At 56.7% G+C, this 69,886-nt stretch overlaps 1 protein-coding gene across 1 annotated transcript; it reads right to left on the reverse strand.

The window, feature by feature from the left end:
- Window positions 1-487: 487 nt before the first annotated feature.
- Window positions 488-31,349, reverse strand: FAM155B (family with sequence similarity 155 member B). Its single transcript, XM_037408081.1, has 3 exons — window positions 30,502-31,349; window positions 6,945-7,116; window positions 488-6,392 (listed from the first exon to the last, which is right to left on the reverse strand). The coding sequence occupies exons 1-3, from the start codon at window positions 31,264-31,266 to the stop codon at window positions 5,968-5,970; spliced, it is 1,362 nt and encodes a 453-aa protein (XP_037263978.1). The 5' UTR covers window positions 31,267-31,349; the 3' UTR covers window positions 488-5,967.
- Between the last annotated feature and the right edge of the window lie 38,537 nt (window positions 31,350-69,886).

A 69,886-nucleotide genomic window follows, 5' to 3' on the forward strand; every position in this document is an offset into this window, starting at 1 on the left:
GTGGGTGAGCTCCCTTGCGGGGTCTCACACAGCTCCGCACAACGGGGGCAGAGGCAGAACCTCCCCTTCCCCTCCCCGACGGGCCCAGCACCCACCAGCCCATGCCCAGCCCGGTGGCAGCTGCACGCCCTGCCCGGCCCCACGCATGGGACTCCCGAGGACCAGCCCATGGGTGGCAGAGCCAGCCCCGTTTGGGGGAGCCCCGTTTCTGGGAGGATGCTCTTCGTTGCTCAGCCATGCTTGGTGCTGGCTGGCTGAGCTGGAGCCTGGGGCTGCAGGAGTGGTGTCAACTGGGGCTTACAAGAAAGATGGGGACAGACTTTTCAGTAGGGCCTGCAGCGATAGAACAAGGGGGAATGGCCCTAAGCTGACCGAGGGCAGACTTAGGGCAGATGTTGGGAAGAAATTCTTCCCTGTGAGGGCGGCGCTGGCAGAGGCTGCCCAGAGCAGCTGTGGGTGCCCCATCCCTGGGGGTGCTCAGGGCCAGGCTGGATGGGGCTGGGGGCAACCTGGGCTGGTGGGAGGTGTCCCTGCCCCTGGCAGGGGGTTGGGGCTCGGGGGGCTGTCAGCTCCCTCCCAGCCCAAACCAGGCTGTGATGCTACGATTCTAACCTGCCGGGATTTTCAGGAGTCAGGTGCTGACTCCTGGCTGGTGCTCAGACAAGCAGAGCAGGCTTTCTCTATCCCCCTCCCCGCAGTGTCACACAGAACTGGCAGCAGTCACCCAAAGAGCCAAATGGACCAAGAATACCCAAACAGAGCTGCTGAAAACCTTCACTTCTGAAATAAAACTAAATAATGCTTGGACCTGTGCAGTCCCACCGAGAGCTGCCATGATCCAGGAGCTCCGAACAGGCTCCTTTTGGGTGGAGAAGGGATGATCACAGGGTTTTGTCATGTAGGTACCTCTGTCACCCTGCTGAGATGCCCAAGAGCTGACTTTGATGGGCTAAAGTAGATCGTTAATGTCCAGCCTAAACTTTAGACACTGCCCTTCCTAACCTTCCGAGTATAATTTAAGAGAGGTTTACAGCCCCATGGATGGGAAGCCACAGGGCAGCTCAAAAAGCCTATAAGCGGAATTGTCTGCCACATCACATAGATTTTAGTAGGGTTTTTTGCAGAATCTCAGTACATTTCTGTCCTGATTTTGTCTTTACCAATTTCTACAGAAATTCCTTCCCAGGCTGGTGGTGAGTTATCATGTCACAGCTTATCACAAGCCGCTGCATGACTTTTTGAGGGCAGAGCCTTCAGCCCGAAGGCTGAGCACGAGGCAGTGTCCCTCCCAGCAGGACGGGACGGGGGTCCCTGTCCCACCAGCAGCGCTACAGCCTCACTCCGTGCTGTAAGTCACCCACCTCCCCAGCAAGCGTGGCACGGGGAGACCTCGCCAGCCAGAAGGCACCTACAGACCTCAGCAATGGGAAGCTCCATCGCATCGCCGAGGAGGATCCTGCCCCGGGAGTAGCAGATATCAGGGGTTTTCTGTCTTCTTTTTTTAAACGTGGGCAGAGGAACCGTCTCCCAGCGTTGCCTGCAGTCCTGAGTGGCAGTGAATGAACTGCCCTGACATCTCCTATTGAAGCAAAGCAAAATGTGTTGAACAAAAACCATTTCAAGATGTTTTCTGAGTGTTGCCAAGTTACTCAACATGTTCTGCTTTAGTTGTCAGATGCTTTCAAAGCGATTTCCCTAACTCAGAGCACGAATGGTGAGGGCTCTCCCTGGGAATCTTTTGCCTGGGGCTACCATGGATCTGTATTTTCATAAGAAAAAGGCTCAACTAATGATTAATCTTCACCAGAGGAAGCAGGGCCTTTCTTTGGGATTTTTCTTCAGTTATTTTTAATTAATTTGTACAACTGGCAGTTACATTAAAGTGCAAAACCCAGGACTAATGCTCCAGCTGGGCAGGATCTGGCTACCTTTCCTCCTGCAGCCCTGCCTGCTCTGCCCGCTCCCCTGCCTGCACCCGCTCCCGAATCTGGATCCCACAGGGACAGCATCATCCCCCTGCTCCCCGGGGCAGAGAAAGCCTCTTGCCAGGGAGGGCAAGGAGGAATTCCTGCTGTCCAATGGGCATTTTTCTCCAAGCAGAGAGAAGTTTATCCACTGAAGGGAAGGTTGAGTTTTACATATTAATCCCAAAGTGTGGTGCCTTCTTTAGGGAAAAGAAATAAGATCATTGCATGAAAAGGAGAAAACACCTTGGTTTAAATTCCTGGTAGGATAAATCCATTTAGACCTGGTGTTCTCCAAGGTCCCAGGCGGCTGCAGAAGAATGGCTCTGCAAAGGGCTCCTGCTCTGCTGGGCATAGGAGGGGCTCAGGTTGAAGCGTACCTGCATGCAGGGGGCAAAGAAACCCATCCTCTCCTTATCCCAGGCATGCTCACTCCGTGTTGTAATCAAAATAATGTCAGTGGCATTAACTGAGGCAATGTTAATGTCTCCTTTCTGGGCTTTTCTCTTGTACAGCAAAGAGAAAACTAGTATGGACGAAGGACTATGAAGGTTGTAATGTCAGACCAAAGAGAAGATTTTTATCCGATGGCCTTATAATGATGGACTGCGACATACACTGCTTCCAGCTGCTCTGTCCTGCTCTGTGAACAGCCTAGTCTGGATTCATTTAACGAGATTGGCAAAGTGTTGAATACAGCATATGGTGCCCTAAAACCACAAAACTTATTGACAGCAGCCCAGACTGCTAAATAAAAGAACTCCTTCCAAAAGCCTTGCTCTGTGAAGACTCAGCACTTTCCTTCCAGTCACACTAGGTAAAGCCCCAGCCCTGCGCCTGCCAGCACGGCTCCGCACCCTGTGCACTCCCCCTGCCCGCGGACCCGGCAGCCTCCCTGCTGGCCCGGCACGTTATCCTCACATGAACACCTCCTGGGAAGCCACAGCCTGGAAAACGTGTGGATCTCCTCCAGCTAGAGCATAACTGCCCTGCAGAGCCTCCTCACTCCCCGGCTGATGAGGCTGACGCAACTACACCTCCTCAGCAATCACGCCAAAGACCCCAGTTCTGAAATGGCTCAGCTTTCGGATTCACTGGGTTGTCACATGGGCTCTCTGCCTCCTGAGATGAAGCTCGTCAGCTGACGTCATGGAAGGCAAACACATTTGTCACAGCTCCCAGGTTATTCCAGCAAAACCCTGCCAGCCTCCCCTAGTCCCTGAAGACAACTTGGGCTATTCGACCTCACTCCCTGTGGAAATCACCCGTCGCAAAACCCCCACGCTCGGTGCCACCAGAACCTCCCTGAGCTCGGGCTGCCACTAACGCGCTGGACATCACTCTGCTCGCCGGTGCTGCAGGACAGCCCCAGGGTGGGCAGAAGGGACATCCCCTCCAGCAGGGTCTTTGCACTGGATCCACACGCACATGCGTGTGCGGGAGAGCATGCCCGTACCACCACGCCATCGGCGAGCGCACAGGCTCGGGCGCTGCTCAGTGTCACCCCAGCAGACAATGAATAGGGCCAGTGACTCAGGGCCACTTGCTGACGCACCACACTGGGCTATTCTTCTCTCTCTAGATGAGTCGTTCAAAGACTGGATGTAGCCTATCTCTGAGAGAGGCGCCTGGAATTAGCTTAACTCTTGGCAGTACATGAAAAATCTAATTTCCTTAACAGCGAACTGGATCCGGCTGTCTCCAGGCAGGAGCAGGACTGTGCTCCCTCCCTTGGTCTGGCTGTATGCTTTTGCTAGTTATCAAAGCAGCTACACAACCCATTTCTTAGCAGCAGAGAAAATGGAGGAGTCAGATCCCTATTTGCTGAACTGTTGCATCTCCACATTCTCACGCTGGTGTAAACTAGACTGAAAACACATTGATGCTGTGAGGAATAGTCAAACAAGAATCGTCCTACCTTTTCTGGGTAGCAACAGCAAGGAAATCTGCTCGGGAAACACTCTGTGTCTTCCACTAACACCACCTCTCCTAGCCCGACAGTCAAGGGACAGCAGCTTCATGGGCTTTGTATCTGCGGGACTTTGGTAACAGGCAACTGATAACGTGTAAACATCACCCCAAAGCTCTGAGATTCAAGTCAAAGCAGAAATCAAAACATTCAGCTGCTTCTCAGAGCCCTCTTTGGTCTGGAAATGGGCTGGAAACATCAGGAAACCTGTCCTTCCCATGAGATGCCCGTTACTTCCTTCTTCCAGCCAGGTAGGAAGTAGCTTTGCTCCTGGGGCTCTGCTTGGTTTTGCTTCACCTCAACAGACCACAAACCACAAGATTTACAGTCCTCAGCTCTGACTTCTTGGACCCTCGCAGGGATCTGGGATTGGTTTGAGATGCAGCAGGGCATTCCTCCTGCTCCATTTCTGCCTCCCAGCAGGGCTGCGGCGATCCAGCCGGGGCTCTGCTGTAGGCTCCCCGGCAAGAGGCAGCCTAGAAACAGAGGGACCATCCCACGTCCTCTGCAGGCAACGAGCAGGTTCTCATCCGTATCGTGACCAGGACATTTTGCAGCTGACTTGTGCTAAAACGCACTCTCCTCCTTCCCCTCATCCACACCAAGCATGAACTTTCTTGTGTCTGGTCCCTGGTCCCCATGCACAGTGCCGTGCCCCATGGAGTTTTCATGCTGGGAACAGTTCCTAGTGGGTGGGTGGAGAATTTGGGAGTTTCCTAGGAAAGTTTCCTAGGAAAGCAGATCCCTGTTTGGGACTGAATCCCAAGATACGCTGAGCTCAGGTTAAAAAAACCAACAACAAATGAAAACAAGTGAGCCGAATGAGGCTGCACCAGCCAGCATCTTGCCCGGCCAAGTCCAGCTGTCCCAGCTGGGCTTCTAGAAATTTTCTGATCTGGGGGCATCCACGGATAGAAAGTATTCACAAAAACTCTCTTCCCCAGCTGGGCTTTACTAACGCCTCCTCTTTGTGTAGGAGACTCCCCCTACAAGCCAGATTTCTCCAGCTGTTTTGCCCAGTCCTTCTGCCATCCAGGCGATGATTTGTAGCTGGGAAGCATGGAAAGATGCCTTCTGACAGCCTGCATCCAACTGTTACCATGCGTGATCCCCCTCCCTCGCCTAGCCTGGGCACTGCTGGAGTAACATCTCCCTAACGCCTCTTGGAGACCAGCCACTCCAGTCAGGAAAGAAAGCAAAAAAGGTTAAACCAAATCATCAGGACACTTGGCAAAGTGGAATGCGGAAACGCTGGAGATGTCCCTCCTGCTCCACGCCTCCTCCTTCCCTCTCCACTTCCCTGCACAGAGCAGGAGGAGAGGGAAGGCTGGATGAGCAGGTCAGGGATGTCATGAGACAAACCCCAAGTAGTACCACAGTGTAGCATGATAGCATCCCACTCCTGTCCCCCAAATCCCACCAGCGAGGGGAATGCCACGCTGAGGACGCTGCACCCCATGAGGGTGGCTCTGCATTGGGTTGCTGGGTTTTTCCCTGGGACAGGAGCCAGGGTCGGGGGGGCAGGCTGTGCCCAGAGGTGCTGCCCCCCTGCCTGCCTGGCCCTTCAGCATTTACAGACCAAGGAGGAAAAGAAATGGGGGCTGGTCTGACTGTCAAACCCTTGGCATGTCGCTGGTGGGTAAGGTGTGGGCGCCCAAGGCACTCGCGGCAGGCGGCCGGGAGATGCGCGGCAGTCCCACAGGGACACCTCTTCTGAAGGGACTCCCTCCCCTCCGCTCCCCCCACCCCCGTGCCGTACCTTCCTGCGCTGGCACCTCAGCGAGGCCGGGCACGCCACGCTGCCTGGCTGCTACTGACCGAACCCTTCTCAAAGCCGAGTCCCGCAGCCCTGTGCGCATTAGAGACTCTTCATCACGGGGATGCCCCGCGGCGAGCAGCTCTTGGGGGTATGTGCGGGGGTGTGTGTGTGTGCGCCACCCCCAATCCCGTGCCTCCCATTGGAGGAATAGCATGTGCCCCCCTTAGTGGAAAAAGATCTGGCGTTCTTCTTGGAGTTCGGTTTTCCCCTCTGCATCATTCGTCCCGTGCCACGCTCTCCTCCAAGGCGGGCAGGGCCTCCAGGCTGAGCCCTCCGCCAGCCGCCCCGCTGCCGCCGTGCACGCTTGAGAAGGACACCATGGTGTGGAGAAGCATCAGGACCAGCACGCACAGTCTGATCCTGCTGCTGCCGAGGCGAGACCCTGCGGAGACCGGCAGCAAGGATGGGGAGCGGGGCTGGTGGTACTGGTGGTGGTGGTGGTGGTGGTGGTGGTGGTAGAGGTGGTAGTGGTTCTGTCGCTGGTGATGGAGGTGGGGGTCGTGGCGGTGGAAATGGAGTGACTCTGATGCTGTGGATTTGGGGGATGTGTTGTCGTTGCTGTCTGGGGGGTGGTCACAGGAGTCCCATTGCACCTCGCAGCACTTGGCCTCCTCATCCGGCAGCTGGTTCTCCAGCAGCCCTGCGGGAAGGAAACAGAGGAACAGGAGTGGGTCAGCAGGAAGCGGAGAGAGCGAGCCCTGGTGCCTGCCAGCCACGCACCGTGGAACGGGCAGAACCAGAGGCCCAGGACACCCAGCGACCCCCCAGGACTGGCCCTCAACAGGGCTGTGAGCCTGCACAGACCCCAGCCCTGGGGATCATTCAGGGCTCAACAAACGCCACTTGTAGTGGTTAAACATCCCTGCCCTGCTTTAATCCCACCACCTCCAGCCCCTTACAAGCTTGCTTTAGCTTTCAGTTAAAGGTAGGGCTCTCATTTCCTGCACTAAGCTGTCAGGCTGTTGTTGGGTCTCCATTAACCACTCACACCTCACCCCGGATGGCCACGTTTTGGCAATCATGCAGAGTGCTTCATGTATTTTCCACACTGTACCTCTTCCCACTCCGCCCCCCAAAACCTTCAAAATCTGGTGTGTGGTTTGCAAAGCGCAATGGGGCTTGCCAGCACCCACCCCTGCCCTGTCCCCCCATGTCCCTCGGGAGCCTGGCCCCGCTCCCCGGACCTCCTTACCCGTACAGATGAAGCCAGGCAAACCTCCATAGATCAGCTCGTCATTGTCCGGTAACACAAACGGGCACCTGGTCTGCACCTCCAGGCAGTATTGCTTGCATGGGATCCGGTGTCGGCACTGGTGTTGGGTCACATTGAAATACTCGGAGCACAGCCAGGCCTTGTAGACAGCCTAGGGGAAGCCACCGAGAGGGACATGTCACCTCCCCAAACACTGGGGTAGCCGAAGCATCGCAGAGACACTGGGACGCACGTGTCTGGGGGGTGCATGTGTGTGTGTGTGCGCGCCACCCCCAATCCCGTGCCTTTTCCACAGGGAAAAAGGGGAAGGGAGAATTCCTCTCAGCTCATGTGAGGAATGTGTGTCAGTGCATCAGGGTCGCTTACTGAACTCACCGATCAACTGAAATAAACCACTGGCATGTTGGGACTGTGGAACTCATCTAGCAAACTAAATCCACCACAAAAATAAAGCTAATTAACTACATGGACTAACATCCCTTACAGATAGGCACTGCAACAGACTGCGGTGGCTCTGCCAAGACCTGAGAGCTTGGTTCATTGAAAGAAAAAAGTAAACACTGCTTGTCTCCCACCCCCCCAGAGCATCCTCCTCCTCCCCAAGACTCCCGCTGCTCCTCCTGGGCAGGGTCGGGATTTACACCTTCTCTAAAGCACTCTGGTCCCCATCAGCTCTGAACACGAGACAGCAGAACAGACCATGGGCTGAACTTTATTGGAAATTTCCAGCAGGCAGCGCTTTGGAAAAGCTACTGGCCACAAGCAGGTGGGCATCGCTGGGATGCAGTGCATGCAGCTGCTGCAGCCTCAGACTCGGCCCTCTCTGCCACCAAAAAACTCCTTCCCTGCCTTCCCCACCCCTCTACCCACTTCTGGGGGAGATTCCCCATTCACAGAAGCCTAGCACTTCACTGTGCCGTTTCTTTTGGCTCAAAGGGGCAGACCCTGGGGGGAACACCTGCATTTTACAGGCATACTCTGACACTCGAAGGTACCAAACAGCATTATGGATGCCCCTGTGTGCTCCACTTGCCTTTCCACTCGTTAGAGCTGTGCCTGGCAACATTTCCTGATGCAAAAGCACCTGAGGGTTCACCTGCAACTGCAAGGCTGTGCCACAACCTCTGCCTCTCCAGCCTCCCCTGGTTACTGGTCCTCCTCCCTTGGGTCCACTGCCAACAGCACAGCCACTTGCGAGCAGGGGAGAGAAAGCGGCTTCCATCTGCAGCTGGCCGAGATGGCCCTTCTCGGCACAAACCAGCTCTTCCCTTCCACCCTCCGTGCGTGCGTGCCCCTTGCAGCCGGCTGGGCACGGCCCAGATGGCTTCGGTTAAGAGCGTATCTCCCGCATCCCCCCTTATCTCCCGAGCATCAGGCATGGGTGGAAATTGTTTGTCTTCGCTGTCTGTAAAAGGGAGGGAGATCTCTCATTTCTCATGGTGAGCAGTCATTCCTCAGGCTGCAAGAAACCCGTGACACCGCTGGGAAGAGCAGCACCCTCCGTAGCGCTTCCAGCTCATCTATGAATATATCTAGGCACTAGCAACAGTGTTAAGGTCATGGTAATGACCACATCCAACTTCCTTTGAAACCAACTAGAAAGGACTCCCCGTGATTCAAAGGGAATGAATTTCCCTCCTCAGCAGGCTTGGAGAAAACCCCGTGCTCCTCCTTCCAGCTGCATTTTTATTTTCTGGAGTCTTTAAAAACATCGCTTCTTTGTTTCCCCATGTTTTCCATAGATCCTTATCATCATTTGTTTGGACGATGGTAGATGTCCAGGATTAAAGCCGGTTGGGAAATTCTTGGCAAGTTATTTTAGTCTCTTTTTTTTTTCTCCCTGGAAAATGCCAAATCATGAAAACCAGAATTTTCATGGAAGCATGTTAGTTTTGGTGAAACTTTCATCACAAAAAGTTTAATCAGGACCAGGACACAATATATAGGGCAAGCATTTCAGAGCAGTCAATAGCCCTGTGGTCAGGACTTTCAGCTGGGATGTGGGAAATTCAGCTGTGGTCCTGCTTTTTCTGCCTGGCCTGTTGGATGTTAACTACTTTGACAAAGTGGAACAGCTCCAAAGAAGGGACTGACTCTGCAATCAGACTGCAAAGACACAACTGGGAGGGAGCGCTTTGAGGCCTGGATCTGCGTCTGCCCAAGGTGATTCCCCTGGGGTGGAGAAGAGGAGGGGAGACAGGCAGGGTGAGCACAGCCCATGCTCCAGAGATGCCACAACCCCGTCCCAACGTGTGTTCTCCCCACTGGCCTCTGCTCCCGCAGGAACAGTGTAGGGAGCAAGGGGACAGTGGGGCAGTGAGGAGGACACAGAAAGACCCCTCAGCAAGGTAGCACCTCTGCAAACATGAGGAGCTTTTCTCCTTTGGGAAAGCAGCACCTATCATTGCTCTCCATGGGACCTCAACAAGGTGTAAAGGAAGGTTAGATGTCTCAGTGGACACCGACACGTTATGATAGATGGGACAGAGAACCAGAAGGTATAAAATGGGCTTCAAACCATCCACCGACAGTCCTGGACTTGGCCAGACAGGATGCATCCCTACATCAGTCCGAGGACTCGACAAACCCCTGCCTTGACACGATGCTGTTATTTACGTGTGACTACAGGCACACGGGTAATCTGGACCAAAACGGAGAGGACCCTGCCTCAAAGAGCCTGCAGCTGCAAAGACACGCTGTGTGATAGCTCGAAATCTGGGGACGTCTCTGGCATCCCATCCCCTTCTCCCTTTTAGAGGGCAGGCAGGCACACAGACCTGCCCCCAGCAAGCCCTCCTGGGGAAATTGCTAGGAAACACATTTTCTGAAGAGTTTTTAGGTCTACTGGAGACTTCAGGCATCCAGGAAGGGGTGAGTTTCCTTAATTTCAATCTTCTAAAATAAGTTATTATTGGGCTGCTTTTATAGGCAACAGAGAGAGGGCATCCTGAGAACAACGCAGCCCTTCAAAGCACTGGAGTACCCCAAGCGTCCAACAGCGAGGGGGTTGGAGGGGTTGCCCTCTTTCCCTGTTGGCTGTAGAGGATTTCTGGAAGCCAATGTAGACTAGCTGCTTGAATTTTAAATGACTGGACTTGGGTGGGATGATTCCCCAAAGTCATAAACTTTCCAGGATTAGAAACTGGATGCATTAACTACACCCCAAACAGACTGCAAATTTAAACAAGAGTTATAAGGTACATACCACAGAAAGATAACTTGCCACTCCCTTTTTGTGATTAAGCACTTGGGCTTTTTCTATGCAACCAGTCTGCCAGTCACATAGCACCAAAAGTGTCCTGCCACTTCAGCCTCTCCCTTGCAAGTGCACTTCAATGCTCCACGGTAACGAACAATAACTAGCAAATAGGTGAAGTGCATCATTTATATACAGCTCGCAGCATTATATGTGCTCACAAAAATTCTGCTGTAAATGCGAAGTGATGGCACACGCGACAACAGACCCCTGCATCCACTCACAAAGGGGTCATGAACGGGAAAGGGATCAAAGCTGCAAGGTGACGCAGCCAGCACACCGCCCAGGGCCAGCGGCTGGTGTCCCTCCCTGGGGCGAGCAGCTGTGCGAGGCTGCTGCTCCTTGCTTCTCCGGGGGCCGAACGGTGCCAAGGGGAAACAGAAGGGCTGCACAGGGACCCCCCCAAGCCATGTCTGCAGGGTAACTGCTCCGTAAGGACAAGGTTACCTGCTCTCCCACCTGGCAGCCCTAGCAGACCCCCTGCAAGCCCGGGGCAGAGCCGGATGGGTACGGCTGGTGTGCCCGGCCCCATGTGCCAGCCCAGAGGCTGGGGGTGGAAGGATCGCATGGGACACACCGAGTCTGTCCCACCAGCTCAGCCTGTTTTCCAGGCCCTCACCTGACTTAGCATTTAACATCTCCATCAACGGGACTTCTTTGCGTTTCCTGAGGAGGCTCTTTTACCACTGAAAGCAGTTATCTTGCTGCCTACAAGATTTCCTTCATACTTGACCTACATTTTTCTATCCAAAAGTTCATTCCCTTCAATCATTCCATAAACCATTCCTCTCCCTCCTTTCTGTTTACACATTTCTGATATTTGCAGATGTCTCATGCTCCCTGTTTAGTCGTAACTTAGGCCTAAGCTCGACTGATTTACTCTTTCGCTTTCCTGTGAGTCTCCCTCCCAGCCCTTTCATCATCCTGACTCTCCCCTGCGCTGCTTCCCAGAGCCCAGTCGAAGCCCAGTCGCATTCACCACTCCCACCTGGGGACACGTGCAGACTGCTGAGGAGGGATGCTGTTACACCTGACCCCTGGCAGAGAACCGTGGCTGTCACCTGCACTGTCCCAGCTCCGGCTCTGGGCTGCAGTGTCCCACTGTTCGGCCCCGGAGGCACAAGGGGCAGCCAGCACGGGAGACTCCTGAGAGCTTGGTAAGAAGGAGCTTGGGTTGGTTCATCCCGCTCTCCTGTGGAAACGCAGCTTGCACAAGGAGATGCTGCATCGATCTGCATGTTTTCTCCCTAAAATGTTTCTGTTGATGGCTATCAGGGAAGTTTGGCAGGGGGTTGGGGTCTCAGACGAGGACATTCCCCTGAATTTAATGAAAATACTGAGTGAAAGGCTGCAAAGAGCTGCTGGTACCTCTGCCACCAGAGAGGGCAGAGGATGTGCTCTCACCCAGACAGAAACTGCAACTAGGCACCAGGACTGCCCGGGTGCCTTCCCCTTTCCCTTTTCTTCGAGGGCACCCACCTGCCCAGAGGAAAGCACCGGAGCTGTGCGGCTGCCTCGGTCCCAGCCGGCCCTCGCCTTGCTGGGCTGTGGGTCCTCCGGGGGCTGCAGCAGGCATTCCCGCAGCTGTGCGTGACAGAAACTGCCCACGTCTGTTCAAAAACAAAGACAGCAAAAACCTGCTGGTGCAACAGCGCTGGCAGCTGCCCCGCTCCACTGGGATCAGGCTGAGATGCGAGCAGATCTTTACGAGACTCCAGCATCCTCCCGTCACGCATCTGCAAAAATCAGCACTACGGGCAAGGAGCAAACTCCCTGGGATGCTCAAACACAGCCTTATGGCTTTGGTTTTTCAACAGCTTTCAATATCTCTGAGCTTACCCCACACAACCTCCTTTATCTTGCTGTTATAAAAGGTGTGTGAGAATTTAGGACAGGAAGAAATTTATTCTCTGCTTAAATCAATGGCAAGAAGCTCACTGGTTTCTTTTATGGTTTCTTCAGGAAGTGACTTTGGTTGCAATCAGAGTTTTCTTCCATTCTGTTTTTGCTTTTGGCTGATCTCCAGCCTGGCCAAGGAAATATAAGTGACCTGAACTCCAAAAAGCTCTATTTTAGTGCCCTCTTCCTGCAATTTTAGCTCAGAGGACTGGCTAGATGACTCTCAGAAAGCAAAAGTAGTTTTGCTGCCTAGGAAAGGGGCCAACTTCAGACACCTAATTTATATGTGAGGAGGAGGAGGAGGACAGGCTATCTATCTGCATCTGAATTTTGCAGGTGTGCCGAAATGCCCCATCATAAAAGACATTTAAAAGAAACAAAAGGAATTGGACTTCCAGTAACTGTCTAATTAAGCTACCTGTCTGCTCACGCTTCCACCGGTATCTGACAGCAGCAGGCAGAGGGACAGCCTTTTCGCAGGCACTTATGTGCCAAATTGAGTTCCGCGCTGCCTGCACTTCTCCCGCTGCCTGCTGTCAGTACCAGGATAGCATCCCCCATCAAACAGCTTTTCCAGAGTCTTTCTGCATTCTTAGCATTTCTGCACAAAATAACATACTCATTTTTTTCAGTACCAGTCTAGCTGCTACCAGTATTTTGTAAACACTGGCGTTTGCCTGTTAAACCACCCCAGCTAAATTTCGGGAAAGCCAGGGGGCAGGGATGGAGCAGCATCCTGTGGATGCAACACCTTTGCAGAGGATGCAGTGCTTGGGATAGTCTGGATGCCCACCAGGACCACCAGCTGTAATAACCCAACGAGCTGCTGTTTTCCATTAGAGCAGGCATCAATGTTTAGGAAGTTTTCCCCAGGATAATCCTGCTAATGGTGCAGGGGGCCCGCACCCGCTTCTCTGGAAGGGGGATTTGCAGACCGGAGGGGGGGTGAGGATAAGGAGGGCAGAGAGGGAAGCCTTCCCCTACAAAATAACCTCGTTCTGCACAGAAGAGTCAAGACTTGGTGCTCATCTCCTGCAAGGGTGGGGAGCTCACCCAGAGCACTGCCCAGGGGCACCCCCCACCCACACTGCTCCCACTGAGGGGACGCCCAAGGAGAGTGGAGCTGCTGATCAGCAGTAATAAGTGGTTACACCAGGTGCAGGCAATTTGGATGCTCTGAGAAACAGAACGCGAGTTTATAGCTTGGCAAAGCTGCCCAGGGCTGTACTTAATTGCAATAATATTGGGCTCTGCTGACTGATCCAAGGAAACACTGGGGTCAACTCTGGAAGGAGACCCAGGAGCGTGCTTGGGCTGGTAGTTCATGCTGGAAGTTGCTGGGCTCTGCTGTCACGACTCTCCTCCTCCTCTTTGCTGCTGCTGAGGCCACGAGTACTCAAGCTGGCTGCAGCTGCACAGGGCTGGGGTGGTACGTGAGCATCCATCAAACCCCCCTCAGCCCCGCTGGGCTCACTGCTCCCTCAGACCAGACCCCACCAGCACCCCGCAACCTGCCCGAAACCTTCCTCCCAAAACTGCCCGGGTCACTGACGCCCGCAGAGGGCTCACTCGTATCTTGCTCATCAGGACACTGCATGTGCCCAGCCACCAGCTTCCAGGTGGACAGAGAGGAATCCCTGACCGCCCCTGCCAGACTCCCCTGGCTGAGAGCTGCCCCCTCCCCTCCCAGTGCGGTTCTGGGACTCACATTTCCATTATGGCCTGAGATGAGCATCTGGAGTGGCTGTGCCTCATTAATCTTGGACACAGGGAAATGAGGATTGCTAATGAGCTGCTTGGCACCTCTCCAATCTCTGGCACATCAGGGTGCAGCACAGGAAACTGGGGTGTGTGTGGGGGGGGGGAGCGGGAAGAAGAGCCCCCTTGGATGGCAGAGGATTAAGGGAATGCCAACATCCACGGCCAGCCAGGAGTCACAAACACAAGCTGCAATGTCCAGTTACCACTGTATTCAATTACTGCCGCCTGTAATTCTGATGTTAACAATGTTGAGCTTTTCAAACAGCTTTTTTTTTGTTTTTTAAATTAGCCTTGCTATAGGCTGTTCTAACATCGTATCTGTAACAGCTGGTTTTGGGGTAACTTCTTTGATAGTTCTGGAGCTGTGTTATCCTTGCCTCGCCACATTCACATGCTCTGGTTTTGGGGAAGGAGGTGGGAGAAACCCAAGCCAACCCCAAAACCCAACAACTGTGTGCATTTTTTGTTAAATTATTGGATTTACTTATTTTTTTATATAAAGTTGACTTTTGCCTGGCGATGACAGCTGTGGAGCCATGGATCTTCCGTTTCACAGCTGGGGGAGGCAAGAGGTGGGGCGCCTCTGCCCACTGTACCCTGGCACCGTAGGGCATGGAGGGGAGTCAGCGTCTGGCCCCAGGCATTGCTACCAAGGCTGCCAACAGGAACAGCATGGGATGGGGACATGCACTCGGTGGGAATAAGGCTGGCTGCACGCAGGCTGCAGGGTGCTGGGAACAGCACCAATGTGAACCCCATCCACTTGCCGGAGTGGGTGATCCTCAAAACACCGCTGGAAACACCGCATCGTGCTGCTGGACCAGCATCCCGCCTGCTGCCCACTGGGGCTGGCTGGCACGTGCCCATGCCAGGCTCTCTGCTATCCTGAGGCCCACCCCTCCCCAGGATCTGTTTCCCCATTAGTTTTCCCCCAGCCATCCCATGCACAAAGCCAGTTTGCATCCTGGCTTGTCACCCCAGCGCTATGATCACGTGGCATGCCACGGCAGAATGGGGGCAGGGGGTGCTGAGCCAGGTCTGGCACCCATCAGGCTTGTCCTCAGGGACAGTCCTGGGCAGAAGACACCCCTGTGCTCCCCAGCCACTGCTTCCCACCCACGTCCCAGGACCAGACCTGCATCCCTTGACCTCAATGATGAAGTCACTCCCAAATTACCCAGAAGCAACGTTAAGTCAGAGCCACCCACTCTCAACACCTTCGATGACTTTGTGAAGAAGCTCATAGGTTTTAGCATTTTAGTTTTAATTCCTTTAATGCAAGAACAACCTGAATGCCCCTTCTTTTATAGCGGGGGGGGGGGGGGGGAAAAGCCCCCCAAAATAACCCCCTCCAAGCTACTCCAAACAAGTCTGAGATGCGCACAACTCCCTATGGACTCATCTTTCAAAACTAAGAGAGAACAGCTTTAAAGCACGACTTCCACGCACCTTATACACTCAAAACCCAGGTTAACAATCCTATTGCACTAAAGTTCACAATACCAGGTAGCTCGACACACACCTTGGGAACATCTGGAGGAGCAAAGGACAGGAGAACAAGCATCTGAGCCTGCAAACACATGCACCCCTTCAACACACCCACGAGTGTGCCGGGCCAGGGGCTGTCCCAGGAGCTGATTAGCAGTGCCAGCTCCCAGCCCCGGGATGCTATCAGGGGACTGGCACCACATTTACAGGCTTATTTCTTTGCTAATCTGCTCGTTGCAAGCGAGGGCTGTCGCATGTGGAGGCCCGGGAAAAGCCTGGTCTCATCCCAGTGGATGCAACTTGGAAAAAAACCAGGAGGAATAGCCCGTAATTGTGGTTTGGACCGAAACAGGAAGCATCCCCTGCAATAGCCGTGCTCCCAGCCTTGCTTCGGACACCGGGCAGCCCTCAGCAGCTCTGTGGCCGGGACTGCGCTTAGGGGACACAGCACTTGGCACCCCAGCGCGGCTGTGTGGCTGCTTCTATTACACAGGAAGCAAGAACAAAAATAATCACGCTAATTAACATCACAGCTTGACAAATGCGAAGGCAGTGACCACAGCTAAGCCTGCTCACTTTCTGCATCCAGTACCCACGTGCCTGTATGGCACAGGGCCCCCCATTTCCCCGCACCCCCATGCACCCCCCAGCAAAACACCCCATACAGATTCTCGCTGCAGTGCAGGGTCACAGCACCCAGTGCAGGAGCTGGCACTGCAGCCACAGCAACGCGGGGTGCAGGGGCACAGGTGTGGGACCTGGGGCCGCAGGACAGGCAGCGGCGCCTGGAGCCCCTTCCCTCCCACCGCAGCTCCTGCCTTGCCCTGCGCTGGTTTGCCACGGTGGCCCCGTGGCCATTGGGACCCGGATGGGGCTCACCCCTGCGGTCCAGCTGCCTGCCTCCAGCCACCCAGCCCTGCCTGCCCACTCCTGCGGACCCCAGCCCACTGCAGTAGGCTTTTGATACCGTCTCACTGCTTGAAAACATTGCAATCCCCATGAAATAATATTCATTTAATTATCAAACTCCACCTTGCGATAGACGCGTCCTTCCTCCAAGGGAGGATGACGACGAGGTGGAAGCATTCTGCTCACTGCAACCCACAGTGCCCAGCTCTTGCTCTAGCATACATGATGTCGGCAGCGTGTTCAGTCCCCCGCTGCACCCTGGATCTGTCCCCTCTGCTCACCCTGTGATTTCTTCTGGCAGTGACTACCCTCGCTTGGACAGTGTCTAGTACAATGTGGCCCCAGTCTTGGTGGGCTGCCTGCAGGCACTGCTGTAAAACAAATGTATTGAATCCAAACAAAATGCACATGGAGCCTGCTCCTTCTAGAAGTGCCTTGGAAGGAAGGTCTGGGCCCCATTGTGCTACAGGCTGCGCAAACACCAGCAGCAGTCTCTGTCCTGAGGAACGTCTGATGCACACAAGCCCGAGAGCACAGTAAAGGCAGACGGGACCAGCACTCCCACACTGAGCCCGTCGAGCGAGAGCAGATACAGTAAACCCAGACTGCTGCTTTATGCTCTCCTTTCAGGAAGGGTTTTGGCTGGGGTTGAGAGAGAAGACCAGCTCGCCAGGAAGATGAGGCCAGGATGGGAGGGTGAAGGTATGCGTGGGAAGGGGATGGATACCAGGAGACTGGGACAAACAACTGGGGGCCAGGGAACAAGCAGCTTCTCCTCAGCATCTGGAGGGCTTTGTCCCTCTCCACCTCCCCTGAGACACCACATGGCAGGGCCCGGGGGGAAGATGTCCCAGAGCTGGGGGGAGGCCAGGCCATGCAGACACCAAGCCCCCTCCGCGCAGCCCTGACCCTGCCAGCTCGTGAGGGCTCCAACACACCATGGCAGCCCCAGCCCAGGGTGGGAAATGGCAAAACAGACCAGCACCACCCGGCCCAGACACACCCCGGCATGGGCGCACCCACCCCTGTCCTGCTCCCACAGGCTGGCCACAGAGGAGCTGGGAGAGGGGACAGCTCAGTCATGCAGCCATCCCTTGCTGGGGATGTGCCAAGTCCTCCCTCCCGAAAACACTCTGGTTACTGTGCAGCCAGGGATGCATTTCAGCAGGTCCCCAGAACCACAGCCCTTCCCTCTCTCCTACCCAGGCAGCGATGCTGCTGGGATGCTCCAGCATAGAGCTCCCCTTCCCTGTCTGGGCACAGGAGCCCAACACTCGGTGCTTGCAGCCAGGCTGCACCCCTGCACCGGGACTAAGCCTTTAGCCTCCCAGAGAAGCTTCTGACACAACACTTTTTCATGGGAAGGCCAGTGGGAAGCAGATGAGGCAGAGAACCCCACCACTGGTGTGCAGCCACGTGGGAAGCATTTCCACACTGATCCCTGTCAAGAGCGGGGTCAAGGCAGAAACAAAACCTGAATAACCAGTAACAAAGGATGAGCGACTCCAGCTACCCACCTACAGACTGGTCAAGTGTCATGGCAAGACAATGATGAGAAATGAAATTTCCCCTGAGCAGCCTGTCTGAGGCCACAGGAGGCTCGAGCATCTCCAGCAACACAGATGCTGGTGCAGAGTAACCGAATAACCACTCCTTAACCGCCCCCCCAGCACACGGCCCTGCCTGGCTGCCCTGCAGAGGTGACTGACCTAAACGCTAACGGCAAGAGATGGTGACAGGAGAAAGAAGAGCAGCAGAAGGCAAGAAAAAGCCAAGCAGAGGCTGGGAGAGCAGCATTTCACTTCAGCACTGCACTTCTTTAAGCAGCTATAACTGAACCGTGGCTCAGCTACAAAACCAAGGAGACAACGGGGACAGGCTGGGGGAAGCATCCCATCCCGAGCGCTGCACTCCCGCAAGCACCCGTTGGGCAGCAGGAGCCTGGCTGCAGGAAGACAGAATCTGGAGGACCATTAACCAGCATCCTAAAACAATTCCTGAGGTTTGCAGAGTGCCTCAGAAGGTGGTAGGGCTCAGGGAGGCAGGCAGGAGGGCTGCTTCCAAACGCAGCCACGTCTGAGCCGTAGTTGTCCTAGCCAGCATGGCTCCGGAAAGCCATGTGCCCAGCACTCACCGGCCAGCCCCCGGCCAGGCTGCGGGTAACCTCTGGGTTAGTTAGCAGCCCAGCCTCCTATCAGCCCAATCACTTTAAAAGTAATTAAAGACTGCTAGGAAGCTGAAGATGAACACCATTGAGTTGAGACAGAGGGAAAGTCAGGTCCCTGCAATCTATTAGCATTGCTAGAGGAATTCACTCCCATTAGATACTGCTGCAGCCAGGAGCTTAGCAGGATTCAAAAGTAGATTAAACATTCATACAGATAATGAGAACATCCTGTTATATCAGATAGGATATAAAAAAATAAAGGCTAGACACTTCAGTGCCACGAGCCATAAATTACCCACCCGCTGACGGGGGCAAGGAAGAAGTTTTTCGGCAGAGCTGGTGCTTTTACCGTCCAAGGAAGCAGTTAGGCTGGACCATCCTTTTCAGTAGGGTGCGAGTGCCCAGCCCAGCAAGGGTCATGCTGGGGTGTCACAACAGGGCTGCCCTCACAACTGGCACACGTGAGGGCCCAATCCTGCGTGCTGCCAGGAGCCCCTTGCTCTCGCTCAAGTGCTTGCATGGTACGCAGCATCCCGCACAGACCCATTTCGCATGAACAGGAATACAACATGGTACAGGGTCTAAGGCACACCCCGCAGTGGGAGGAACCTGGCCTGCCTCACACCGTGCCTGATGTACCTCACGGAGGGGATGAGCAGCAGGAACTGGCTTTTCCCAGCTCCCTTACGCAGCAAACAGTGGGAAGACAGGAGCATCCTGCCTCGGCAGCCCAGCTCGCAGGCACCCTTCGGGGTCCTGAGGGAGGTGCACAGTCTCCCACACTGATGCTGGGGTTGTTTAGGCAGCTGCAAGGGCCTGTTACACTTAACTTGTGTGCAGAGATCCCTTAAATATAGCAAACAATTTTCTAGACATTTATCACCACTCCTGGCAGCTTCTACTGACAAAGACAACAGAACTGGACATGGTTCCTGTCAGACCTGAAACCTCTTTTTTTTTTTTTTTTTTTTTTTATCCCTGGCTGAACACCACTTGCAGAAATTTCCCCGTCCCTTCCAGGTGGGGCCTTATGGCACCCAGGGAGGTGAGGAAAACCCCAAGGTAACTCCCAGTCTCCATGGTGAGCAGCAGGCAGATGCTCCTACCTGGCACTACTCCTCCTCAGGCACTGAGCCTCAAGGGATGCGCTCCTGCAGGGAAGCCCCATCCCTGCTGCTTTACCCTGGAGCATGCCCAGGACAGGCACGGGCTCTCCTCTCCTCTCTGTAATGCTGCCACAAATGCAGCTGCACATCTGCTTGGTCCTCCTGTGCCTGCCCTGCCCATAGGCTGCCTTTCCCTCCCAAGCCAAGAGCCAGGATGTGGGCAAGCCCTGGGGGTTCCCTGGCCACTGCTGCCTGCCAGACCCTCGAAAACAGCCAGCACACGGAGCCTGTGGGCTGCGTGCCCAGCACCCCACCACCCACAGAGCAAATGGGTGCAGGAGGGAAGGCAGCAAGTTGCAGTCAGAGTGCTGCAAGACAAGGGGGTGAGCAAAGAGGCTGGCATTTTTGGTAGCATTAATACACAGAGACTTGAATTTCCAAAGCATGGTATGAAAGTTATTTATCCTCTGCAGAGGGGAAGTGCTTCCTCTGCATTTCATAGATCGCATCACAGAATCACAGCCTGGTTTGGGCTGGGAGGGAGCTGACAGCCCCCCGAGCCCCAACCCCCGCCAGGGGCAGGGACACCTCCCACCAGCCCAGGTTGCCCCCAGCCCCGTCCAGCCTGGCCCTGAGCACCCCCAGGGATGGGGCACCCACAGCTGCTCTGGGCAGCCTCTGCCAGCGCCGCCCTCACGGGGAAGAATTTCTTCCCAGTATCTGCCCTAAGTCTGCCCTCGGTCAGCTTAGAGCCATTCCCCCCCGCCCTGTCACTGCACCCCCCCGTACAAAGCCCCTCCCCAGCTTTCTTGTCGGCCCCTTCAGGTACTGGAAGGTGCCAGAAGGTCTCCCCGGAGCCTGCTTTGCTCCAGGCTGAGCAGCCCCAGCTCTCTCAGCCTGCTGGCATAGGAGAGGGGCGGGCTCCAGCCCTCTGACCACCTTTGTGGCCTCCTCCAGTCTTGCTCCGACAGGTCCATGTCCCTTTTACATTGGGACCCAGAGCTGGACACAATACTGCAGGGAGGGTCTCACCAGAGCGGAGGGGGACAACCACCTCCCTTGCCCTGCTGGCCACACTGCTTGTGGTGCAGCCCAGGATTCAGTTGACTTTCTGGGCTGCAAGCACACGTGGCCAGGCCATCAAGCTTTCTGTCCATGAGCACCCCCAAGTCCTTCTCCTCAGGGCTGCTCTTGCTCCATTCTCTGCCCAGCAAGAAGCATCCAGAGAGCCACCCTGTGCCCTGGGCTCACTGCTGCCCCAGGACCGTGCTCTGAGCCAGCCCTCCATCCCGGCAGCTACTGCTGTTCCCCGTCAATCTCATTCTAACAGAAAAGCAATGAAAGACAACAAACAAGTAACACATCAGGGCAAATGCTGCTCTTGTATACGTATGCAGAGGCTTCTGCAGACACTGCTTTGCCACCCGTGCCGCAGAGGTATGAGGGGAACACTGGGCAAATTTCATAAACACCATTCAGTCAAATGCCTTGATTTTTTGCAAGCACCTCCTCAGGTGTATTTTCCACATGTCCAACCAGCTCAGTATCAGGCTGCAACACACCAAGTGCTTCCAACCCAGGTATGACAGCTAGCAGGCTTGCTTTGCGGGCATGGCTGGGCTCAGGGCACCGGACAGGGAAGCTCTGCTGCCCGCTTAAGAGAAATGGCCTCACTCAGAGTTACAAAGATCCAAATAACTTACAGGTGTACAGATCTAAACCACATATCTACAAACTAAGCAGGAGGCAGCAAAAAAATCACAGGACTTCGGTGTCACACATGCCTTGCCTGCACAAACATCCCTCCTCAGTAGGCAGGCAGATACACTCCCTGGACACAGAGATTTCTGATCCTTGCCAGTCCCACAGGAAGCAGGGCCAGGCTAAGGCGGACAGATGCATGGAACAGGTTACAAAATTTTGCCAAACACAAGCAACAAACAGCACTTCTACAAATGGTGTTTCTGCTAGAAGCCATGCGCTGAAGAACCCCAGGGATCAAATAAGGATCTGGAGACTGCAGACTGCATCCAGTAGCAAAATCATGCTGACTGCACCAGGCAGCCAGTGCAGGGAGCCAGCAAAACATGCCGTGCTTCTCTACCACACCAATACCTCTCCCATCACCTACCCATGCCTGCTCCCACCAGCCAGCCTGAGCAATTGGGTGGGATCAGGAAGAACAGGAGTTCCTGGACATCTCTGGGATGGAGGTGGAAGCAGAGACTGCAGGGAACATCTCAAACATACCATCAGAGCACTCTGCAAACACAAACCAGCATCTGCACACCCAGGTATCCCCTGTCCCCACACTGGGGGCTGCAGGCCCTTTAGTAACAGCTCACACATGGCAAGGGGAAGAGAGCGGCTGCTGCTTGTGAAATAACCATTGCCAACAGCTGACCTTGCTTGCCCTGGGCTCAGTCAGGCTGCCAGACCCTGCCTGCCCACCCCTCCTGCCCAGTGAGAGCTCAAAGAGCTGGGACCACCCAGGCATGGGGAATATGCAGGGGAAGAGGTGGCCATGGATGAGGACTTCTCCCTCCCTCCACAAGCACCTCCTGCCCCGGTTTGCAGAGGCAGGTCTGTGTGGTGGGCAAGCTGCAAGCAGTGGTTGGTAATGTGGCTGCCTGGGAACATTCTGGCTAAAGGTTTTATTCCCTTTTTGAATACACCACTTCTTTGAAACTGATGCATCTCATGGGAAGACATTAGCTTGCTCCCCTGGTCTAGAATGGAAGTTCTAGTGAAAGCAGGTGGAGATCCCCCAGGAGTGGGGCTGAAGGGGTCCTGGGGTGGGATGAGGGCCCAGGGAAACCAGGACCTGCCCCGACTCATCCCTAGAGGCCCCCAGAAGCAGGGGCTTTGGGGATGATGCTGGAGACCTTGTTGGGAGGAATAAACCATCCAGAGCAGAGCTCCCATCTGATCTTGGCCTGGTGGTAGTTGCTTTATATCCTCAGCCATGAGGACCGATCTTTTACAGCTTACTTCTTGGCTATGGGGTCATTCTTACTCTCTACCATCCAGCTGCACAGAATATGACACTGAAGACCAGGAGCAGGTCGGGGAGAGACCCAGGTCTGGAGGGGGCTGAAGTTTGCACTCTTAGTATGCTAAATGCAAAAATACAGCTCTTGCTCCCCCTGCACTGGTCAGCCCCTGCCGCCCTTCCTAAAACATGCCTGTTTAAAAACTTCCAAGAAAATCTCTGCTTGTCTCCACTCCCTCTGTGACAACCAATAGTGGAGACTGCTGGGGACTGCTGCAGCACGGTGCCCGCAGGCACGAGGCGCACTAGGTTCCCTGTTCTGGAGGAAACACAGATCCCGTTCCTGCCACTGGCGCTGGCTTCAGTCCCCCCTCTCCAGCTCCCCTTACCATTGTACACCCCTTCACCCTCCTGCAGCCTCTGTCCATCACAAGTGCTGCAGAAGCTGCCGTGCAGAGATAACATGTCAGCCAAGATGCCAAACACATGTATCTTTTACACCTGAGGAGATGAACAGGGCAGGCAGGATTTCCCTTCTGCAGTTGGGACAAGGAGCACTGGGATGCTTATGCAGGCGGGTCTCCGGAAAGCCAAAAACTTGCCCAGCAATGCTGTTCCATGCTGCCTTTTTTAACGCAACAGCCACATCAGGAGAGTTTGGGGGAGCCCATGCTGGCTGCCCGCACCCAGCACCACTCCTCCCTCTGACACCTCAGGAGCATGGCTGGGAGAGGCCCTGGGGAGAAGCCAAGAGCAAAAGCCAAACAGGGAAGAGGAGCGAGGCTAAACTGGTTGAGCCCCCCCCAGGCGGGCAGCTACCGGCTCTGCCCACAGGAGCTGGGGCTGGAGGCAGCGTGGACAGATGGCTACTTCTCGCCCAAGCAGCCTCCGTGTCTCATTCACAGATTTGCTGTCCCTGAGTCATTGCCCTTCAAACGACAGCCGAGCCGAGCTTCCTCTGCGTGGAGCCAGGCATGAGTCGCATCCTAATGGCATCCCAGTGACAGCAGGAATAGCCCCCGGCAGTCAGGTATACCCTGCGCTCCTGCCTCTGCTGCCTCCAACCCTGGCAGGCAGCTCCAGAGCCGGGAAGCAGGGGGAAAGCCTCGTGGGGCATCCGCAGGGCCAGGCCTGGGGCCATGGGATGTTTCCATGAGACCCCCGCTGCTTCCTGGGGTGTGGAGGGGCTGGGGCTGCTGCGGGTGGTCCTCAGGGCTCCCCCGCACCGAGCCCTGTGGTGGTGCCTGGGGTCTCTGCCATGGGGGGAGGCCAGGTTGTGCGTGACCCCCGCTGTGCTCAAAAGGCCCCTTTCCTGATGCAACAGATGCCTGCCCCCGGACAGGGACCCAGTGAAACCCTTTGTGTGAGCAGGTCCAGCGATGTCCTGGGTTCAGGCAGACATTGTGCGCGTCCTTTTGCACCTCTCAGTGCCCAGCTGTGGGGAGGGTGCTGCCTCCTCTCCCCTGGCAGTGCAAGGATGCTCACACAGCTGGCAGTCAGCGTGACACTAGCAGATCCCTTTGTCCGTGGGGACACCATGCATCACTGCCTGTTACAAAAAGCAGCACTGCAAGCCATGCCTAGTCTGGGCCACCCCAGGCAGCCCATGGCAATGGATGTGTACAGAAAAGGGGGGACCTGGGCGGGTTGTGAAATTTTAGCAGGTCACACATTTTGCCGATACTGTCGCACATGCTGCTGGGCACACTGGCTCCCAGAGGCTGCCTGCACCCAACGGGACCATGGCACACTGGACGCTTTCCAAAAAGCATCATTAGCTGCTGAAGTATCACACCGTGCCTTTGCTGCTGGAGCTGAGCCTGCTTCTCTGAGGTCGTTCCACCCCACGAGCGAAGCCTCCATGCGCATCGTGCTCCCAGGGCCGGGCACATGCAGAAAGGAGCCTGGGCGTGCGTGCATGCAGCACTGGAGGCAGCAGGCGCAGCCAGGAGCACACGGGAGCGGGAACAGGCGCTGGCGCCTGCGTCACTTGTAGCTACTTGGTGACAGTTTGATGGAGACAGATCTCTCGCCCTCCCTTGCACTCTTCCCTGCACCATTTGCCAACCTGCCTGTTGCTGCACGGAGACTTGCTGCCTTTATAAACTCCTATTTTTTTCCCTTAAGCGCCACTGACAGACGTTAACAATAGACAATGAACCAGCCCAAAGCAGGCAGGCAACCACCATGGAAATCAGTGGTAAATTGCCTCCATTCACACCCCAGGCTGCTTTGCCCCACAGCAACCATGTAGGTCCGGCCACCAGCCCACGGCACACACCCAGGCATCTTGAGATGCCTCGATCCCAAGCAAAGCTCAAGACTGTCCAAGCACCGGCTCAGCATCCCCCTTCCCTCCCAGCTTGCAGTGCTCCTACGCATCCCAGGCACCACTGGAGCATTCCTGACACCTTGATGCTTTTTTTTTAATTACAGAGCAAATTCATTTCATCAGTTCATTTTTTGGTTCTTCTGTTTTTTGATCTTTGATCTCTGTTTTCAAGCATCTAGGTGGCACCTGACACAAGGCGCACTAATTGGGCTGTGGCCACGTAACTGCATACCTAAGCGCAAACATTCCTTTTGTTCAAATTCTTTACACAATTTGCTTACATGGAATCAGTGTGTAACATGGAGCTGCATGCTTGGCTAAGCTCATGCACATGGTTTTGCTAAAGCTGCCAAATGACTTACTGCGCTGATCCACTGGAATTACTCTGGAACTTTTTTTTCACCTCATGAAATGCCAGTAAAGCTCCACCTCACCATCCAGGCTTGTTTCTGAGGAAAACCTCCAGGTGCAGATACCAGAGCTGCCCGGGTGCTTGGGAGCAGCCTCTCCCCTCCCGGGTGCCACTGCTCCTGGTGCAGCACCCACGAGTCCATTAAAGCTGCAAGAGGGGACGTAGCCCAGGGTGCAGCTTTGCTGTCACCCATCAGTGGATTCTCTGGAAGCCGTAATATTAATGTAACCCCACACTTTTTAAAAAAAAAATTAAGCAAGATTTTGGTGAAACCACTTTTGCTGTGGGTCTTGAAGGACCTCCCCTCTGTGTACGAGCCTCCGTGCAAAGCGCTATCCACACTCAGAGCCAGAGTGCACCAGGTTGTGCAGCGTTTTGTATAAGCCTAGCCCAGACAAACTCAATTTGAGCTGCTTTTGTGAAGGTAAAGTGCTGCTTTGGTTCCCCCAAGAGGCATCCCTAGCACTGGGATGCCCCCAAGACATGGCCCTCCCAAAGCTGCTGGCCCTGGTGTGCTTGGGTTTCTAAAAGATGTTCTGCAGGGAGGGACGCTCAGCAGAGGCACCAATCGCTGATGCTATTTCTGGCTAAACAAGAGCAAGAGAACAGGACCCCTGGAGGGAGCTGAACCCAGACACCACAGCTGAACCCAGCTCCCCAGGTACTCAGTGGGGGCTTTGCCGCCTGGTAAAGACTGTGCCAGGTGCAATGTCAAGGCACCTTACAGGGGCACAAGCCTCTGCCTCTTACTGCATCACCTGGGCACCCACAGCAGGGAAACACCAGCACGTCCTGAAAGCCTTGGGCGTGAAATCCTGCCCTGCCAGGCTCCCCCAGACAGGCTCTCTGGTAGGTAACGGGGAAACCAGAGGTGCAGAAACAGATCTGGCCAGGGTCACAGCAGGATTCAACAGCCACCAGCCCACGCACGCAGAGAAACCCTGGTAATCTAATATAATTTGAGATGCAACAGGTCCTGTCCAGCCTTGCCTTCCCATCAGTGCTCTATTACCAGCCCCGGCCCTGCAGCTCCTGGCTGTCAGTCCTTCTCTCTCCACAGCTTTGTTTCTTGCAACCTAATGACTCCTTAATTCAGCTGGCTTTGTCCCATAGATCTTGATTTGCCCTAGTATTGGTGGGAGCATGCAGTTTTAGGAGAGCTCTCCACAGCGGCTGTTCGTGAGGGAGACAGCAAAAACACAGCGCTCTGCCGTTGCAGAAGCAAACCTCTCATCTGGCGGTGGCTGAGCTGGAGCGACGCCGCTTTTTGCCTGTTCGGATAAAAGGGCGCAAACCGGCCAAAAGCATCCCACAGGGCATCGCTTCAGAGGGATGGGGATTTCTCCCTGCACTAAAGTCCTGCAAAGCCTGAGCTGACAGCTCGCGTGCTGCAAGGGCTGCTGCTGCCCCGCATTTCCCGAGGGATAGTCAGCTGCAACACGTACGTCACCAGGCCATGACCTCCTCCAGCCCTTCTGAAGGATGCTACCAACGTGGCACCACAACCACTCAGAGCACAAAGTTCATCATGTCTTGCAGTGCCAAAGGGTACAAGTAGCGCAGGAAGAGGGGAGATGGAGGTGGCAGATGGCTGCTCCTGAATATTTAAATGAATTTTCTCTTTTACAGACCAGCAAACACAAGTATTTTCCACCTCTTTTATGCACATCACCACTAACTAGCACCACGACCCCAGCAGCTGGCACTCGGGTCTTCATGGCAAGAGGCAAAATGTATTTTAGAAGACGGATGGACCTTGCAGATCCACTTCGTCCTCTCCCTCCCCTGTTTGCACGGTGCCAGGGACCTTGCCCGTGAGGGGCTGTGACAGTCAGCCTCCACAAAAACCCCATCCAACACAAAATGCAAGCGAACAATAAACCCAAGAAACGTGTTTTCACGTTTCACTGTTTCTCAGCCATAGGGATTTTTGGTGTTAGCTGTAGGAGTAAGAAGTAAAACATTTTCAGAGTGTGATTTGGAAGCTGACGGCATTGCACGGGAACAACAACAGTGTATGCAGAAAGTGGGATCTGCCCAGGAATTATTTCCAAGCAGAAAATAAAAAGGCCTAGGAGAATATTACAGCAATGAGTAATCTAAGCAGCTGAATTACACAGAGACCCCACCATTTCACAGTATTTTTATGCCCTGCAGTGCCCGGGGAGATTTTGGCCCAGCCTCCCCCGAGTGCTCCCCCAAGCTCCAGGCACAGACAGGATCCGGGGTTTGGATACTCGGGATGTTGCTTACCCCCCCTGGCAGCACCTGTCTTTCCCCTGCCGAGCCTTGAAACCGAGGGCAGCCCTCAGGACGATTTATTAACGGGGAACGATGTGCCTTGTGTGTCTCCTGAAACGAACCCGCAACGCTCAGCCGTTCCCAAGTTTTTAACTCGGGGTCAAACCTGCTGCTGTAAGGAACTGGCTGCTCCGGTGGGGCTTTTGTTGTTGTTTTAAAGCAGATGCAATAAAGAGCCAAAATCCCCGGGGTGACTCGGCTGCCAAAGAGCTCAGTGTGTGCTGTTTATTGAGCCGCACTGCTCCTTGGGGATGAAATTACGGGGGGGATATGCGGCTCTGCAGAGGGAGGCTGTGTGCTGGTCAGCTGGAGCTGCTTTGCTTCCTCACCTTCTATTTTTCAGCTGCTGTTACGGAATAGGAAGATGCAAATGGAAGGCAGCACTAATCCCCTGCACACAGCCATGTGGCACAGGACCCCAGCTCTCACAGCAAGTGTGGTCCCCTGCCCTGCATACTCACCTAGCCCCAGAAATATTATTTAAATCCCGTTTACTCAGCTACAGGGTGCTCTGCAACCGGACTCCCGCTACAAGGATTTTGCGGGAGCCTCTCACATTGGCCAAGCTGTCTATTATATTTTCCTTCACTCCTCTCCTATTTTGCTGTCATTTGCTCACGTATGTTGTTACCATCAAGCAGTAGCTCTCTGCTGTCACTTACAAGTGGGTGATTTTAGCATCTGGATAGGAATCACAAATTCAGACTGCCTTAAAAACCCTTCCAGTCATATTTTCCCAATGCAACGAGTAACTGCAGCCCCTGCTGAAGTCCAGGGGACTCAAAATCAAGCCAAAACTCACTCGTCAACACAACACTGGATGAGTTTGGCATTAGCCTCATTTCAGAAACGGGGAAGAGCCACCCGAGAGGGCAAGGCTGAGACTCACAGTTGTGAAAGTCTAAAGTAAAGCACCTAAATACATACTGAAGCACCTTAAATAAGTGACCTGATTTTCACAACAGACTGAAACGAGTGGGAGCCACGAGGGCTCGGGTCGGTGCGTGCAGACTCGGACACCTGCATTGGAAATTTCCTCGTGGGTGGCCCAGGCGAGCGCATACATGTTGGCCCTGCTGCTCATGCCCTCCTGTTGCTTCCCAAACACTGCCTGTGAAATTGCAAAGCTGGTGCTTGCAGATGCTTTAAGGATGCAACCGTCAACATGACACAGAGCGAGTTAGGAGGTACATGTCTTGCTGCTGCTACCTGCAGCTCTGCATCTTCTAAGCTTGTTTCCTGCTTTCTCATCAAGGATGTTAAGACCAGCGATGCTTAATGAAGACTCGTCTAAGCACAGCTCTGTTTCTAGGGGCTTTGGAGTCCATGGGAACATCTTCTTGCCCAAGACCCAAAAGTAATGGTTATTTTCTTATCTCCGTCTCCTTCTCTCTGTGGGTTTCTCTACCAGTGAGCGCAAGTCAGACTCAGCGGAGATGGATGCTCTGGCTGAAGCGAGTGTGTCTGTGCGCTCTACCAGACATGGCATGGGAAGACCCTACTTGTGCTGAGTCCCTGGGAGCAGAAGCAGCACAACAGCGGGCAGCGCCAAATCCCTCCACTCACCACGGAAGCGGAGCAGCAGGACCAAACCGCTCGGTGCAGGCTGAATACTATGTACCTTTGAAACCGCAGGGGGAATTTGGACAAGCAGATTGTAATTACCTGGCCTGGCACTGACCCAGAACGCCAGCACTAGTTCCTTTCCAAACCCGGCTCCTTACAAAAGCAATGCAGAAACGCGGGCCTGAGAGTGGCGGCCAGGATCTTGCCATCATGCCCTTGCTGAAAGACACCGCCTCGGTGTCCCCATCGCTGCGCCCCGGTGCTGTTCCTGTGCTGTCCCAGGGGACAAGTGCTGTGCCGAGAGCCACCTGCGACGCAGCAACAGCTCCAAGCGTCTCTCAAAACTCTCCCAGAAGAGCAGTGGCCAAGCCCCGTCCTGTCACCAGGGGGAAAGCTCTGCCACCACCCCTCTGGGGACGATGCTGTAACACACCCTGCCACCTCTCCCCCAAGACGCGGCTCTGAGAAAGGGAAGCAGGTTTAATCATCGAGACCATTACACTTCCCGGAGGTGACGTCTGGAGGGAGCGTGCACAGGTGAGCCAGGCAGCTTGGAGCAGGCAGAAGCTGGAGGAGCTGCGACTCATGAGGGAGCGGGGCAGCGTCCAGCAGAACCACAGCAGGGCTCCAGAAGGAGACACAACTGTGGCTCTCATTTTGGAGAGGATACGGCACTGTGCTGAGGCTCACTCTGATTGACGCTGGGAGAGGCAATCCATTCGCTTTCGGAACACCGATCATGCCACAGGGCTGGGGACAGTCAGCGATGATGGGGAAAACTCCAAGGGGGCAGGCACATCCCGGCCCCCCCAGCCCATTTCCTTGGGGAGTAGGGGTGGCAGAGCTGGAAAACTGTTTTGTGCAGGGAAGGGGCTCCAGTGCCACGGTTCATCTCAGGTCACTGCTCGTCTGCACACCTCAGCCTAACGATGGCTGGGCAGAGCCGGAGGCAGTGGCGCGGGGCCCCATGCCTGCCCCGTCCTGGCCCGCGTGCATGAAGCGCTGCGCAGGCGAGGCTGGAGGGGAGCGGGATGCCTGGAGCCTGGGTGGGCGGGAAGGCACGCGTGAGTGCACACAAGTTCGGGCCAAGCCCTCTCTACCCTCCCGCTCCCACCATCCCCGTCCCAGCTTCCCCAGGGGCTCCGGACCCCTGCCGCCAGCACTGCCAGGCTGGGGGCTCGGGGGGCAGCGGGAGCCCCCCAGCTGACAGGCGGGAGACCGCGGCACTCATCTGAGAGCCAGGACCCCGGGGCTCGGTGGGGCTGCGGGATGGCACGTGGCCCCCCCAGCCGGCACCGGGCCGGGCCAGCGGGGGTGAGGAGAGGACCCCAGGACGGACCCTCCTACCTTGCAGTCCGTCAGGCAGGATCTGACCGAGTACTCCTCCGATTGCAAGTACTTCTCCAGCAAGAGGTCGAACTCCTCGTATTTTTCCTGAGCGTGTTGGTCCAGCCGCTGGTACGCCTGGACGCAGCTGCTACAGGCCTCCCCGCCCAGCGCCCCGGCCGCCGCCACCACCAAGTCCACCATCAGGTTGTCCACGCTGCAGTCCAGGCCGTCCGGGCCGGCCATCTCCCGCAGCAGGTCCCAGATCGTGTAAGTATCACAAAAGGAGAGGTTGAAGTTCCTAAAGTAAGCCTGCAGGAAGGTCCTCTTGGAGGAGGAGGGAGAGGCGAAGAAGGGGGCGGCGGCGGGGGGCGAGCGGAGGGGCGCGCCGGCCGGGGAGCCCCGCGGCCGCTGCAGGGCGTGCAGCCGGGCGCAGGCCGAGTCCAGGTCGCCGCGGGCGGCGGGGCAGGGCCCGGGGGCCCGGCTGAGGTTCCCCAGCAGGGCCTCGCAGCTGCCGCCCGCCGGCTCGGCCGCCAGCAGGGCCCGCGGCCCGCGGCCCCTCGGCCGCCCGGCGCCGCTCCGCTCCCGCGCCCGCAGCTTGGCCCCGGCGCAGAGCCACAGATGGTCGGAGAGGAGGACGGTGAAGAAGAGGAGCGAGGCCAGCGAGAGGCGCCATTTCTGCGCCCGCTCGGGGTCGGCCACCGGCTTGTCGCTGCGGCGCGGCGCGCAGCACACCGCCCCGCCGCCGGCGCCCCCGCGGGGGTACATCCAGGCGCCGCGGATCATGCTGCGGGGGCGGCGCGGGGGGGCGGCGGCGGCGGCGGCGGGGGGGGGGCACGCCGCGCTGCCGCCGCTGTCACCTGCGGCCGCCGCGCCGCGCCGCCGCCGCCGCCATGCCCGCGCCCCCGCCTACAGGCCGCCGGCCGCCGCCGCCGCCGCCGCGCTGGCTCGGCCCCGCTCCCGCTGCCCGCCCCGGCCCCGGCCCCGGCCGCAGCGCGCCGCCCGCCGCTCGGGGGCATGCCCCGGCCCCCCGCTCACTCGGCTTTCCGCTTCCCCGTCGGCTGCGCCAGCTCGCGGGCCCCGCCGCGCCCGCCGCCGCCGGGCCCCATGCCCTCAGTCTGTCGCCATCTTCGGCCGCGCCGCCAACACCTTGAGGAGCCGCGCCGCCCTGCGCCTGCGCGCCCGGCCCCCCCGCCCCGCCGCCCCGCCGCCCCGCCGCCCGGCCCCGCCGCCCCCCGCCGCACCGGCAGGTGCCGTGGTGCTGAAGGACAGCTCCTCCCCGCCGCTCCGCCGCCGCGCCGGCCTGCCCCGGGGAGGGGGCGGCGGGCGGGGGCACCCCCACGCGGGACCCCGCCGGCCCCGGGGCTCCGCCGGCCCGCGGGGGCGCCGAGGAGGGGGCCCCGGGGCAGCCCCGCTGCGGCGCCGGCCGCCGGCCCGGCCGCGGGAGACACAGCCTGCGCGGGGAGGGGGTCGGTGCTGCGGCGGACGCGGCGCCCGGGGGGCCGCAGGGCCGTGCCGTGCCGTGCCGTGGCCCACCGCCGGTGGCCTCGGAGAGGAGCCCCCAGCCGCTCCGCTTGTGGGCACCGGGGCAGGATTCCAAGCAGGCACCGAAAGGAAGAGGAGGCCGGCTTCCCGGGAGCACCGCTCCTTGTGTCCCGAGCCCAGCCGGTGCCCCGCTCAGGGTTTCTTGGGCAAGTTAACCGGGAGGCTGTCGGCTTCCTGAGAGCGAAAAATGAACGGAGCTCTGCCACGTGAACCCGGCTGTCCGCCAAGCAACAGGCAGAGCCGGCTCTGAGGCTCCTCCGCACACACAGCCGTCCTCACCCCGGGGCACCAGCCCGGCCGCGGGAACTGTGGCAAGTGTTCCCGATTCTGGGGTTCCATCCAGCTCCGTCCCAAAGCCAACCAACCCTTCCGTGCCACCCAGCCGTGCTGGCAGCGTCAGAAGTGCTGGAGCCGGTTGTCCGGGCTCCCTCAGCCTGGCGTGGGTGGGATGCTGCGGGCAAGGGGAAAGTCACTAGAGGCTTTGTCCTTCTCCCGTTTGCCAGCCTGACTTGTGAGGAGCATGAGCCCCACGGCAAAGGGGAGCTTGCGGCGTTTCTGCCTGCTCGGGAGGGCTGTCATCTCAGCCAGTGCCTGGGGCACTGCTCTAACATAAGCACAATGCACAGAAACCCTCCTGGCCGCTGCGCTGCCGAGCCCAAATGGCCGGGCCCAGGCCAGCCAGGCAGGATTTTGCTTTGCTATGGCCATCCCTTGGGTCCCTGCTCCTGTTTAAAGCCACCCTCCCCTGAACGCAGGCCCTGCGCGACAGGGCACGGGCCACCGGCCTCCGTCTACAACAGCAAGGGCGTCTCAGGGGGCATACAGCCGGCGCCGAGCTCCCACCCCTCCTGCTGTACAGCACAAAGGGTGTACTCGGCATGAAGGCACCGTGTCTGAGCTGCACATACTCCAACAGTTAGCTCTGCTCTGGCTGAGGCACTGAGGTAAGAAAATATCTGGTGTTGAGCCAGGAGAGGTTTTACAGCCGGAACGAACAAATGTCGAACATCACTGAAAGTGATATAAGGAAAACTGCAGCCCAGGCTGGAGGCTGAACTCCTCTGAGCCGTGGCACAGACACCTGCAGCTCCTGGAGCAGAGGGCAGAGCTCATGGGGCAGCTTCCCTCTGGCTCTTCCACCGCGTCCCTTCCTGCCCCTTCAGCATGCCCATGGCCCGGCTGGCATGAGATGCTGGAATAGCTGAGCACACTCTTCCTGCAGGGCTGGGGTGTCTCTCCTGGGCCTGCCAGTACCTGCCTTCTGCACGCAGGATCGCAGCAATGGCTGTGGCACTGGAGCCATTATTTTGGAAGTAAATACTAACTGTGCTCCCTTTGTATTCACAATGAAGTGGCTCCGATACCTTGGGCACAAACGCCTCACTGACCTGTGCATGGTGTAGGAGCAGCATCCCCCACAGTTCCGGTGCCTGTGCTGTGCAGGCAGAGCTCCTTGGGGTACAAAGCACAAGGCTGTGACCGCAGCAGCTCCTTGCTGCTGGGAATGGAGCCCAGCACCCTGCTTTCCAATGGGAAACAAAGGCACCGGGCACCAGGTATGGAGGGAAAAACTCAGGCAGTCTGAGCACACCTGGTACAGGCTCTGGGCACACCAGCAAGGACCGCGGCTCCCTAAGCTGTGCTGCCGAGCCAAGAAGCAGCGGCCGTGGGACTGCAGTTTTTCACACTCTTGACAGGCTGTGTTGCCCAAGGGCTTTCACTTCCCCGCGGTGAGCTACTGCTGTTTCAGCCCGGGGGTGTGTGTTAAGTTTTGTGCTGCGCGAATCCAAAATGTCTCAGGGAGAGCCCTGCAGGCAGGAGGCCAGCAGTATAGCCTGCTGTCAGGCCTAAAAATTGTGAAGAGATAATAATGGAGCCCCTCAAACCTTTGCACACCCTGTTGTTTATCTGACACGGAGCACTGCTGGCCGCTGGCCCTGGCTGCTGGCAGCAGCTTCTTCCCTTCTAGTGCTCCACGTGCCGGCGCTGGGACACTCAGCGCAGGAAGGGAGACAGCATCCCGCATTCCCAGCAGAGGGTTTGGTGACCCCTGCTGAAGACTAGCTGGCTCCCAGAAAAGCCCAGCGCTTTAGGTTGTGTTTGTGTCAGCAGAGTGGATCTTCCCTTCCCTCTGCCTTCTGTGGGGAGCTGCTCTTTAAGCCTTTTCTCTCTTATCTCCCCAAAGCCCCGCTATCCCCATCTTATTTCAGCTCTTCCCCCAGGCAGAGGACTCCACTTTCCCCTGCACTCCTGTCCCTTTCCTGCACCCGGGGCAAACACATACCGGTGGGCTGAATGCAACCGAAAGGTGGGCAAGCAGCAAGCAGGGAGGGCATGGGGAGGGCTTCCCGGGGAGCCCACCCGTGCAGGCACACGCTGCGAGGCTGAGCTCAGCCCCGGCCTCAGCTTCCCCACATGCTCACGCAGGGCTTTGACGGGAGCTTGTCACTCCCATACCCACTGGGAACAGTTCTCCACTGCAGAGCCTGTACCCTGCTCAGCATCACCCAGCTGAGACGAGGCTGCACAAGCACTGCCCTGTTTGGTGAAGGGCTCCGTTTCCAGGGTGCAGCACTATTTCCACCCAGGAGTTTCCCCTTGCTGGGAAAACATTAACTGCTCCTCCCACTCCCTGCTCTTGCATTGCAAAAACAGCAGTTTACACTTGGCCCTTCATGAGATAATGGGTGCATTTGCTCAGCCTTCCCGGGTTTCTCTCCATTTACTGCTGCTGCTGGCATTCAAAGGGCAATGTGGTTTATTGGTGATGTTCTTACAACCAAGCAGAGATGGGTGGGAGAGGCAGCTCTGGGCCAGCCTCTGCTCTGGTGCTCAGGAGGCTTCCCCGGGGAGGGCTGGCACCTACAAGGATTTGGAAAGTTGCTATCATTACCTGATGCTAATTAGCCCACTGACTAATTAGGCACACCCTCTGATGGGGATAAACCAGCAGGCGAGGAAGTCACCACCAGCATGAGGCCAGTGTTTCCTTACTGCACGCTGCAGCTGACAAGGCTTTGGGCTGGTCTTTGCGAAGGGCTCTCCATGATGCGCTTTTATGGGATCTCGGTACTCTACTGGGAAAGGCAAATTAATTAGCTGCTACAGGAGGGGGCCCAGGCACCAGAAGGAATGATGATGAGGAGGACCCCAAGCTCCAAGCAGCTATCAGAGGCACCAGGGCACACACATTCCCCAGGCACAGTCAAAGCACCTTGAAGAGACCCTGGGGGCTGACACAATACAGTGGCAGGAGGGATAATTGCACCAGGCCTGCATGTGCACCCATATCACCCTGCCGACATGTGGGTTTTGGCAAGCACACACAGCACCAGTGATGGAACTGCCTCTGCACCCAGTCAGCATTTGGGAAGGACCACTCTAGACTGGCCCTGGGTACCCAGGGTGCAGGGAAACCTTTGCTTTCTGTGATTAAAGTCACCTGGAGAAGAGAGAGAGCCTGGCTGGTGGCTGACTGCTCTGGGGCCTGAGCCAGCAAGAGAAAAGTGTGGGGCAGGGCATGCAACTTCATGTGCCCCAGCTCCTGCAAGAGCCCTTGTTTGGTGTAGCCCTAGAGGAAAGCCCAGAGTTGGGGGGCCACGGCTGGCCCCTTGTGGGGCGGAGGGAGGACCTGCAGCCAATGCAGTCACTGGGGTGGCGGTCCTGCCCCAGGAGCAGCCTTGCCCATGCTCATTCTGGTGCATCCTGCAGCCAAGCCTCCAAACTGCAGGGCTCTGCCCTCACCCCCTGCCAGGGCTCAGCACACGGTAACTGGGCTCAGGCTTGTGCTCACCTCTGTTTGTGCGTGTGTGCACGTGAACTCTCCTGCCTGGACCCCTTCACCCCCCGCCCAGTGCCACTCCACAGCCCTCTACCAATGTCTGGCTCTGAGTCACTGAAATCCCACCCTGAAGCAGAGCCCCTGTGCCCCTGCTGGAGGCTGACAGCAGGAGATACTTCACCCATCGCAGGAGCGATACATGCACAGAGTTGGAATCAGCCTTGCACTGTGGTCTCGTTCATGATGCAGTGACAGACCTAGCAAGCCCTGCTGCTCACCATCTCCCAGCCAGGTGGGAGGTGGAGGACCCCACAGCTGGGGCAGGCACTGCAAGGGTTTCAGGGAATCTCCTAAGGGATGCCCCTGGTGTGGGATGTTTTGCTGCAGCCAGAATGCAGCAGAGGTTGCTTCATACAGAGGCCCTGAGAGCTCCCCAGCCACAGCAGCCCTTGCTCTGGCAGCGAGTAAATCAAGTGCAATCAGATGTAATAGCCAGAAGGCAGGGAAGAAGTGGATGTACATCCTGGACCTTCTTGCAATGAGACTGGGAAAGGCAGGGAAGCCATGCCCCAGTGCCCAGGGTTTTCCACTTTGATGTCAGACCTTGGTAGTCCCCTGCCCAGCATTGCCCATGGGACCCACTCGCTGTTGCCTGGCGCCAGGCTGTGAGGGGATGGCTGCCTCCAGGGAGAGGGGCTCAGGGAGTCCCTCTCCAGGGGACACACCACAGTCTCGCCCCACTGGCGCTGCCTGTACTGCTCTCATTCACAAATCCTCATCCCCAGGCTGGCTCCATGCCCTCTCGACCCCAGTGGCCCTCGTACGGCGCCGCTTGGCTGCGTTTCTAGACATACCCGGGATGATGTCAACAGCGTCCAGCCCTGCTTCTATACGGCCCTCCTGGGAAAGCCTGCAGACCACATAGCCAAGCTGCTGGCCAGGCCTGCCAGGCTCCCGACTCCTTGGGCAAGGGCTCCTATTGCTTCAGCTTCCAAACAATGGGTGGTGGCGGGGGCTCTCAGCTAGCCTTCAGGCCACGGGCTGGTTTTCCCATCAGGTCCTACGGCTGGTGCCACCACATCACCTCACAGCACAGCCCTGTGCCCAGGGACCTGTGCTGCATAGCCCGGGAGAAAACTGTCCTGCACTTTTTCTGGGAATGGCCATGTTTGCATCCCGCTCCTCCCAGGGAAGAGGGGAGCTGCTGGGTGCAGGTTGCAGCTGCAGCAGCAGTTGATCATGAAAGAACCCACAGGACTGGGCTCCCAGCACCACCAGTGCTCCCAGAAGGGGGGCTTTAACGGTGGCACCTTAACAAGAGCCTGTGCCACTGGTGAGAGGGACTCACCAGCTGCCCGAGACGACCTACACGCATGTTGTGCCAGAGCAGCACCGCACCAGACTGGAGAGGAGGGTATGGCTGAGCTCCCCATCTCCCTGCTACCTGCCTCATTCCCTGTCCTCTTGCTGGGTCTTTTTCTTGCATTATTGATGAGAGATGATTTAATTTTGGTTTCTGTCCTACATTTGCAGGAAAAAAGCCATTCTGACCCTCCCTGGGGCCTCTCCCTTCTGCCTGCCCCACGGCTTTGCTGGGAGCATCTTGGCCCAGCAGCCTAGAGCTCCTGGGACTCAGCTCTGCCAGCTACATGGGATGGTCTTCTCTGCCCAGCCTGTCCCAGCCCCTCACTCTGTGGCCATCATGGGGTGAAGCAGCCAGCCTGGCAGCTCCAGAAGGAGTGGGGACGGGCAGTGAGCATGGGACTCACTGCTTTCCCAGTGCACTGCCCTCTGAGTAGGTGCATCCTATGGGTCCTTCCTGTGTAAACCCCAGCCTGTGTCCATCCCACACCAGGTCCTGCTTCCCCGTGTCCCAGTATGGACCTCAGCAGGCAGTGGGGCTGGGGTGGGATGCAGCACCCTCTGCTCTCCCTGCAAACTTCCACCCCATGGCTTTCCCATTCCTTCCCTGATGTTTCTTACCATCTCCTGGAGAGACCTGTGTGCACACCCTTCACCAGGGTTCCCGTGCTTACCTGGTGTGAGAGGTCTCCCTTTCGGGCTCCGTCACCCCACGCTCTGCATCCTCCCCCACAGCCCCCTGCCCCCCAGCCTGCTTTCCCCTCCCTCAGCTGCAGTCAGGCCCTGGATCCAAGGGGTCAGGAGAGCAGTGGCAAAGGTGGCACAGCATGCCGTGCCGGCAGGGCAGCTGCCCAGCTGGGACAGCCTCTGCGGCTGCCCAGCAGAGCTCCCCGGCCCTGGCTGGCTGCAGCCCCATGCTGCTCCCAGCTGTGAGCGCTCAGAGCAAGGGAGGGGAGCAGGGAGAGGGTTTTACAGCCCACAAAAGCAGATGTTGCTAATTGAGCCTTTGAGCTGCATGCCAAGCCGTGGCATGGAGGCTCTGCCCGCATTTTAGAACCACTGCCAGGTCGCTGGCTTTGAAGACTGTGGGGGTGGGAGAGGGGGCTGGCAAGGGGGAGGCCGTGGGTGCATATCAGACTCAGCACACAGCCCCAGGCCGGGATGATAGACCCATCTCTGCACCAGTGGCCACAGAGACCAGGAAGCTCATCCTGCTGGAGCAAAGGAGCCCTGTGGTGAGGGTCCTCACATCTGCTCCTCAGCAACAGCCGGGCCAGGACACATGAATGCCTTGGCATAAGAGGGAAGGTGGGACCTACAGACACTGGTGACTATTAATTTCCCTTTTAATTTCTGTAATGGTTAAAGATGAAGAAGCCCTTATTAGAAGTGGCAGGTCCTGGAGCTGCCTAGGAAGGAGAGAGGATCTGAACACCTGACTCGATCAGAGCATCCTCCCCACCAGCCTAGATGCTTGCTAGCAGTCACAGCCTCTGACCAGCCGGTTTTCTGACCACAGAGCCATTCCTTGGTCCCCAGACCCTCCGATTTCCCTTTGCTCACCCTTCTGGCCACACTTCAGTGGTTAGAGCCCTGCTTTACTTCACCAGTGCCCAAGTCCGGCCAGGGAGGTGGCTGCATTGCTGCTTTTGTTCTGTGCCAGCGGCAGTCGGGATCTATCCCGGCAGGGCGGCCTGGGTGCAGACAACATCCTGGGACAGTGGGTGTCACCAAGTGCTCGCTGATACACGGGGCCAGGTCCTGCATCTGGCTGCAAGAAACTCTTGCCGTAGCATCTCCCCGTTTGCTCTGGGCTCATCGTCTTTGCCTCAAGCAGGTCAGGCACCAGCACGGTATCTGGCCCAACTTTTTGGGGCTGCGGAGCTGAGCACCCGACAGAGGCATTTGCATTTTCGAAGACAACTTCTGCAAAAGCACTTTGGAGCAATCACGGCTACCTGGGGCCGGGGCCCAGCCGCCTCGCTGGGTTGCTGTGGAATGGGGAAGTTGGGGGGGGGGGGCGGTGGCAGGCTCACCTGGACGCCTGCAAAGGGGGTGCAAGCATGTCCTGCGGGGCAGGGGGGGGGGAAGCAGGGGCAGGGGGGGTGGGGAGCAGGGGCAGGGGGGGTGGGGAGCAGGGTCAGGGGGGGTGGGGAGCAGGGGCAGGGGGGGTCATCCCTGTCGCTCTGCTGCCCCCTCGTGGGCTGCCGCTGCGCCCCTCCTGCGTCGGGCTCCGCGGGCGCGCAACGGGGCTGAGGCTCTGCGTGGGGGGCTTTGGGGGGTGGCATCGGGCTGTGCACCAAGCTTTGGCCGTGCTCCGTGCCTGGGCCGTGCACCGAGCTGCACACCATGCCCCACACGCATGTGCACACACATGTGCAGGCAGATGTGCCACACTCCCTCCCTCTCTGTCCAGACACAGTCACAGAACCGCCCGCTCTGTTTTCTGGTTTTCCCTTTGCCTTCAGTGCTGCCGTCTGCCTCACACACATTCATGCCCGACTGCCACTCACAGTGTGCCCAGGGCTCACAGCTCCTTCGGGGTGGCAGGTGCCCCTGCACCCCACTGCGCCCCTGGGCTGCCCACCCTCTGCCCTGGCTGCCCCTCGAAGGGCCAGAGCACTCACCTCGCTCTACAGTCTTTTTTGGCTCCTGTTTAATAAAAGGCAAAGGATGCTATGCACGTGGTCCCAGGAGGAAAACTAGAAACAAGGCTTTCTTGCAACGCAGGTGAGTTTCATCAGGAGTTGGGCTGAGGGATGGAGAAGACTATGGTGAAAACAACCTCTGCAGGAAGGAAAAGAGGGGATACATGGCTAGGGGAGCCCAGGGTGCTGCAGTGGGGAAGGGACAGCAGGAAGAAATTACCTTTGCCTCGCTAGAGAGGCCGCAGGCTGGCCCAGCCCCGCGCCCAGACAGGGGAGGGTGAATCTCTGCAGCATGCATCATACCTGGCAGCAACTCACTCTTCCCACTGCAGCACAGGCAGCACCCTCACGCACAGGGTGCAATCCCCCCAGGGCAGGCAGAGCCAGGTGCTGACAAGACAACTCATCCCATAAGCAGTCCCAGCCAAGGCAAGCGCAGAGCCAGGCTCAGGATCCACCCAGGCAGGAACAAAGGGATGCAGAGCTGGAGGCTGCACCATGGCTCCAAATCCCCCAGGAGCCAGGGTCAAAGCCGAGGCTGGAGACAAGCATCCTCTACCCACCTCAGAGACACATTCCCCACACTGTACAGCTGAGTCTGTCCTGGAGGCTGAACTTAAATGGAGTGGTGGGCAGGTGTGGGGAGCCCCAGGTGAGGCTGCTCAGGGCCTGACAGCCCCGTCCTTCCACCCTCACCCTTTCCACTCCTTGCCCTCACTCTTTTTCTCCTTTCCCCATCCCTCGTGCCTGTGCTGAGTCCCCAGGCACTGTGCTGGTGGTGCTGCATTCCTCTGGCCACCTGTCAGCTGCTGGAAAAAGAGACCACCCCTCACCCTCCCCCCCCAAGTAGGAGACAGAGATAAATTGGAAGTCAGAAAAGATTGGAGGCTGAAAAAAGTAGGAGGACAAGCAAAAGTGAAGGGTTAAAAAAAAGGAGTGGTGCTCAAAACCCAAAGAGATGGCCAAAAAAGTTTGAGGCTGAGAAAACTGTAGGGGGAAATGGAGTCTGAAGCTGGAAGAATCTGACTAAGAGTGGAGGCCAAAGAAGCGAGGGAGGCTGAAAAAGAGTGGGAAACTCAGTAAAGAAGGTAGAGGCCAAAGGAGATTGGAGATAGAGTAAACAAGGAAGGCTGAAAAAGAAATGGAGACCAAAAATGAGGAGGAGACTGGAAAGGAAATGGAGTCAAAAAGAAGATTGGGGGCAAAGTAGAGGCTGAAAAGGAGTGCAAGACAAAAAAACCCAAAACGGTGGGAGGTCAGGAAAAATAGAGGCTGCAAAAGGGTAGGAGACTAAATAAAGTGGGAGGCCAAATGAGAAGTAGAGGCCAAACAAAGTGTAGGCTGAAAAGGGGGAGGGCTGATAAAATTTCAGGGTGAAATGGAGTCTGAGATTGCAAAAGACTGATGAAGAGTGGAGGCCGCTGAAGAATGGGAGACTGCGAAGGAGTGGGGGTCTAAAGAAAAAGTGGAAACCATTAAAAAGAGTGAAGGCTAATATAGAGCAGAGGCCAAAAAGCGGCAGAAGACCAAGGCGGGGGGTGGGAGGTGGGAAAATAAAAGAAGGGCAAAGAGTGGGGTGCTGACAAATAGCAGAGCCCCAAGAAAATGTGGAGGTTGACAGGGAGTGGGAGGTGGGTCTCACTGGGACAGGGCTGCCCCCTTGCCTTGCCTTGCCCCCCCTGCCCGGCCGTGGCCCCACCGTGCTGTGTCATGGAGCCGGGCGTGCGCTAGGGGGCAGCCGAGCTCCACGCAAGCGGCCCTGGCAGCCCCTGCCCTGCCTGCCAGCCAGCAGCCCCAGCCCCGAGCGCCCCCAGCCCCGAGCGCCCCCAGCCCCGAGCGCCCCCCAGCCCCGAGCACCCCCAGCCCCGAGCAGCCCTGCGGTCCAGAGAGTGCCTGGCAGCTCCAAGCGCCCCTGGCAGCTCCAAGCGCCCCTGGCAGCATCCCCACAGCCCCCAGCATCCCCACAGCCCTGAGCATCCCTCCTGGTCCTGAACACCCTGCAAGCCCCGTGCGTCTCTGCCAGCCCCAAGCTCTCTTCCAGCCCCGAGCAGCCCTGCAGCCTGCAGAACCCCTGGCAGCCCCAAGCACCCTGGCAGCAACCCTGCAACCCTGAGCATCCCCACAGCCCTGAGCGTCTGTGCCAGTCCTGACCATCCTGCCAGCCTCAAGCTCTCTTCCAGCCCTGAGCAGCCCTGCAGCCCAGAGAAGCCCTGGCAGCCCCAGGCCCCCTTGGCAGCATCCCTGCAGCCCCGAGCATCCCCACAGCCCTGAGCATCCCCCAGCTTTCCGCAGGGCTCACAGGTCTCCTGGACCTGGAGGCAGACAGGCTTGGGGCTGTGTGCTAAAGCCCTGCTGAGCAAGCCATGGCAAAGGTGAAATTCGGGGGGATTCGGTACTTCTACTTATGCATGGGGTTTAGAGATCCTTGCACTTGATTTAAATCCAGAACAGGGAGCGTTACTTTGGGGGAAGCAGTTGTGAAGGTTCCCGCTCATGCACTGCCCCGGAGCTCATGCGGTTGTATAGGAAATATGGGAAGTGTTCCCTTTCTCCTCAGTTTCAGGTCAGACGGGGTGGGGAGCTGGGGAGCTGCAGCAGGCCCTGCTGCCAGGAGTTGTTGCTGCCGGTAACATGAAGGAAAAAGAAAAGGACACGGGAAATCCCAGCCATGGTGGTATGATGGGCATGCAGCTCATGCCAGGGGTCCCCATAGCCAGCCCCTCACTAAGTCACCGCCTGTTCCCACAGAGGAGGCTCACAGCTCAGCCCGGGAGCCAGCTCTGCCGCCCAGATCCCATCTAGAGCTGGAAAGTGTTTCCTGAGGTTTAACCTCTACTTCAGCCCATCCTTCACATGGACATGGGCAACCATGTCCTCCTGCGCCAGTGCGAGCCCATCCTCTTCCCACACACTTGCTGCATCCTCTGTCCCTGCTGCCCATGTCCCCAGGCTGCCAGGGCTGGGTCCCTCGCCCCATCACACTGCCCTCCTCGGCATCTCCTTCCCAGGGGTCTACTCATCCACTCCTTCCTGCAGGGAATGAACAGAGGCCAGACCCGCTGGGTGGGCACCCCTTTAGGATGTCTCCTCAGGGCTGTGGCATGCCTCCCCATGCACCTGTTCCCTCTCCAGGGCAGGCAGCACCGCCCCAGTGCCTGCGCCCATCAGCCAGCGTGGGAGGCTGGGTGTCCCCAGCCCACACTGCCACCCACTCTGGGGGCTCAGGGCTCCCGTGGGATCAGGCCCGTGGGCATGCGGCTGTCCGGGCAGTGCATCCTCACTGGCTCGGCATGCAGACCACCGTGGGGCAGGCAGGGTGCGGGGGCTGGGGTGCACAGATGCTGCTCGGGGTGAGCAAAGCAGCTGTGTTTACTTTCCATCTGCTGGAGAGAACAACAGGAGATTTTTTAAAATTATTTATTTCATTTTATTTTTTTGAGGCTTTGTGTATCCTTGACCAGCCAGAAACCATCATGTAAACATCCTGTGGCTTCGCCAGGAGGGGAGAGCAGGGTGACAGAGGAGGTGTCCCGCCTCCCATTCTGCAGGGCTGCCCCTCTTGCACACCTACCCACCACAGGGCCAGGTAGCACAGGAGGGTGCTGATGTTCCCCCCAGCTCGGTGTGGCCCCTGTGGCAGTGAGGCCAGGCTGGTGAGGGGTGCGCAGGTGACCCCATGGGTCCCCAGAAAAGCAGGAGACATCAGGACTGCAGCCTGCTGCTGGTGCCAGCCTGGGGGAAGAGAGAGGGGGATGTCCTGGAGGCAGTGGGCTGGAATGCCCCAGGGAAAGCCACCAACCTGTGTGGTGCGGGCTGTATCCCATGGGCTGCAGAGGCTCAGTGGGAGAGCAGGTGGGAGGCAGAGCAGAGCCCAGCGGGAGGCTCAAAGAGAGACCAGAGCAGCACTTGGGCTTGGGACTGCAGTGAAGCTGTGGGGTTTGCTCCAAGCATCCCACAGGGCTTTCCTTTCCCGTGCTCCAAGCAGGGTCACCGACACTCTCCGCTCTCGTGGCAGGGTCTGCGGCTGCGTTAACCATCAGGGTGCCCCAGGCAGCATCCTTGGGTCCTGTGATCTGAATCGCAATGAGCAGGGACTCCTGCTCAAGCAGTTTCCCCCAGTCCATAGACAGCAGAGGGGTCTCCAGCACTGCGGGGTCTGATGGAGAGTTTGGAGGTCATCAGGAACATACCCCGCCCCCCAAGCCTCACCTCCCAGCTGTCTCCCTCCATCCATTGGGTCCAGCTCTGGAGCGCAGGGCTGCTACCCCCTGCAGCACTCCCAACACCCCACTGCCCTCCCCTCCGTGGCAAAGCTGGCTCCTGCGTGCCTGGTCCCTGTTGCTGCCGGGGTGGGGGACATGGGGGACACAGGGGACACAGGGCAGGCAGCTGCAGCGCTGGTGGCAGACGGCTCCAGAAGAATGCAGTCAATCGCTTCGTAAAGATTTCTGATCCCTCGTGCTGTGCCGTGCAGGAGGCAAAAGGAAGGCCCTTAGCACACACTGCCGCCTCTGCCAAGGCTTAATCAGCAGGTTTGTTCCAAGTTGTGGCCAGCCTGATTAATCCAGGCTGTCTCTGCTGGGATGCTGATTTCAGAGCCTGCTGCTGAGAGCAAATTTCTGGCTATTATGCACAGAAAATTGTTCAGGTTCTGGCTGAATTATCGGTGTCCAGGGAAACAGAGCAATACCTCAGTGGGACTGATGCTAATGGCATGCAGCGGTGGCAGTGCCCCTCTGCGGGTGCCAGAAGGGCTCAGGGGACCTGGGACAAACCCCGAGGCTCAGACACGCACCCGTCATCCTGCCCTGTCTGGGAGAGATGAGACCCACCACTGGCCCAGAGCATCATCATCTCCAGTGAGGTGGAAAGGAAACATCTGACTTTGAAGGAAACATTACCCTCCCGACCCCAGCACTCAGGCCAACTGTTGACTCATTTCACATCATCCCCTCTTTGGCCAAGGAAACTTCGAAGAGTGCAGTCAGGCAATGCTGTAGCCCTGCTGCCTTCGCTCCTCACAGCCCGGAGAGGGGCAGGGGCTTTGCTGAATGCAGTGTCTGCTGCTGAGCCATGCCCTGGCAGCGGGGCTCTCTGGAGCGTGCATCGCACTGCCAGTGCTGGGGGTGATGCCTCAGCCACCGGCAGCAGAGCATCCTCTGTTGGGGCAGGGAGCATCCTTGGTGAGCACCCAGGGGCAGCCCCCCAGCTGGGGGCTGGGATGAGGGCTGTGGGGCCATCCAGCCGCCGGCGGGGCCAGGAGCACAGCACCAGCGCCCGGGTGAGGCGCGGTGGCGGCGACGGCTTTGCTTTGTTTACTCTGCAACTTTGGCTATGGCTGGAGTTTGTTAAGGGGTCAGGCTGATTGGGTTGTTTTCCTGTACTTTACAATTTCCTATGTGGTACTTTAATAGACATTAGGGCGCCTACAGCTACAGAGAGGCACTTTATTTTATTTTAGAAATGGAAGTAAATAAAGAAATAAATGCACCCAGGCATTGCCTCCCCCTCCCTGGCCGCCTTGCTCACTTGCCATCTCTCCGCAGTCCCTCACTGGCTTCCTCTGGCTTGGGGAAACCTCATTTAAACCAACCACACTATATTTTTAATGAGGAGTGTTAATTAGCCCCGGCCCCAGCCCGCTGCGCATGGCTTCCTCAAAGTTGGGCCAGGGTTTTCCAGAGCAGCATGGCAGCTTGGTGGCAGCTCTTTCCTTGGTGCAAACACCAAGATTCTGATCAGCACCAAGCAAGTGGTTTTAAGCTTTTTCCTAGAGGATGCTCCTCTGGGAAGGGTTTTGCTGGGATTGGGTGGAAGAACCCAGGATGGATGTGGAGGACCTGGGCATGATGCTGGCACACCCCCAGGGCATGTAGCGCTCTCCCCTCCCGCCACTGCATGTTTAATCCAGGATGGCTGCAACCTGGCGGGTGCCAGCCCCATGCCTGTGCCCTGTCACAGCCCTTGGTCCTGCTGCCCACTGCTCTGCCCCAAGATGAAGCCATTGCCAGGTCCACAGCTCCAACAGGCAGAAGCGATGCTGCTCTGGTGGATGGACTTGGAAGCCTCACAAAAACCATCACTGCTTCAGTCACACTGGTACAAAACTGCAGCGATGAGCAGGAGGGAGATGGATCCTGAGGAGCTGCACACCCCACATCACATGGCCGGCTGCCACTGCTCAGCTCTGCCGTTTCTGCCCCTGAAGCACAGGCAGGGCTTGAGCACGGGCCGTCGGCAGGCAGGTCCCCCACCGTCACTGGGGTGACGTGCTCCCCATGGCACACCAGGTGCCTGCAGGCTTGGTGGCACCACTGGCATCCTGCTTCAGGCTGCTGGCAGCTGCTGCCCCAGGGACCTGCCGCTGGCACTTGTTTTTGCACAAACAGTGGGACTGGTGTGTTGATAAGGTGCCAGTGGTGCCTTTCTCTGGGCCTTTCCCTGCTCTCCCAGGCCCTGAGGGCAAACATTCCTGGCATATTTGTCATGTTCCACTCAATACAGCATCCTTCAGAAAAGAAAAAAAAATCAAAAGAAAATCCGGTTCTTCCACTGCTCCCTTTAGTGTTCTTTTACGCTTAAGCTTTTTAATTCCAGCACTGAATAACACCCTTTATGGAAAGGCCTGAAAAGCTGCAGCCTTTGCTCAGCCGGTGCAGGGGTAGAGGGTGAGTGCAGCCGACGGCGGGGCTGCTGGGGGGTGCGGGGGGAGCCCCGGCTGTTGCCTCTGTTCCTGGCACCCAGAGGGACCGCGCTGCCACCCAGCCCTGCAGAGGGGAGCGGGGAGCTGGAGGTGTGATGGGGCTGCTGCCCGGCTGCGGTGGGCGGATAACCGTGGGGCTGGCAGGGACATAGGAAGGGTGGCACTGGGTGGCCTTAAACTAGACCTGGGGAGCAGGGACTGATAAACACAAGGGTTTCACATGCACATTTTTGTTGAGGTCAACCCAAAGGTGCCTGGATCCCAAGGCACCCCTGGTGCCCAGGGTGCTGGGCAGGGGCAGTGGCTCTGGTCACCCTGTGGCTGAGCACGTGCCGTCGGTGTGTGGTGGTCTCCGACACAGCTGCACACCACTACCCCTCACCCCCTTGCCTTTTCACTTTTCCATTCCACTGCTCTCCGCGCCTTGCCTGCTGCCCTCCTTTTGTGCCCTTTCTTCCACCAAAGCACTAAATCCCACCATCCTGCACGTTTATAAATGTTTGTTTTCCAGGCTGGGGCTTTGGTAGCAGATAAGCTTCCATCTCAAAGTCCTGCAATAAACCACCCTTTCTGGCCACCCGCTCCCAAGCAGCCCATGCGTGCCGCCCGCTCGCCCTGCCCCGCCACGCGGGCACTCCCCGGTGCTGCCCATGCCACAGCTTGCCGGGGGCCAGGGCTGCCTGCTCCCTTTCAAAGGACACCTGGGTACGGGGGCGAGTGGCGCGCGGCTTCAGAGAGCTCTGTGAGCTTGGGAAAAAGCCTCCGAGGCTCTTCCCCAGCTGTTTGCTTCCCCAAGACTTATGGTTCAGACCACGCCGCTGGCACGCTGCCTCCCCACTGCACTCGATACCACCTCTGCAGCGGACACGCACAAGCCCAGTCACTGCCGGGAGCTGCTGTGGGGCAGGCTGGGCTGGGGACCACGGCTGCCCCTCATGTACGGGGGGCTGGGAGAGGGCAAGGGTGGCGAGGGGGTGGCAGGGGCAGCTGGGAAGCAGTGCGGGCAGAGCCCCGCTCCCCACATGCAGCTGGCCGCGACGCACGGCTGGGGGCCCGGCGATGCTCACTTCTTTCCCACTCCCTCCCCCTTGCCCCCCTGAGGAAAGTGATGTTTTTGGAGAAGAATGAAAGGAAAGCTGGGGAACACTCACTGCGCTAATTCTGTCAGGGAGCCAAGAAATATGAAGCGCCCCTTTGTTTTTTCCGAGCAATTATCCTCCACGATTTGGCTTTTTGTATCTCTGTGTGTGTAAAACTAGTCATTATATCCTCCCTTATCTGCGGGGAGCACGCTGCCTCCTCTCCGTGCTGCCCTGTGCTCCCACCCCTCTCTTCTCACCCGCCTCCCAGCCAGCACCAGCTGTGTTGCACTGGGCACCCGAGCCCAGCTCCCCCCCTCCCTTGCTGTGTATCAGGTCAGAAAGATGCAGAGCATCCCTACAATCAGTGTCTGTTTCCCTGGAGCCGTTGCCTGCATCCCCCCCAAGAAGCTCCCTGGAAGAGGTCACCCTCGCCCCAGCTTCTAGCCCAAAGTGACCCGTTGGGTAACTTAGAGCAGCCTTTGGGCTGCCCCATCCTGCACTGGCTGCCTGTAGTTCCACCAGCCTTTCCCTAAAGTGCCTGCTGCTCCACTCATCCCAGCTGCAGGTACCCCCAAAGGTACCCCCTAAAACTGCTCTGCACATGGGGAGGGCGCAGGGGGCTCTGCCAGCTCCTGTGCAGCATGGAGAGCAGGGCCACTGGCCCTGGACTTGGCCGGGGCTGCCCCAGCTGCTCTCTGCCCCAGCTGCTCTAAAGGGAATTTACCCCACCCCAGCTTTTATGGCTGTTTAAACACGTGAAGCTGCCTCACACTCCACCCGGCCGAGCCTGATGCCAGGCAGATGAAGAGCGGCTGTGTCTCGCTTTGCAATTTTGCTTCCTGAGACTTCATTTGATGGGAGATGCTCCCAGCTCCCCCACATGCTGCTATTTCCCGCAGCTGATTTCCCCTGCAACACTTGTCCTATGAGACTCACTCCTTCCTTTAGCTTATCAGCCCTTATCAGCCTGTGCCAGAGCCTTGCAGGCAGGTATGGCTGTGTTTGCCCGAGGGAGGTGGAGGGGGACACCAAAAGGGGGGGGAAGCTGCTTTCGATCTCTCATCCAGCACCTCCAAATTCAGGTCAGGGCTGTGCCGTGAGCCACAATGGCTCTGTGTGTGTGTGCGTGTGTCTTTGTGCTGCCCTTTGGGTCCTGCTCTAGAAACCAGTGATCAAGCAGCAGCTGTACCACCCTGGGGAGCCTGATGCTCTGGGACCGCAGGCGTGAAGGGGTGGCATGCTCCAGGTGCTGCACTAGATCCCACCACGCAGCTTTGCACAAGGGCTTCAGAGACGGGGTTGGGGCTGGCAAAGGCTCTGCAATGGCCCAAGTGCATCCCTCTCCTTCAGCTGCTCTCACACATGGCTCTCCATCACAGAGGCTCCTCCTGCAGCACCTTTCTGAGGCAAGGGCTCCCTGGGACACTGCTTATCTCTCTGCAGGGCTGGCAGATTTTACGAGGGGCTTTTCTTTAAGATGCAGAGCAAATCTTATGCTTATAAATGCAGAGCCTGGTATGCTGCAGGTACTGAGGGTGCTGCAGGCGCCAGCCCTGGCTGGTGGCACAGGTCTGGGGTCCTCTCCACAATGCTACCAGCATAAAATGTGGCATTGGAAATAGCTGCCAGATAAAACCGTGCCTGGGTTTGCCTGCTGAAGGATCCAAGCTGCCTTCAGCAGCCCTCACATCTGTCCTCCCGTGGAAGGTTTTGGCCAGGGAACCACAGCAGGATAAACAACGCTGTGCTCCTCAGGCCGCCTGCACACCCAGCTCCAGAGAGCATCACAGAACCCCCCTCCCGCATCCCTCCTCCAGCTGCAGCTGCCTCCGGTTTGCAGAGGGTCCGGGCGGGCCGGTAAACACTGCTGGCGGTCCGTAAATAGGCTGGGGCTAAACAGGACGTGAAGGATTGCATCCGTCCCTGGGCTGCACCAGGGCCAGCACTGCCGGTGCATGGACACGGCCCTTCCCAGGGGAACAAGGGGAACTGGGATGGGTGCCAGTGGTGCTGGGGGTGCTGAGCCCCCGCTGGGTCACAGCACAGAGCACCCAGCCACAGCATCCCGCTCCTGCAATCCTGCACCCCCCAAGTGAGTGCCCCCTGCACAGGGGTGTGTGCAGATGCTCCACGTTCATGCCGCACGCAGCCAGCATGGTTTGCCTCCGTTTTCTTGCCATTGCAAAGGAAGGCTGGAAAGCAGCAGATGCAAAAGCTGCTGGTGGAAAACAAGGAACCTGTGACTTAAATTTGCTTTTCGTATCTGTCTGAAGGTGCTTTGTACAGGCTTGGAGCTAGTGATCCTGTGCAAGCGCTAATGGGAGCTGCTGCTGTGATTCTGGGAGAATTCAGCAGCCGTTATGCATGGGGTTTTGTCCCAAAGACAACAAGCAGCTGGCTTGGTGCCGACAAGATGAGCCCTGTAGCTTTCTCGCAGACTACCTGGAGGAAGCGCTGAAACCCATTTTGTACTGCGATGCCTTGTATTGGAAGAGCAGAAGCCCCTGCCCAAGGCAATGCTGGGCTCGTGCAAAGTCTGGACAAAAATTAGCCTGCTTGTTTAATGAGCTTCCCACAGGATGAAGACATGAGCAGAGCTTGGGTTTCCAAGCCAGGGAGGGGGAGACAGCAGCACCAGTGGGTGTTGGGGGGTCCAGCTGCTGCTAGGGCAGGGCTGGCCCCTGCAAGCAGGCAGGGCTGCACCCCGCACACCCCACATCTGCACAGAGCCACTTAATTTCTTATCAGCAATGACCTGGCAAAGCCCCAAGTGCTGGCGAACTGCTTCAGCTCAAATAAATGAGCTGACAGCTCCATGAGGCCGGGGTCTCCTGGCAGAGGGCGGCAGGGGGACAAGCCAGCCGCTTGGGTTTTGGCTGTTCCTTGGGAACATCTTTGCCTGAAGGCTTTAATGGCAAACACAAATATATGTGACTAGGTGTAAGCCAAGGAGCCTGTGCCAGGTCTTGCTACCTACTTAATACCTGGGGCCTGTTCAATTATGACTACTCCCTCCTGGGTAATGAATATTTTTAGCACTCTGCTATAGTGATTTTAGTGCCCAGAGAGGCCGGCTCCTGGCTGGCCTCGGAAGGCGGTGCTGGGGCTGCTTATGTTATTCCAAGGATGTCTTCCCCTATACAGATCCTAAGGGACCTACAGAATATCCTGATCTCTTTCTCTTTTGGTTTTTGGGGTTTTTTTTGTGTGGCTTTTTTTATATATATATATATATATCTTTCTCTGATGTAAGCGGAAATAAATCTACTGCTTTGGAAGCAAGGGAAACTGCTGATCCCCTCGCTGCTTCAGCGTCAGGCTCAGAGCTTGGACAAAGGGCAGATCTGTCCCTCCTCACCCCCTCCGGAGCCTGGGGCCAAAGAAAAGGTCCGTGCTGAGAGCAGAAAGGGGGGTTTGCCCCTACCCTTTGGTCTGTGCGAGGGGCTCCATCTGGAAGCACTAAGGACAGAGGGGAAACTGAGTTTCTAATATTGTGTTTGGCTACAATCTTGTTGTAGCGACTGCTGTTAATGCAAATCCCGTGTTGATTTTCTCCAGCTCACTTAGATCGGTCGCAAGGCAAAAAGCAGGATTTCTCTCCAGCTGGAGCCAGGAGACAGGGCTGCGGAGGAGGGAGGAGGAGGAGGAGGAGGGGGAGGAGGAGGACGGGGCTGGTCAGGAGGGGGTGAAGACATCGGGGCGTTGAAGCCATCCCTGGCTTCACACAATGCTGCCCTGGGCGGTGTGGGGAGGAGCTCGCTGGGGTCTCCTTGTGCCCCCCCCACATCCCTCTGGCGTATTTGCTGGGCTCAGGAAACCATACCCCCAGAACTGCTGGCAGTTGTTGTGCCCAGGGGATAAATACCCTCCCTGTGCCCCAAGACAGAGGTGGCACAGCTTGAGCTTCGGACTGCACCCCAGGGAGGGTATCTGAGAGGTATCCCACCTGGTGGGCACCCACTTGAAGGCTCTGCTTTATTTATTGCTGTTAGAAGACTTTTTTTCTTTCAGGCTTAAGTGGAAATATGGGACAGTTGATGACTCCTGAAGAGAAGTGTTGAGAATGATCACGGGCAGCTCGCCATGAGTACCCGCAGCCATTCGAGGCACAATCCGCTTTTCCAGAAGCAATCTGTGGCTCAGTCACCTGTTGATTAATACCACGGCTCCGCACGGTTTTGTCATGCCTGCAAGCCTCCCGGGTGATATCTCCTCGAGTTGCTTGAGTTACTCTGCTCTAATCCCTTGGCAGACGTGAGCAGAACCGGTGCCACTGGCAGCTGGGCACAGAGGGATGTTTCCTGCTGGCCAGGGTGGGGGGACGCATCGCTGGTAACTCGGAAATGGTTTTGGGTGGGAGGTGGCTGGGTGTGACTGAGCATCCAGCCGGACCATGCTGAGGAGGGCATGCGTGGCAGCCCCAGGGTCACTTCTCACCTTGGACTGAGCTCTGGAGAACTTCAGCCAGGAATGAGAAAAATTCATCTGACGTGGGGAGCGAGCACCGACACCTCTCCAGCCGTGGTCTGGAGCTGCTGATTGCGGGTGAGGGTTTTCCTGCTCTCAAAGGGACCCGTGCTGCATGTAGCTGCTCCACAGCCTCCCCTCCCCGCACCGAGGGTAGGCGCAGGGTCAGCAGGTGACAATGTGAGCAAAAACTGATCCCATTCCAGGTTCTTGAAGTCATTTTGCTTTTGTAATGTGCTAATTCCTGGGCCCAGAGAATAATTGATTCCAGATCCTAGAGCATTTTTGCAGAAGGGCGATGGATCTTGGCAGCCCTTCCCACCTCCAGTGCGAGCAGTACAGGGAACCTGCAGCTGCGGTGGGACCATGTCACAGCTGCGGGAAGGATGGCAGCAGGGGGGCACCGGCTCCCTGTGCCACTGCAGCACTTGGTCCTGCAGAGCCAGAGTGGCTGTGGGTGGCCATCGTGCATGCCACACCACCCAACTGCCCGCTGCGACTGCGGGTACACCCCCCCTATTGATCCTACCCATCCTCCCTGGCTGCTGCATATGTCCCCCACCACAGGGGACATCTGCTCATGCTTTTCTCTTGCCCCCAGCTCCCCATGCCAGAGGTGCAGGTTCAGTCCTTCTGAGAGTTCAGGAAGGTCAAAGACTTTTTCCAGTGGTTTTCATCGGGCTGTGTCTTCTCCAGATTGCATTATTTGCTGCATCTGAGCCCGTGGTTAGTTCATTCCTTGGCTGGGATATTCCCACCCTGGCTGGATTCATTCACCCACCTGCTGATCCCACAGCATGCTGATCCAAGGGGGTGCCTTTGGATCCGCCCTCCTGGACGGCCCCGGCCCCAGCAACTGCAGCGTATGTGTAGCGAGGAAGCTGCCCCTGCCCATGCATCAGTGCTGGGGGGGTCCCAACGGTCCCCAAAGCCTGGCTCGTCCCTGCTGCAGGGCCGGGCTGTGGAGCCAGGAGAGATGCATAGCGTTGCTCGTCCTGCAGCATCGGCTGCAGCTCATCCCCTGCCCATCCCCAGGGATGTCCCATCTCCCGTGCAGGGGTGGAGGGATGAATGACCATTGCTGGGAAAAGGAGGATGGGACCAAATCCATGCCTGCAGCCCCACGCTGAATACAACTGCATCTCTCTTGAACCTTCCCTCTGTGCAACCTGGCAGCAGGGATATGCCTTTTGCCAGCTCGCCACAGCCTGGGGCCAACATCTGGTTGTCTTCCTGGCTCCAAGAGCAGGGCAAGGTGGGTGCCCTGTGGCAGCCCCCACCTGCATCCTCAAGTGAGGGATTGTGCACCCACAGTGTGTCCTCCATGGGCTGCAGGCTGTAACCTGGCCTCATGCTGTGGTTCAGGGATGATAGGGAAGGGGGAACATGGGGGGTAGCCAGGCCCAAAACACTCAAGAGCCCGAAGAGAGCCTCTGCACAGCCAGGAGCTTTTCTGGTGAAGATTGCACTCGAGCAGAGTCAGCTTACGTTTATTTTTTCCTCTAATAAAAAACTAATAAAGGAGAAAATGAAAAAATAATTTTCTGGAATTTGGCTGTGTCTGCCCAGTTTCCTTTGTCCGATCCACAGGGGTGCAGATGTGCCGGCGTGTCAGACGCAGGTCATTGCGGCATGGGTGCTGCAGTGCAGAGCATTGCGTCGCCTTCCCCTTCCCCTTCCTCTTTTCCCTTCCCCTTCCCCTTCTTTTCCCCTTTCCCCCTGCCCAGGCCCCTGCTTCTGCAGATGGGCAGGGTCAGCCCATGGTGCTGTGCCAGAGCCCAGCATCGCAGGGTCCCCATCCCACCCGCAGACCTCCTTCCCTGGCTGCCTGTTGCTGTGCCTCCTGCCCACCCTGCCCGTGCTGCCCGCCCTCGCCACAGCTTCCTGCACCCCTTCGCGGGAGACAAACCTCCCTCTTGCCTCCCTTGTTGTTGTTTTGGGCTTTGTCTCTCTCTATGAAAACTGCCCGGTGCAAATCTCTGCAAAGGGCCCATCCTGCATTATTTATGCCCGCAGCGGGACCTTTCGCGCTCTTTTATCCTGCTTCTTTAATATGAACCAGAGACTTTTTTGGCTTAAAAAAGTCTGCTGTGTTCCCGCTCCTTCCCCTGCCCAGCCCCGCTCCTTGGAAGTTCAGATAAGGGGAAGATTTATACCGGCGAGGAGGCAGGCAGTGAGCAGGGGGTTAAGAGCGAGTCGCTTTTGGGGGTTCTTTGAAGATAAATTTAACTTGTTCTTATCTGGGCTTCGTGTACTCAAGAAAATGTTAACACCAGGGAGGCTGGCCGTGGCTGGGGAAGGTGGGGGCTGGTTTTAATCTTTAGCCTGTTGCATTTTAGGTTCATTATAGTGACATTCATCACTCTGGCCAGGTAAATAACCCAGGTCCTTGCTATTGCCCAGTGTGGCAGCGCGAGTGATGCTGGCAGATAAAGGTGGGCTCCCCTGCCCTGGCTGTTAATGGGGTGGTGCCGAAGAAGCAGTAAGCTCTCACAGGATGCGCTTTTATTTCACATCTCATCTATTAGGGGCCAGTGGGCAGGATTGGGGGGGGTCCTGGCCCCGTGGGGCACTAATCAAACACACACCCTCGTGTCCGCTGACAGCAGCCGAGAGCGTAGCCCTGGCCCCGCAGCTGGGGCTAATGAGCACTGGGGCTCATTAGTGACCCACGGACTCACAGCGCAGGATGGCCGGGCTCACCCGAGCTTGGCGCCAGGGGTTATTAAGGCACTGCCAGCCGGGGTGACACAGGAGGTGGTGGTGGGATCCCTTCGGTGACGGGGGGTGTCTTACAGACTGGTTTGCTGGCAGCTTTACACTTGCCTTCTCCGAAGCTGAGAGGCTGCCTTTGCCTGCAGGGTCTCTGCCTGGACCTTGGGGCTTCTCATGGTGCAGAAGTGCCCTGACACCTTCAGGGGAGCACTGTTTGTGGGGTGGCCTGAGGAGGCTCAGGTGATACCCAGAGCGAGCTGTGCTCACTGCCCTGGGCAGCCAGCAGCACCTCTGGGCAGAGGCTGCAATTGCTTTTTTGTTATTTTTTTCCATACAGTTTCCTGTGGTCGGGTATTTCTGGCTAGAAGGTTGAAGTTTTTAGCAAAGGAGGGACATGTGGAGCAGAGAAGTGATGAGGAAAAGAGGGTTTATGGGCATGCATAGGGAAAATCTACCTCCTTGTTGCCTGGCCTTTAAGAAAAGGAAGACATGGGTTTGCTTTTCTCCAGTTCCAGCAGGTTGCATCCCTTCCCAAGAGGCTGCCTGGCACCCAGGGACCACCCTGGGCCCAGCGCTGCAGGGTGCCGGGGCCCCAGCCTTCGCGGACTCCCCCTCCCAGCATGGCAGCGGTGCCTCGGGCGGCTGCGTGTCACTGCAAAGGCCACTTCCCCCAGCTCGGCGGGACGGTTTGGTGCCTGACCCGTGACCTCAGTGTCAGCAGGTATTAACGATCCCCTCATGCCTGGCGGAGAGCAAACGCCCAGCCTGCCGAGGAGTTCCCTGCCTTTGGGGAGGCAAAGAGCATCCCTGTGCTGCCACACCGGGAACGGGCACCCACAGCTCCTGGAGCGCTCTGCTCCTGGCCCCTCCGAGCCAAGGGCTGGCTCCTATCTCGGATATTCATCACTAATTTATGTCCCGGGTTTTGGCTGCCAGGGATGCTTTAATTCACCGGAGGGAGGGCAGGTCCCTTCAGCCCAGCCGTATATCTGCCTGGGTTATCTAGGAATTCAGCCTTGCTATCATGGCCCTTTAAAGAGCTGAGCATCATGGCAGCTGTGCCCTCTCCTGCCAGGGTCCCTCTCATCACCCCTGTGCACTCCAGGGTCGTCACCTCCCTCCCCGGGGTTGCTGGCTGTTAACTCGGTGCAGGGGTGTGGGGCACAGCCTTTGGGGCAGGAGCACATATTCCTGCATGGGGACACAGGGAGGGAAAGGGTCGTGACCAGCACTGGGGTTGGGTGAGGGTCCTGGTGGTTTTGCTTCCCAGCTGGGGTTTCCTATGGTGTCTTCTTTGCCTCTTTGGCACAAAAGCTATTTAACAATGCTCCAACCAGCCACAAACAGTTAAAAGCAGCTGCAAAAGTTTAAAATCTAAATAGAAAGGACAAATGGTGAAAAGAAAAGCTGAGGTAGAAAGGGATGAAATAAATTACTTTCCTAAGACCATACCAGCAGGTCTAGAAGGCAAATCGGTATCTTATCCACAGAGCAATGATGTTTTCCATGTGCTTTGTGCTCTGTCCATGCAGTGAGCTGGGTGGAAAGCACATAGGAAACCATTTCCTCTCCTTTGCACTCCCCCTAAAAGGTAAATGTTGCGCAGAGCAGAAGCGATTCATCAGGCTGAGGACATGTATTTATGTTTCAATCAACTGGAAATGAGTAAGTACCTGGGTAACAGGAGTGGGTATTTTGCATCTGGCTGTTGAAAGGTCGGGGACCCTGGGGGTCTCTTTGCTTCTCCTGATATATTGAGGCTGCGTGTTCAGATGCTGTCCAGTGTCAGCCCCTCTCCACCCGGGAAGGTGAGGGGGCACCGTCCTGGAGCCGGTGCCGGCTCACCGGAGCATCGCCCCTGGGTGCGCGCAAAGGGAGAGCATGGGCCTCCCCTTGCCCTTGCTGCAGTGCCCCCCTCATTAAGGCAGCATGTGTCCTTAGGAGTTGAATCCCCGATAAGGCAGGAAAATCTCCATGTCCCCGCATCTGACGTGCTCATCAGTGACCTTGTTTTCTGAATCCTTTGCCACGGCACTGGGGGCTGATGCCCTGCCTGAGCCCCGTGGCCTGAGCGGGCTGGGAGCCCCGATGGGGACTGCAGGTCCTGACCCCACAATGCCGAAGGACAGGATCCTCTGTGGGGGCCCTCTCCCACTCACCAGCATCCTCCATGTGTGGTCTCATGCCCTAACTGGGATGAGCTGCCACCATCCCAGTGCAAAGGAATGATCCAGGTAGGATTTCGGCAGTGGCTTTTGGTGGTGGTTGCAGCGCTCAGGCAGGGATGCTGAAAGCCACAACACCTTGGGAAAGGTAGAGTCCTTGAGCACTGGCAGGGAGGACATGGGAACCCGAAGCCTGGCTGGAGAGCAGCGAGCACAGCCCTGGAGCTCCGCTGGCAGAGAAGGGATGTGAGCGGCAAAAGGAAAGGCAAGGCAGAGGGCAGGAGCCCACAGGGATGCCAGCTAAAAAGGCTTCTTTCAGCACTGAGGAACCCAGCTTGCCTGAAGGCAAGAGAAAGGAGCAGAAAATATGGTAGGTTAGTTGTAAGATGTGGCTGAGGGGGGATACGGTGAGACTGAGGCAAGGGTAGGGAACAAAGTCCTCTAGCACATCAGAAGGAGAAGAGCTGCAAGGGAATTCATGCATTGATGAGAAACCCACAGGCAATAAAAGAAAAATGAAGGAGGGAAGGACACTGCAGAGGAGAGAGAGGATTTCTCTGCGCCAGACTCCTTCAGAGCGAACGTACGTGCAGTGGCGATGCCGTCCAGCCCAGCCGCGGGCAGGGCAAGGGAGCCGCGCTGCCAAGAGGGTCCCGAAACCACCGGCACATCAGAGAGCACCAAGGACGGGCAGCCTCCTTCAAGACTCCAGAAGGATGAAGCAGCTCAGCTGCTAGACTAAATAGATTGGGCTGGGAACTGGCCAAGGAAAAAATTTTCTGTTAAAAATGCCGATTCATCAACTTTGTCATGAACAGATCAGCAATGTTTTCTTTTTTTTGCTGCAAAAAAGAGAAAACCTCTCCAAATTACTGAATGTTTAGCTCTTTTCTGTTTCAAAAATCCTGAAATTAAAGTTAATGATAGGAAAACATATTTAAAAATAAATGGTCATCATGACTGAAAGAAAAACTTATGAAAATACGGGGAGAGCACGTTTTGATTGTCCTGAGCATATCTTGGCAATTATTTTCCCTTCCCCCTCTCTTTTTTTTTTTTTTTTTTTTTTTTTAGTTGTGATGCCCAGCTCTGCAGCTCACAGAGGACAGATCCTGGCACGTTGTGTTGGGTGGATGGATCTGTGAGCTGGTAATTTTAGCTGCACCTCTTGACTAATTTCAAGCCAACATTGAAGCCATTCGGTATTCTGCTCCCGTGACTTTTTAGAGAGGGATTACAAAGTCTTTGAAGCGTTACTAGGTGCTAAGGTTATAATGAATAACGTTTTAATTAAGCTTGTGGTCCCTAAAAAAATACCTCAGTGAAAGATTGGAGAAAATACTGCAGAGGAAATATCTCCTGTACAAAGAGCAAGGCTGTGCGTTGCTGGTAATGGGTCTAGCAGAAGTTTTCTCCGCTGGATATAAAGTGAGAAAAGATGTCTAATTGCTAATCCAGAGAAATTCAGAGAAATAGCTGAAATGTCCCCTCCCCAGCGTGAAACAGATCTGTAGAGGATTCTTGGAAAGATTAATCATGGGACAAATTCATTATAAACATATAGATGAACCCAAAGACTTGAGGCACTTCACAGGGCTCCTCTGGAAAAGGGATTTTTAGTGGAGGAGAGGAAGCTGAAAGAGGCATTTGATCAGCTCCAAGCAGCGATTGCTCCTGGATGACCATGCCGGTGGCTGCACGGGGCTGACCCAGGAGAAGGGCAGTGGTGGCACTTGCCAGCTGCCACGGCATCACCACTGAGCCTGCTCCAAAGGGAAAAGCCCTGCTGCAGCTCTCCATCCCAGCAGCCTGGAGCAGCAGGCTCTATGACCTGGGGAGCAGGTGGATGCATAGCTGGCCGCGCCACTGCTCAGAAGGCTGCAGGGCTGGGAAACATCCCGTACAGCAAGACCCAAGTCCCTCATCTCTGCTGTCCTGTGCAAAGGAGGGCACGTCACTGCAGGCCCCAGGCTGCTGGGGTGGCAGCATGCCACACGGACATCTCAGCTGGGTGCAGCACCCCGGCCTCCACTGGGAATGCTGGTGGGGAGAGGGGCAGGGTGACTCCAGTGGGGGACCTGCTGAGGCACAGGGACACAAGCCCGGTGGTCCTGCACAGCACTGAGGGGCATTTCTGCGGTAGCAGCCGGTGGGAAGCTGCAGTTCCCACAGGAGGGAGGTCAGTCCAAGTGGCTCCTTCCTCCTCAAAATGGGAAAGGGGGAAGCAGAGCAGAGAAAGCAGCTTCACCCCATCCGTGAGGGTCTGTGCCCCAGCTATGAGTCCCCCCACCTCCGACAGCAACCCATCCTTTTTGCTGGGAAACCAGCTTCTCTGGGAAGCTGAGAGTGCAGCTGCAGGTGCCTGGCAGCACTTGCAACCTGAGGCTGCAGAATAGGGACCCTCAAGCTCTGTGAACCTACGTCAGGGCAGCGGGCAGGATCCTGCCTCACCAACCCACTCGCTCAGCAGCGATGACCAGACACTAAAGCAGAGCCGGGCTGGGGTCTTGTTTTCCCATCTTTGCAGTGCTGCCAGCGGGGAGGCAGGGAAGCTGCCGGTGCCCTGAACTGTGTCTGGAAGCACTTGCACAGCCCCAGCTGGGAGGGGGTGGCCAGGTGCCCAAAAGGATGCGCGGGGCTGGGGAGGGAAGGGGTGATGAGCAGAGCAGCATGTGTGGTGGGGATGCACGATTTAGCACAGCCGTCCTTCCTGTGCTGCTGCTGACAGGGTCCTGACCCATGGGGGAAATTCACACGGCAGAGACCTGATGTTGGGGAGATTCATATGGCTGCAAAGCTGATTAAACCGCCCCGTGCGAATGTGTGCACTCAGTGAGTGGGGAAGTGGCCAGGGCAGCCATGCCCTGGCCCTAGGAACCCATGCAGGGCTCATGTAGGACTATGTTTATTTTGGTGCAAAGCTGCGAGACATTTGCACGACCCGACTTCGCTCCTGAACCGGGTGGATGCAGCTGGGAGGATGCGGGCCCTCCTGTCTCGCAGCTCCTGGGACTTTGGTGCCTTGGAAAAATGCGCCTTGCTCAGCTGCTTGTGCTGGCCCCATCCCAGTGGTGCTGGGACGCTGCCACAGCCCTTGCACTACCTGACACAGAGTGTGAAGCCAGGATCTGGCCTCTCCAGGGCAGCTGGTGAGCTTTGCGACTCCACACTTGTCACACATGAGCCCAATGTCATCACCTGGTGCTGAGCAAGCGATGGGCTGCAGCACCTTGCCATGGGGCAGCAATCGGGTGAGCACCAGAAACCTCCCACAGGAGCTGTGTAAATGGGGGGGGCATCCTGCAGACCCCAGCCACAGTCATATGGCAGCAGCTGCTTGCTCTGCCCTCTCAAGGGTCCGGGCCATTTCCTTAGCTATTGCAGTTTGAAAAAGCATCTTGTTTCATGGGGCTGATGTCTACAGCCAACTGCTCAGAGCTTCAGCTGCTGCTCCCAGGAGGACAGGGTGTGTAAGAGCCCTTTGTGTAAGGGCACGGCAGGAGAAGGTCCCCATGGGATGTCCTAGGAGATGACCTGATTGAAGGGGGATGGGATGCCTCTGCATTGAAGCAGCTCTGGGTGCAGACAGTCCCTGAAGCACCGTGCCGAGTGCTGCCCTTGCGCACTGACCCAGAGAGGCTGAGAGCTGGGGCTGGGAGGAGCAGGCAAAAATCATGATCAAAGATAGGTCACTTGTAAACACATCTGAAGCCACCCCATCGCTCCCCTTCCCACGGAGCATCTGCTGGGTAATGTCTTTCAGGTGTCCCAGAAGAAGTGAGCCTCAGGGGGAGGTTCAGAGGGAGAGCAAGGGCTCCCCGTGCAAGCCCAGGGGGGCAGCAGGGTGGTGGTGCTGGCAGGAGGCTGCAGCATCGGCAAGGGACAAAGGGTGATGTTAAATGAGCCCATCCTCCATGAAGCTGCCACATGCAGTCCTCCCTGATCTTGCAGCCGAGAGAGGTTGGTGTTGAAATCTCATTTTTGTCAGTCCTGATACAGAAGAGTTTGGGGGATTTTGGGAGGAGTTTTTATTTTTCCTTATGAGGGTCCATGAAACATTTTCCTGCTCTCTGTCCCCCGCAGTTTCAATGAAGGGTTCTGAAAACATGCTGTTTTCCATCTTTCTTACATGTGGGGGAGGTGTTGGCCGTTTTATGACCAGTCCCACCCCCCAGTTTTACCTCACCCCTTTTATGTGACTGAGTCACTGGTGCCCGTGGAAGCCCTGCCAGCGCTGTGAGGGTGTTATCATCGCCCAATGAGTTACCCCATGTTGGCAGGGCTGCCGCCAGGCTGCGAGCTGGCAGAGCCCATGGCAAGCATGAGGTAAAGGAGGAGATGAAAGTGATTTCATCGCCCGGGATGGAAGCGAACATGTTTCACCCCATATTCACCCTGGCCACAAAACGCTCAGATGCTGCGGCTGGGTTAGGCTGGGGTAAGCACATGCAAAGAGCCCGTGGTCACGGCAAGGGGCACCCAGCACTGCCAAGGGCACGGTGCAGATAACTAGGGTGGACCTGGGGTGCTGCTGGCCAGTGCCGGTCCCACTTGGCAGGTGCAAACTTTGGCTGCTCAGGCATCTCGGGGTGATGGGGCTGATCTCGGAGCAAACACCTGCAGGGCTTGGCACAGGGAAAACAAAGGTGATGTGTAGGTTGGAGGGAGAGGGGCTCGGTGGGTCACCAGGCCTCCTTATCTCCCACAACTGTTTGCTCCAAGATTAAGTCACAGCCTGCAAGATGCAAAAGTCCAAGGAAAGCCAGCCTGGAGGAGGCTGGATCAGGATGATCAGGGGCCTCTCCCCTTCCCGCTGTGGGATTGCTGGGCACCTCCACCGAGGGCTGGTGTTTAAAGTCCAGGCAGATTGCTGGCATGATTTACAACTCATTATTCTTGGGTGCAAGAGTTGGTTAATGAGCAATGAGGGGTTGGGCAGGCTGCAGGGGCAATGTGAGGAGGGGTCAGGCTGGCTGCACCCATAGAAACCTGTGAAGAAAGGGCTTCTCCTCCCCGGCCGACCCTCACAGCTGCCTGCCTGCCCCCTGCCCAGGTAGCCCCTGGGTGGGCAGGGGTACACCCTGGGACAGGGCATGGGCACAGCAGCTGGGGGGGCAGGCTGGCAGGAGACCCTCCTCTCCCCGAACCTGGCCAAAACCAGCTGGGTCATGGTTAAAACCTGGGTGAGAGGGAACCAGCTCTGCTTAGCTGCTTGCTTCCAACCAGTCGGCACTTCGTGCCTCATGGGGGGGGTTCAGTGCAAACCTGGCTGCTGGGGGATGGGGCAAGGGGGTCCCTGCACCCCCAGCCCCGGGGCTGGCTTGTCACAGGCTGCCAGGAGCTGCCTCTGACCTTGGGCGTAGTGCAGCATAAACATTAACAGATGAAAAAACCCTCTATAACTAAAATTCTGCTGAAACTAAAGCACTCCTCAGGGGGAGGGGAGGGAGACTAAAGGTGGGCGAGGTTGCGTCTTGGCAATGCCTTGGGAGGGTGCTGCAGGGAGCACCTCTGCCCGCACACTGCTCCCATTGCCTTGGGTGCATGCACCCATGCTGGTCCTTGCTCAGCACTTGCCTTGTTGGCATCCCAAATCCCTGCCAGTTCCCAGGGCAGGAGAGGGGCCAGGAAATCCCTGCCTGAATCCCAGCCCTCCTGCAGGACCATGCACGTGCCTGCCTGGGGGACTCTGGGGTCATCCCCCCACCCCGGCCCCATGGGTTTCTGCAAGGGCATTTCTGAAGCTTTGATTCATGTCTTCCAGCCTGCCTGAATGCAGCCCCTCACCCCAGCCCTGTCCCAGCAGGGTGGCGAGGTGGTCAGGCAGATGGTCTCTGCCTGCTTGAGGCAGAGACAACCATAAATCATTGCCCGAGGAGGGATCTGCAGCCTGGAGCTCTCTGCAAAGCCCGGGCCACCACAATGTGCTACCCACAGGTCACCAGCTGCGGGCAAAGGGCACTGCCCAGGGTCTTTGTGTTTGCTCTGGGAAGTGGCTCAGCAATAACAGCTTCTGCTTGACTCATGCCACACGTGCCTTCACGCTCCCCTAGCATCCCACCTGCCAGGGAGACAGGCAGCATATCTGTGTACCCAGCACAGAAGCTATGACAGCCCCAAACCCCCCATCTCATGCAGGCTGTCGTACTAGCAGGCTGTCACTCATGCCACAAAGTGTTTCCAGCACCCTTGGGTGCAGACGCTGCAGGCAGCCCTGCTCTCCCATCACAGGAGCCATGCACTGGCCAGGGCAGAGCTTCTCCATCTGCAAGGGATGCTCTCGCAGGACCAATGGGGAGCGATCTGTTTGTAGAGAAGCTGAGCAAGTGTTCCCATCTTTCCCTTGAAACTGCAGTTTCATTAAAGTGTATTCAGCTGAAAGGTCAGCATGAAACCCCCAGACTGAGCTCACCGCTCGGGACCCCCCATGAGCCGCCCTCAGAGAGCGCCACCGCTGTGGGGTGTGTGCAGCCCACCTCATTCCTACCCCTGCGCTCCTGCAGGGTCTCCAGCTGGTGCTCAGGGTGGCACAGGCAGGGACTCTGCCTGCTGCCAGGGCTGGGGGATGCACCACAGCTCCAAATCCCCCAGGGGCAAAGCCGAGGCTGGAGACAAGCCACGATGTGCATCCACTACCCACCTCAGAGACACGCTCCCCACGCTGCACGGCTGAGTCTGTCCTGGAGGCAGGGCAGAGGTGGGCATGCCCACACCGAGGTGAGGGAGGGGCTGGGGGCCCCAGGCTGAAGCTTAAATGGAGTGGTGGGCAGGTGTGGGGAGCCCCAGGTGAGGCTGCTCAGGGCCTGACAGCCCGCAGTATCCAGGGCTCTGACGACAGCTTAACCCAGTGTCCCGGCTGCAACATCCCCAGCCATCCCAGCTCGTCCGAGCCATCGGGGTGACAATGGTGACACCAGAGCTGCATCCACCCACTCGCACGTTCTTCTGCTGGCAGCAAGTGACTGGCCCTGGGAGAGGGAGCCCCCAGCAGAGCCCGTATCCTGCGGTCCAAGCAAGCTGCGGAAGGCAGCCAACTCTGTGTCTCCAAATCCCTTCTGTTTTCTCAGTGACACAGATTCAGGGAATTGAGAAGAAAAAGTGTCGGAGAAGGGGTGGAGGGTCCAAATCTAACTTAAGTCAGTGCATTAGGCCAGGGGCTTATTTGTCCCGGGGAGTGCTGGCTGCAAACAGGATCCTGGGGAAGGCGGGGGATGTCAGGAAGAGCTACCACTCCCGGGGCCTGGTACAATAGGCTGTAATTAATATCTGTGAGGAATTAGGAAGGATTTGGAGACAAAATGGCCTTAGATTAAGTTAAACAGCAATGTGATCTCAGCTTTATTAGAAATCTGCTTTCCTAAATGGTCGGATGCTTCCTTGCATCAGCGGTGCTAGGTGGCCACCAGCCACTGTCCCCCTCTCCCCACTCACCCGGGCAGCATTGGGGCCATGCACAACCCTGGAAGCCCACCCTAATCCTGCACCCACAGCCTGAGGCATCACCTGCAGTGTCAGGGCTCTGGGAAGGGCTTAGAGCTCATCACAGGGCTGCTTTAGCCCTGCTCAGTCACCAATCTTAAGGCCCCTCTGACGTGAGCAGATGAATCCTCTCTTCCCCCCCAGGGATCTGATATCAGGGGAATTAAGGAAGAAAGAGGATCCAAATGCTCCAGTTCCTCTCTTAAGCTGCCTCTTGCACAATCGGGTACCTCTGGGTCAGTCCCATGGGTGCAGCACCCCTCTGCCTGACCCAGCCTGTCCCCAGGCCCAGGCGTCACCCCTTGCCCATGTCCCCACGTGAGCTGGCAAAGCACCTGAGGGTGGCTTTTCTGGGGTCAGAGAGCCAGTGCTGCTTTTGGGGTCCTTTGGGCCACTTTGCCATCAAAGGGGTGACTGTCAGCAGAAAGCCCAGACTGCAGGTCCAGCAGCAGGAGAGGAGGAGGAAGGTGGGCACTGGGGCTGCTTCACATAGAGGAAGCACCATGTTTGCCCCCCATTCACCCCTGGCCCTGCTGCCCTTTGAGCATCACTGTGAACCACTTGCCTGAAGAATTAGCCCCAGCCCTTGGTTCTGCTTGTGCTCCCTGGGGCATCACAACCCCAGTTGCTGCAAAATGGGGCCACAGGAACAATTTCGCCATCTTGCCACTTGCTTGTGCCCATGTTCTCTCCCCACAGCCTGGCATCCCTGCTCCCGGGAGACCCGGATCCAGCCCTCCCTCCCTTCAATGTCACAGCTCTGCCTTCTTCTTCCTTGCCTCCTCTTCCTCGCCACATGCCACTGCACACCACAGCGGTGCTTTGCATCCCGCCCAGTGCAGGCTGGCCTGGGCTTTCCTTCCCTCTGCCAAAGTCAACATGGCACCGGTGACGTGTTCAGCCCAGTCCTGGTGCTGACAGTCCCCCAGCCTCCAGTCGACAGGTAGGAAATAAATAATGTCAGAAAGATAAACAGAGCAAATACGACCTCGGCTATTTCATTTCAGAAAATATTTGCAGAAGAGGCGCACCCATCCCGCCCGGTGTGAGTCAGCGGCCAGGCAGGGCGGCTGGCAGGGGGACGGTGGCAGGACCCTGCCCATGCCCGCGGGGCCTCCCCATAGCTGGCTCTGGGGGTGCAGTGCCCACCTTTCCCCAGAACTTCTCTGTGCCCGTAAAGGGGCACCTGGTGCTTTCTGCCCATTGGGCTGTCCATTTGCACCACAGTCCTTGGGCCGGGGTGGGTGGTGGGTACCCATGGGATGGCTACCCACTTCTGAAGGACCCGCTTCTCCTCTCTGTGGGTCACCCCACACCAGAGTGGTTGTCAGGACCCTTGGGTAGCCCACCTAGTCCCCCAAGGAATCCCTGGGAGATGCTCATTCTGCAGCCCCCAGCTCAAAGCTGCAAAGCAATGGGATGCTTACTTCAGAGGTTGCTGAGTCTGTCAAACCAGAAACCCAGAGACCGGCTTCCAGGGCACCCAGAGGGGCTTGTGAAAAGCCCTGAGCACCTCCAGGGACCTCAGCAGGGGCAGACGGCATCAGGAGCAGCAAGAAGAGCCAGCCAGCCCGGGAGATGTTCTGCAGTAATCTGGGTGCATAGCACCATGATTTATCTTGCTTTGCTCACAACTTTGTTTTTTCCTTTCTCCTCACATCTGGCCACATGTGTCTGTGACAGCGCTGGCTGCTGCAGCACCCCCATGCCTGCAGACCATGTGCGCCCCGCTAATTGGTGGTGATGAATGAGGGAAGGAGCAGAAGTGTGGCTCACATCCCAGAATACTGCTCTTGGTGTGACAGTGACAGATCGACCTCCTCAGACCCAACGGAGAGCTCAGGCAAGGCTGCTCACTCAGCCACAGCCTCTGGGGACTTGCAGAGGACGTCCCAGCACAGCACCAACCTGTCCCATGGCCCTGCTAGGGGCAGACAAGGGGCGAATCCAATTTGCAAGGGCAGGTTGTGGATGCTGCTGAGATGCTTCTCCTGCTCCCTCCCAGCCCTGCAGGGCTTGCGGGCTCAAGCCCTCCATGTGCACTGACACAGGCAGCATGCAGAGCTGGTGCGAGCAGGTGGGGCTGCACCAGCACCCACGGAGTGAGCCTGTTCCACCACAGCTGTCTCCTGGGATGCTGCACCTTCACTCCCACCCAGACATTGGGATGGTTCAAGAGGGTGGGATAGCAAAGGGAAACCTCCCTTCCTCTGTGCTGACTTGGGCTGTCCGGGAAGGTTGGTACCCCAGTGGGTATGCTGCAGGAATCAGAGGGCTTGGGAAAACTCCCACGAAACAGGGGTAGATTCCTAAAAAGGAATTTGAGAAATTTCTTGAAGCATTGGGAGTGTTCCAGAAATGTAGACAAAAACATCCTAGAAAGCATAGAGAAATTTTTTAGAAATCACCAGGAACATTGCTAGAAAGGTCCTAATCTGAGGAATTTCTAAAAAGTAGTGGAAAAGTCTGAGAAAAGTGCTAGACTGAGGGTTTCCTAGATGAGGAAATTTCTGAAAAGTGTTTGGAGAATTTCATAAGAAAATTCTAAACTGAGGAATTTATTGAGAGCCCTTGTAGGATTCTTGAAATGCATTGGGATGTTCCTAGACAGGTTGTAGATAAGGAAATTCCAGAAAACTGAAAGACAGAAAACTCCAAGGAAAACTGGAAATTTCCTGGGAAGTTTCGAAATGGAGGAAGGTCAATGAAGCTCTAGGGCATTCCTTGAAATGTTGCAGGTTGGGGATGTCCTATGAAGCCCTTGAACATTCCTGGAAATGTTCTAGACACAAGTCATAGAAAGACCTGTGAAAAACATAGAAAGGCTTCAGACTGAGTTTTCCTGAGAAGATACAGAAAACTCCTAGGAAACAGTGGGGCATTGCAAGAAAGGATCTATATGAAGGATTGAAGAGGAACACCCCCTCCTCAAGTTCATAGCTCTAGACAAAAAAACCAAAACTCTGGAAACCTGTGGATCCCTAGAAATTCCCCGGGAGGTTGCAGGTGAAGGACTCAAAATGGTGCCCACCTTGATCCTCTTCTCTTTTCTTTTCCGCATCCGTAAGCTCTCCATCTTTGACAGAAGGCTGTGCAGGACTCGTGGGACATGACTTTCTTGCCTCAAGGACCTCGACGTGTTGTTTGATTGTGCTGGTCAAACAGACATGGCACATCAAAGGGCTCTGCCGTGGCCGGGAACAGCTGCCGCTTGCAGGGGCCGGGCAGGCTCTTGAGCCGCCTTCATTGCTCGGTGCAAGCACCAGCACGGCCCGAGCCCCAGCAGGATTTATTTGGAGCTGATCCTTTTTTTGCCTGCTGCCTGTTCTCAGGCTGCTGAGCTGACCCCAGAGAGCCATCAAGATGACAAGGAGTCTCCTCTGGGGGTGAGTCCCTCAATTCAATGAAGCCACTTTGTGGGAAACTTATTTCTCCTCCTTTGCATTAAAGCTGTTGCCTAATGATTGTGTGTTCAATTTTTCCACTCACTCTTCTGTAAACCTGTATAATTTTAAGTTATTTGCCTCTTCATCCTCTTTCCTGGGCTGTGAGGTCCTGGTCCATTTTAAGTCTCTCCATACAGGTGCTATCCCAAAGCTTTGATCAGTGTTGCAATGCCTTTCTGCACCATCTCTTTGTTTTACGGCATAGGTCATTCGGAGCCGAGCTGCAGGAGCTCCACAGCTCCAGATGAAGGAAAAAATGACATTTTCTCTTTTATTCTCTCTTCTGGCTCTAAGAATTCTTTATATACCACTTGCCTTTTTTGACTCTCCCTGATTGTTGAAAGGATGTCTTGAAAGAGCTCTCTGCAATGTCTCCAAGACCTCTTTAAAGACCAGTAATTGCTGATACAGAACCCGTTGCTGGGCATGTACAGTGGGGGCAATGCTTTTCATGCTCATTACTTTGTAATTATGAACAGTGAAGTTCATATGCCATTTTATTGCTCTGTTCCACACGGTCATTACATTTCTCTGCATTCTTCAGTGTCAGCATTAGGTTTGGCTGCCTTGAATCACTTGGTGCCACGTACAAGCTCACTGCCGCTGCACTGTCCCCTCTCCCAGATCATTTCTGGGAGGGGACCAACAGAGGTCCCTGGCCAGACTCCTGTGGGACCTTCCTGAAAGTCCTCTCCTCTGCAGACACAGGCTGTTCATGCCAAATCCCTGCCTGCTGGTTTCAACCAGTGATTAATCCACAAGACCTTCTCATTGAACCTGGGGCAGCTCTCTTGCCTCACCAGCCTCTGCTGAGTGACCTTGCAGAAAGCTTTTAGAAAACCCAACTATTGCACAGCAACCTCTCTGCTCAACATTTCTTCCAAGAGCTGAGCTCAATTACGCTAATTGCACTCAAATTACAGCACAGCTAGGTGCAGACAGACCTGCCCCAACCCTGGCAAGGTGCTGCAGGGCAGCCAGGCTTGAGCAGGGGCCACCACGCGTGGAGCAGAGCTGCTCAGGGACAGCTCCATCCCGGTCAGGATGTGGTGTTCACCACACTTTTCTTCCAGAGCACCTAAAGCTGGAGAATTTACAGGTCTCTGTCCCAAACAGTGCATGAGCTAAGTGGCCTGGAAATTCAGAGAACAAGTGCTGTGCTTCTCAGGGCTCTGCTATACCTCTTCAGCCAGGCCAAAGTGGAGCTTGGCTGGCCAGGAGGGATGCTCCTTCTTTAACAATTTCCAGGAACAGCAGCACAAGAATGGGAGAGGGCAGAAGAAAGTAGAGGGGGTTTTGGAAAAGCTCCTTGAGCTTAACAAAAGCTCTTGTGATGCTTCCCCTGCTGTTGATGGGTACCTACTCCTTTGGGCAACACCCCACCCAGGTCTGACAGCTGGGAGGAAAGGGGTGGCTGAAGTGCCTCTTATTTCAAATTTCTCTCTCTTTTTGAATGAAGAGCTTGACAGGAATCAGCTTAAAGTAAACAGAAGAGTCCTTGGGGCAGGGATGGCCAGCAGTTCTGCAGAGCTGGCAGAAATTGCTGAGGTTGGCGCTGCTGCGGACAGGGAGGATTAAGCGTGGGATAGTTAGCTGGGCTTCCCAGCATCCATAGGATGTTAGGTTTTGGACTTCATCAATAAGACTCTTTTCCTGTGGCTCCCAAAGATGTTTATGAAAGAGATACAGGAAGGGAAGAAGATCAAACCTGCTTGAGCAAGGCCTTTCTGGCTTTATCTGTGGTTTATGAGGTGACCAGACCTTGGCGGCTCTGTTTTAACTTGTTTTGATCTGGCTGTGCTTTATGACTATTATTCTGAAATGTTTAGACAGAAGCGAGCCTCACCCGTCTGGGCTCCTCTGTGGGAGCCACATCTCCCCACCGCAGGGAGTCTTGGGGCCACGCTCCCTGGCTGCGGCCGGGAAAGTGCTCTGACAGCCCGGCTTTTCCCTAAAAAAAGGCAAAATGCATGGGAAGTCGCAGGGGAGAAGGTGCCAGCCCTGGCGATGCTG

The sequence above is a fragment of the Falco rusticolus genome, chromosome 14 (genome assembly GCF_015220075.1).
Source record: "Falco rusticolus isolate bFalRus1 chromosome 14, bFalRus1.pri, whole genome shotgun sequence".
In the NCBI taxonomy this organism is placed as follows: domain Eukaryota; kingdom Metazoa; phylum Chordata; class Aves; order Falconiformes; family Falconidae; genus Falco; species Falco rusticolus.

Excerpts from the sequence above, each read along its gene's own strand:
- FAM155B (XM_037408081.1), bottom strand. The coding sequence starts at position 31,266 with ATGATCCGCGGCGCCTGGATGTACCCCCGCGGGGGCGCCGGCGGCGGG. Across the intron at positions 7,117-30,501 it reads CCTGCCTGACGGACTGCAAG|GCTGTCTACAAGGCCTGGCT; the intron begins GTAGGAGGGTCC and ends GGCTTCCCCTAG. Across the intron at positions 6,393-6,944 it reads GCCTGGCTTCATCTGTACGG|GGCTGCTGGAGAACCAGCTG; the intron begins GTAAGGAGGTCC and ends TCCTTCCCGCAG.